General features: G+C 34.6%; 3 protein-coding genes and 2 pseudogenes across 5 annotated transcripts; 2 read left to right on the top strand and 3 right to left on the bottom strand.

The window, feature by feature from the left end:
- Positions 1-23,156: 23,156 nt before the first annotated feature.
- LOC105965699 (uncharacterized) lies at positions 23,157-24,225 on the bottom strand (annotated as a pseudogene).
- A 1,871-nt stretch (positions 24,226-26,096) lies between these two features.
- On the bottom strand, positions 26,097-29,093 carry LOC105962845 (tobamovirus multiplication protein 2A). The gene is made up of 7 exons (XM_012987183.2): positions 28,963-29,093; positions 28,190-28,513; positions 28,012-28,111; positions 27,486-27,566; positions 27,306-27,410; positions 26,846-27,076; positions 26,097-26,519 (listed from the first exon to the last, which is right to left on the bottom strand). The coding sequence occupies exons 2-7, from the start codon at positions 28,432-28,434 to the stop codon at positions 26,409-26,411; spliced, it is 873 nt and encodes a 290-aa protein (XP_012842637.2). The 5' UTR covers positions 28,435-28,513; positions 28,963-29,093; the 3' UTR covers positions 26,097-26,408.
- Positions 29,094-33,796: 4,703 nt separating this feature from the next.
- Positions 33,797-38,627, top strand: LOC105962840 (tobamovirus multiplication protein 2A). Of its 2 annotated transcripts, none has more exons than XM_012987177.2 (7): positions 33,797-34,043; positions 34,246-34,570; positions 34,650-34,749; positions 35,032-35,112; positions 35,188-35,292; positions 35,688-35,903; positions 38,219-38,627. In XM_012987177.2, the coding sequence occupies exons 2-7, from the start codon at positions 34,326-34,328 to the stop codon at positions 38,327-38,329; spliced, it is 858 nt and encodes a 285-aa protein (XP_012842631.1). In that variant the 5' UTR covers positions 33,797-34,043; positions 34,246-34,325; the 3' UTR covers positions 38,330-38,627. The 2 variants fall into 2 exon arrangements, with proteins under 2 accessions (XP_012842631.1, XP_088674870.1); XM_088818744.1 differs by having other exon boundaries at positions 33,911-34,039; positions 34,245-34,570.
- Positions 38,628-39,298: 671 nt separating this feature from the next.
- LOC105950274 (putative methyltransferase PMT14) lies at positions 39,299-43,242 on the bottom strand. 2 transcript variants are annotated; one of them, XM_088818743.1, is made up of 8 exons: positions 43,004-43,242; positions 42,828-42,863; positions 42,013-42,712; positions 41,686-41,896; positions 40,784-41,066; positions 40,221-40,607; positions 39,995-40,072; positions 39,299-39,799 (listed from the first exon to the last, which is right to left on the bottom strand). In XM_088818743.1, exons 3-8 carry the CDS (start codon positions 42,664-42,666, stop codon positions 39,559-39,561), a joined length of 1,854 nt encoding a protein of 617 aa, XP_088674869.1. In that variant the 5' UTR covers positions 42,667-42,712; positions 42,828-42,863; positions 43,004-43,242; the 3' UTR covers positions 39,299-39,558. The 2 variants fall into 2 exon arrangements, with proteins under 2 accessions (XP_088674869.1, XP_088674868.1); XM_088818742.1 differs by lacking the exon at positions 42,828-42,863 and having other exon boundaries at positions 43,004-43,240.
- Positions 43,243-66,949: 23,707 nt separating this feature from the next.
- On the top strand, positions 66,950-68,045 carry LOC148770536 (uncharacterized; annotated as a pseudogene).
- Positions 68,046-72,089: the final 4,044 nt, after the last annotated feature.

Here is a 72,089-nt window from a genome sequence, read left to right as displayed (position 1 = left end):
ATTTTCCCATTTTGGCCAATCATTTCTATGTCGACATTCTTCGACAGATTTTGGTTCGGGGTCCTCATTTGCAATATCAGTTGCAACCCCAGAGGCAAAAATATTATCAATAAAAACCATATTTCAATCCCAGTTTTTTCTCGTATTCAAATAGTTTGAAGATATTTCTTCGGATTAAGTTCTTTCTCATGATCCTCTCTAGAGGCATCATGTAGTTTAGACTGATCAGTCACATTTTTCATAGCGCTTTCTTGTTCACAGATAATATTCTCTTCAGGAGAATTTACTTCTATTACCCTTTTCCTTCTAGGCTTCTTATCTTTTGCGCCAAAAGGGCGCCCACGCTTCATGCGAGGTTTCATTATCTCTTCATGTTGTCCTTCAGGGACATCAACCCGTGCCGGGGTGTTAATAGAGGGTATATGAGATTTTGTTACCGTTTTCATATCGGTAAAAGCATCCGGCAATTGATTTGCAATATTTTGCAAATAGATTATCCTTTTTACTTCTTTCTCTTGTGCGTGGGTCGAGATGAGACAAAGACGGTACATTCCATGTAATTTCATGCCGTTCAACCTGAATCGATTATCTCTCTCCCCCTAACGGCAGGAAAATTATCTCATCAAAATGGCAATCAACAAATCTTACATTAAACAAATCACCTGCCAGATCAATGTATCTAATTATATACGGATAATCAAAACCAACATAAATTCCAAGTCGTCTTTGGGGACCCATTTTTGTTCTCTGAGGTGGAGAAATTGGAACATAAAAAGCACAACCAAATATTTTTAAGTGATAAATATCTGGCTGCTGGCCAGAAACAAGTTGAAACGGTGAATACTGCTGAAATGAACTTGGTCTAATCCTGACCAATGAAGCAGCATGTAATATTGCATGTCCCCAAATAGAAGTGGGTAAATTAGACCGTAAAAGCAAAGGTCTAGCAATCAGTTGCAATCTCTTAATAAAGGACTCTGTAAGTCCATTTTGAGTATGTACATGGGCAACTGAATGTTCAATATCAATATCAATTGACATGCAATAATCATTAAATGCTTGAGATGAAAATTCACCGACATTATCAAGACGAATAGTCTTGATAGGATAATCGGGAAATTGAGCTCGTAATCTTATGATTTGAGCAAGAAGTCTAGCAAAAGAAACAATATGTGTTGACAATAGACTTATATATGACCATCTAGATGATGCATCCAATAGAACCATAAAATAGCGAAATGGTCCACAAGGTGGATCTATAGCTAGGTCCACAAATATCCCCTTGAATTCTTTGTAAAAACGTTGGGGCCTCGCTACTAATTTTCATTTGAGATGGTCTTATAATTAATTTCCCTTGTGAGCATGCAATGCACACACATTCATAGGGCAAAAGAATCTTCTGGTTCTTTATAGTATGCCCATATGAATTATTTATTATTCGACGCATCATGGTCGATCCTGGGTGACCAAGTCGATCGTGCCAAAGAGAGAAAAGTTTCGGATCATTGGACTTCTGGTCCATTACAATATTTGTTTCTATTGCGCTTATAGTCGCATAATACAACCCTGATGAGAAAACTGGGAGTTTCTCTTTAACATGCTTCTGGCATGAAATATTGGTTGTAATACAAAGAAATTCCATATTCCCCTCATTCATAGTCTCGATATGAAATCCATTGAGACGTATGTCCTTGAAACTCAATAAGTTTCTTTTGGATTTATTAGAGTACAAAACCTCTTTAACCAAAATATTCGTTCCACCAGGCAAAACAATATTAGCTCTGATTGGGCTGGGGATATTAGTGACAGAAAAAGCACATCAGGTGCATGTTTCTTTTTGGGGAATAATCTGGTTTCTTGGTTTAGTAGAAAACAAAATTGTGTATCACTTTCAACAGCTGAATCAGAATATGTAGCTGCTGGAGGATGTTGTGGTCAACTAATTTGGATAAAACAAATGTTGGGGGATTATGAGTTAACCAGTGACACCCTGACCATATATTGTGATAATTCAAGTGCTATTGATATTTCAAAAAATCATGTTCAACACTCACGAACTAAACACATAGATATTAAACATCATTTTATTCGTGATATAGTTGAGAAAAATATTGTGTGCTTAAAGTACATTTCCACAGAAGATCAGCTGGCTGACATCTTTACAAAGGCATTAGATTATGAGAGGTTTTCTAAACTTAGAAAATCTCTCGGGATGTGTACTCAATAAACATGTCCTAAAAAATGTTGCAGCACCTCATCAAATATCTTAAGCTGCAACATAATTTATTGAAGCTTAGCTTCTTTAAATAATGACTTCACTGTGATAGATTATTCTCTAAATAAGTAACTGGAAGTCTTTCACCTTGAAACGTGATCATGCTTCATGTAAACATTCAGAGAACAATTATAATCACATAAGTCAAACTCCTCAATTTTGATAGTCATATCTTAGTAACTGAGGAACCTTCAAACTGAACACTTGATCATGTTCCATGTGAATTGTTTGACTTGAAAATAAGAGTTTAAAAAAAAAAATTATTATCATTATATATATATATATATATATATAAAATAAAATCTATGCCTGTTAGCCAATTTATTTTTCTCACACTATTAATCATTAATAAATGTGTTTCTTATTTTTGTGAAAATTTCGTGAGTGCTACTAATTTTATTTTATTTATTTTTGAATTATCACTATTTATATGGGTCATGGGGTACATGGGTTAGCCTTTTATTTTCCACTAAGTCCACTCCTTATTATACCATGTGTCACGTTTTGTTTTAAACTGCCAAATAAACCTTTATTCTCATTAATCACACCTTCTCCAAGAAAAACGCACACCACTTCTTCACCTTCTCCACTTTATTTTTTTAGCAAAAATTAGGGCTTATAAATTTCGTGCTTCTTTTTCGAAAATTCACACTCAAAAAAAAGGCAAAAGTACATGCAGCAAATTTTTTCATCTACTGTATCATGGCATCTCCTCCTAGAAATCCTCTTCCAGCTGTTGGTGATGTCCACAACGATGCTGCAGCACCTGAACCAGCAGACCAAAATCTAGCCATCATCGTTCATCCTGTCAACCTTGAAGCTATGCCGATCAGCTTTATTGAGCCCGGAGACGAGCTGAATCCGATTGACCCAGACAACTTCGAGTACGTGGGTCCCTCTTCCACTGCAGGAAGGTTTCCAACTCGCCGGTCCAAGCGCATGAATCCTTTCTCAGATCTGAATGCTACTGGGTCACAACGCCGGAGGGAAGAAAATTCTCCCAGCACAGGCGGCAGAGGTGGAAGAAGAGGCGGCAGAGGTAGCCATACTCCAGTTAGGCCAAATCCACCAAGAGGCCTTCATTTGGTTGATGAAGAAACCAATGATGAAGAAGGAGATCCAACCTTTGCAGAACCAGAAGCCCAAGCTCTCTCCTCTAGCTTTACTGAGTCATCCTCCAACGACTCAACTCCACCAGCATCAACTCAGGGGGAGACACTTCAGCCTAACATGGCAGCAACATCTTCTCAAACATCCTGTTTCCGAAGATGTTGCTGCACATGTTCCTGAAAATGCTGCCGCACCTACTGTCTCAGACAATGCCCTTCAGAATGCTGCTGAGGATGCTGCTCCCTACCAGGATGAGGAAATGCCTGATTTTTCTGGGATGTCTTCTGCTGAGCATGTAGACATTCCCACTGTTGATGCCCAGGATTTCACCACCACTGAAGAAACACCCTCTGCTCCACATGAAGATCCACTGGAAACTCTGGCAGAGGCAGCTGTTCAAGTGGATGCATCACCTTCCCAGGCTGAAGAAGAAGAGAAAAGTAATGATAGCTGGGAAGTTCCCCTTGCCTCATTTCGCAAAAAATTGCCACCCTCAGAGTCAGACGGTGACTCGTCTGAGGAAATCTCTCAGATGCAGGAAAATACTGCCCCACGTGTTGCATCACCTGAGCCAGCATACATCCCAGATGAACTTGAAGACTCAGAAGAAGAGGAATCTTCTAAGGAAGAAGTGCTGAAATTGGATGGGAATGATCTGTCAACTCCTTTTGAGGTAAACAATGCTTTCAGTACAACTTTTTATTTTGTATCTGATTCAAATTTGAGTCCTCATGAATTGCCAATTCATTGAGGAGAAGAAAATTTCCAAGGATGAGTTTAATAGATATAGGATTACTGATTTTCTTGATCAAAGAAAAATCCTTAATCTAGTTGAGATTGCCTGTCCTTATGATCCCTCTGTTGTGAAGGAATTTTATGCCAATTTACAAACCTCTTTTTTAAAAAGAAAAATTCTCCAAACTTTGGCAAAGTTTTTGTGCTCTATTCCATTTTCTCCCTTTTCTCCCAAAATTATCAACTCTCATTTACAAACTCCTACTGTGATTGATGAGGATAATTATGGTGATTTTACTGAGGTTTGTAAGACTCTTTCTGACAATCGTTTAAAATGTTGGCCTGCTCACCCCAGAAAATTCAAAGTTTCTCAACTCACTGCATTTTATTCTGTCTTGTTCAGACTCACAGTGATGAATTGGATTCCATCCAAAAATGTCTCTGTGATTACTAAACCTCATGCAGTACTCATGTACAAATTGGGGATGGGATTACAAGTTGATCTCCGCAGTAAAACAGCTGAAGATGAAGTTGATGACCTGATTGCTGAAGGAAAAACAACCAGATGAGACACTACTGCCACAAATGCTCCAGATATAAACAGTCCAGTTTCAAGAGAAGAGGGTGTTGAGCCAAGTGTTACCACATCTGACTCAATACATCCAACAGAAAGCACAGAAGCTGAATTGCAGCCAACCTATGATGTCTGCAGAAAGGAACCATCAAGTAGAATCCAGAAAAATCACCCCTCTACTCAAGTTGTGGGAGATATCTTTGATGGGATGAGAACCAGAAGAAAAGAGAGAGTGAATTACAGAGATATGGTAAGATTTGCAAATCTATCTTCTGAATGTGCACTAACTGGTACTACTTGCTTTGTGTCTTCAGTTGAACCAAGGAATATTGCAGAAGCTCTGAAGGATGAATTCTGGGTCAATGCAATGCATGAAGAGTTGAATCAGTTCATCAGAAATGATGTTTGGTACTTAGTTCCCAGGCCAAACCATGTAAATGTGATAGGAACTAAGTGGATCTTCAAAAACAAAACTGATGAAAAAGGTACAGTGGTTAGAAATAAGGCTAGGTTAGTAGCACAAGGTTATACCCAAATTGAGGGTATAGACTTTGATGAGACTTTTGCTCCAGTAGCTAGAATTGAATCTATTAGATTACTTCTTGCTATAGCCTGCTTTCTTAAAATCAAATTGTATCAGATGGATATCAAAAGTGCATTTCTGAATGGGGTTCTAAATGAGGAAGCATATGTAGAACAGCCCAAGGGTTTTGAAGATTCTGCCAAGCCTAATCATGTTTTCAAACTTAAGAAGGCACTGTATGGTCTTAAACAAGCTCCTAGAGCTTGGTATCAAAGACTCACTGACTTCTTACTTGAAATACAGTTCAACAGAGGAGAGGCAGACATAACCTTATTTGTTAGAAGAACAAATAATCATATCATTATTGTTCAGATATATGTTGATGATATTGTTTTTGGTTCTACTTGTGCTAACCTCTTACAGTCTTTTGTAGATTCTATGTCTCACACTTTTGAAATGAGCATGGTAGGAGAGTTGAATTACTTTCTAGGACTCCAGATCAAACAGACATGTGAAGGAATTTTTGTAAATCAAAAGAAGTATGCTCTAAATCTGGTCAAAAGGTTTGAGTTGGAGTCAGCCAAGCACATGAAAACTCCAATGGGTTCAAGACAAAAACTGTCCAAGGATGATGTTGCTGAAGATGTTGACAACACCCTATACAGAAGCATGATTGGAAGTCTTCTGTATCTAACTGCAAGCAGACCTGATATTATGTTTAGTGTTTGTGTGTGTGCCAGGTATCAAGCTAATCCCAAGGACACTCATCTTAAAGTTGTGAAGAGGATTATTAGGTATGTTGCAGGTACAGTAGATTTAGGCATTCAGTTTTTTCAAAGACACTAATACAAATTTGATAGGTTTTAGTGATTCTGATTGGGCTGGGGATATTAGTGACAGAAAAAGCACATCAGGTGCATGTTTCTTTTTGGGGAATAATCTGGTTTCTTGGTTTAGTAGAAAACAAAATTGTGTATCACTTTCAACAGCTGAATCAGAATATGTAGCTGCTGGAGGATGTTGTGGTCAACTAATTTGGATAAAACAAATGTTGGGGGATTATGAGTTAACCAGTGACACCCTGACCATATATTGTGATAATTCAAGTGCTATTGATATTTCAAAAAATCATGTTCAACACTCACGAACTAAACACATAGATATTAAACATCATTTTATTCGTGATATAGTTGAGAAAAATATTGTGTGCTTAAAGTACATTTCCACAGAAGATCAGCTGGCTGACATCTTTACAAAGGCATTAGATTATGAGAGGTTTTCTAAACTTAGAAAATCTCTCGGGATGTGTACTCAATAAACATGTCCTAAAAAATGTTGCAGCACCTCATCAAATATCTTAAGCTGCAACATAATTTATTGAAGCTTAGCTTCTTTAAATAATGACTTCACTGTGATAGATTATTCTCTAAATAAGTAACTGGAAGTCTTTCACCTTGAAACGTGATCATGCTTCATGTAAACATTCAGAGAACAATTATAATCACATAAGTCAAACTCCTCAATTTTGATAGTCATATCTTAGTAACTGAGGAACCTTCAAACTGAACACTTGATCATGTTCCATGTGAATTGTTTGACTTGAAAATAAGAGTTTAAAAAAAAAAAATTATTATCATTATATATATATATATATATATATATATATATATATATATATATATATAAAATAAAATCTATGCCTGTTAGCCAATTTATTTTTCTCACACTATTAATCATTAATAAATGTGTTTCTTATTTTTGTGAAAATTTCGTGAGTGCTACTAATTTTATTTTATTTATTTTTGAATTATCACTATTTATATGGGTCATGGGGTACATGGGTTAGCCTTTTATTTTCCACTAAGTCCACTCCTTATTATACCATGTGTCACGTTTTGTTTTAAACTGCCAAATAAACCTTTATTCTCATTAATCACACCTTCTCCAAGAAAAACGCACACCACTTCTTCACCTTCTCCACTTTATTTTTTTAGCAAAAATTAGGGCTTATAAATTTCGTGCTTCTTTTTCGAAAATTCACACTCAAAAAAAAGGCAAAAGTACATGCAGCAAATTTTTTCATCTACTGTATCATGGCATCTCCTCCTAGAAATCCTCTTCCAGCTGTTGGTGATGTCCACAACGATGCTGCAGCACCTGAACCAGCAGACCAAAATCTAGCCATCATCGTTCATCCTGTCAACCTTGAAGCTATGCCGATCAGCTTTATTGAGCCCGGAGACGAGCTGAATCCGATTGACCCAGACAACTTCGAGTACGTGGGTCCCTCTTCCACTGCAGGAAGGTTTCCAACTCGCCGGTCCAAGCGCATGAATCCTTTCTCAGATCTGAATGCTACTGGGTCACAACGCCGGAGGGAAGAAAATTCTCCCAGCACAGGCGGCAGAGGTGGAAGAAGAGGCGGCAGAGGTAGCCATACTCCAGTTAGGCCAAATCCACCAAGAGGCCTTCATTTGGTTGATGAAGAAACCAATGATGAAGAAGGAGATCCAACCTTTGCAGAACCAGAAGCCCAAGCTCTCTCCTCTAGCTTTACTGAGTCATCCTCCAACGACTCAACTCCACCAGCATCAACTCAGGGGGAGACACTTCAGCCTAACATGGCAGCAACATCTTCTCAAACATCCTGTTTCCGAAGATGTTGCTGCACATGTTCCTGAAAATGCTGCCGCACCTACTGTCTCAGACAATGCCCTTCAGAATGCTGCTGAGGATGCTGCTCCCTACCAGGATGAGGAAATGCCTGATTTTTCTGGGATGTCTTCTGCTGAGCATGTAGACATTCCCACTGTTGATGCCCAGGATTTCACCACCACTGAAGAAACACCCTCTGCTCCACATGAAGATCCACTGGAAACTCTGGCAGAGGCAGCTGTTCAAGTGGATGCATCACCTTCCCAGGCTGAAGAAGAAGAGAAAAGTAATGATAGCTGGGAAGTTCCCCTTGCCTCATTTCGCAAAAAATTGCCACCCTCAGAGTCAGACGGTGACTCGTCTGAGGAAATCTCTCAGATGCAGGAAAATACTGCCCCACGTGTTGCATCACCTGAGCCAGCATACATCCCAGATGAACTTGAAGACTCAGAAGAAGAGGAATCTTCTAAGGAAGAAGTGCTGAAATTGGATGGGAATGATCTGTCAACTCCTTTTGAGGTAAACAATGCTTTCAGTACAACTTTTTATTTTGTATCTGATTCAAATTTGAGTCCTCATGAATTGCCAATTCATTGAGGAGAAGAAAATTTCCAAGGATGAGTTTAATAGATATAGGATTACTGATTTTCTTGATCAAAGAAAAATCCTTAATCTAGTTGAGATTGCCTGTCCTTATGATCCCTCTGTTGTGAAGGAATTTTATGCCAATTTACAAACCTCTTTTTTAAAAAGAAAAATTCTCCAAACTTTGGCAAAGTTTTTGTGCTCTATTCCATTTTCTCCCTTTTCTCCCAAAATTATCAACTCTCATTTACAAACTCCTACTGTGATTGATGAGGATAATTATGGTGATTTTACTGAGGTTTGTAAGACTCTTTCTGACAATCGTTTAAAATGTTGGCCTGCTCACCCCAGAAAATTCAAAGTTTCTCAACTCACTGCATTTTATTCTGTCTTGTTCAGACTCACAGTGATGAATTGGATTCCATCCAAAAATGTCTCTGTGATTACTAAACCTCATGCAGTACTCATGTACAAATTGGGGATGGGATTACAAGTTGATTTTGGCAAACTTTTCTTTAATAATATAGGTCATCTTGCCCAGAAAATTTCATCCTCCACTCATTTTCCTTATCCTTCTCTCATCTACTCCATTCTGCTTTCTCAAAATTTGGGCCAAGATGAATCAAAATATCTTCACACTCCACTTGGCATGATAACTGTTTCTCAAAATTTTCTCAAAGCTCCTCATGTCCAAGATCTTCCCTGGAATGGAGATAATTTTCTCTCAACTGAATCAGGTCAAAATAATCTTGGTACTGAAGGTGTTGCTCCTCATGTTGACAACATCCCTGACATTCTTGTTTCTGTTCCTCGAGATCTCTTGTTACAACAGCTTACTCATTCTCTAGCTCAGATTACCTATCACCAGTCCATGGTGGAAATGCTTCGAAAAACTCTTTCTGATCAAAAAGGGGGAGAAAAAGCTAGTCATGAAATTGAAGCAGGGACTTCTCATCCTTTGGATGCCAGAGGCAGAGAGCAAGGAGTTAATGAAGAAGGAGCAGAGGAAAACAGTGGATCCAGTGCTAGTGATGGAGGAGCAGCAGCTGATACTGAAGAGACCTTGGATATTCTACTTTAATTGTTTTTATGAACAATATTTGGTTTTCATCTGTTTTTATTTTTCCTCTGAACTTTTATGTTAATGTTGGTTGTCAAATTCAGGGGGAGTTCAAGCAATGACTCAGGGGGAGTTAAGCTAAAATTTAGTTTTGATCAGAAAGTTAAAAAGGGAGAGTTTGAAACACGTGGATTATTTCCACATTTTGTTTTTAACCTTCTTATTTTCTAAACTAAATTTTAGTTATTGAATAAGTAGTGCTTAGTGGGTTACGTATAGTGCTTAGTGGGCTAAGTATAATACTTAGTGGGCTAAGTAGTGCTTAGTGGATTTAATTGTGGATTTTATTCTAACTTGCTAACTAACCCACTAACCCATTTTCTTGAGTGCTCTTGTGGTTGGTTTTCTTGCAGATCATGGGCTGAGGAGTGGAAGCTTGAAATGTCTATAAATACCGATTTCAATACTCAATGAAATTATCGATTCTAAGAAACAAAAACCGAGAGCTGAAAAGAATACATGAGTGTTTTAGAGTGGTTTTAGAATCGGTCGTTTGTACTCCTCATGAGTGCATTCTTTACGTACTTCTCATAAGTACATTCTTTTTAGTCTAGATTGTTTAGTATATATGTTTCTAGACTTGGTTGTAAGAATGATCAAGATAGTGATTCATTCATAAGTTCTTTACGTACTCCTCACGAGTACATCTTTGAAATCTAGAATTTTTAATATTTTTCTTTTTGTATCTAGATTTGAATGTAAGAATGATCATGAGAATGATTCATTCATAAGGAAGAAGTTTTCGCACCTCTTCTGTTTGTATTCTTGGAATACTGATTTTAATATATTTTTCCGTCCCGTAAAGGGCAAGTTCACAAGTCTTTACTTGTGAACATTTTTAATTCTGAGTATTATTCTTTTATCTTTATATTTCCGCTGCATATTTTTTCAAGTGTCATAACACTTAAGATAACACCTCTGTATTAAACGAATTCGGGACCATAAATTCTTTCAATTGGTATCAAGAGCCAACACTTGACGTATACTAAGTGTTTGTTCCTATTTTTTCAGAAACGAATCCGTGATGGATACTCAGATGACTGCTTCTATGCGACCTCCTGTACTTGATGGCACAAACTACACCTACTGGAAAGTCGAGATGAGGGCGTACATCAAAGCCACTGATGAGAAAGCCTGGAGATCTATTCTTACTAGATGGAAGCCACCAACTATCACAGATGCGAATGTGGATGTATTTCCAACACCAGAATTACGGTGGACAGCAGACGATCTATCAAATGCACTCCAGGCAGAACTAGAAAAGGAAGAAGTTGCTACGGAATATGATGATGATGCAGATGAATGTCTCAACAATGTGGCATTTCAGATTCAAAAATTCAATAGGGCATACAGACGAAGTGGAATCAAGCCTAGACAATTATTTCCAGACGGCTCTCCACAAAATCGACAAACTCAACCTCGGAACAGATCTATTCCACAGAGAACATTTTCTCAAACATCTTCTCAAAACACTTTAAAAAATTCTTCATTTATTCGTTCAAATTCTGAACCACCTAACTTGGATCATATTAAATGCATGGCATGTTCAGGATTTGGACATTATGCTAATGAATGTGCAAATACCTTGAGAAGAAGAGGAATGAGTCTGATTTGTGCTGTCAGCGATGAGGAGGAAGAGAAACCTGAACAGACAGAGGAGCAGCAACCCACTAAACAAGCTCTTTCTGTCAGATATATCACTGAAAATTGTCCTGAAACAGAATCACAAGGAGTTTCTCTAGTTGCTGCAACACTTTCTGAAACACTTTCAGTAACTGAAATTTCTGAGTTAGATAATAGTCATTATACATGTTTGAACTCTATTTCTTTGAATGCTGCAGAATACAGTAAAGAAGCAGTAGGAGATGAGGAAGAAATGTACAAGAAATTGTTCAGTGACTTGGAGAAGAAGACTCATGCTCAAGATGCAGCCAACAAGGAAAATCCTTCTCTCAAAGAAACAATCACTCATTTGGAGGTTGGTATCACCAAGAAGGATCTTGAACTGGCAAAGGTGAAAGATGAACTCAAAGAAGCGACTCTAGCAATCAAGAGGATGAATACCGACACAACTAAACTCAAAGAGATTGTGTCACTGGAGAAGTACAACAAAAATGAAGGTCTAGGGTTCAAAAACCAAGTGAAGAAACACAAGCCAGTAAAGAAGAAGGAGATTGTCTTTGTAAAAGAGAAGGGTTCAAATTGAAAAGAATGCAGAAATTCCACAGTCACCACTTCAGAGTCCAGAATAAGGGGATACATTTGTCATGACTGTTTCTCACCAGGACATACCCGTCCATTGTGTGAGAAACTAAGTAGTGACAAAATGTTGTACAGGATGAGTCACAGCACTCCAGGGAACACCTCCAAGAAAAAGGTAGAATTTACCAAAAAGGAGTGCAGAATATGGACTCCCAAAGGTAAACTTATGTGCAAAGCAGTATACACTTCTTTAAATGCTAACATTTCAGGTTCATGGTACTTTGATAGTGGATGCTCTAGGCACATGACTGGAACTAAAGAATTTCTATTAAACTACTATACACTCAATGGAGGACGTGTAACCTATGGAGGAGGATCTAAAGGAAAAGTGGTTGGACGTGGAACACTCAGTATTGATGGACTTCCAAAACTTTCAAATGTCTTACATGTTGAAGGATTGGGGTCAAATCTCATCAGTATTAGTCAATTGTGTGATGATGATCTATGTGTTCAATTTGATAAATACTGGTGTTCTGTGTTTGATAATAGAAATCATTGTGTACTGACAGGGTCTAGGTCAATGGATAATTGTTATGAAACAGGTGACACCATCTCATGCAAGAGCTCAAGAGTAAGTGAAGTAGAGCTGTGCACCAGAAACTAGGGCACACAAACTTCAAAAATCTAAAGCTGCTCAACAAGTACAATGCCATAAGAGGAATTCCAGATCTCAAGATCAAGGACATTCCTATATGCGGAATGTGCCAGAAGGGAAAGCAAACTGGAGTACCACACAAAGTGTTACAACCCGTTGGTACCACCATTTGTTTTGAACTTGTACATATGGATCTTATGGGTCCTATAGAGGTAGAAAGCCTAGGTGGTAAAAAATATGTATTTGTGTGTGTTGATGATTTTTCAAGATATACTTTGGTGTATTTTTTAAGAGAAAAATCTGGTCTAGAATACATGCATGTGTTTGGATGTGTTTGATATGTCCTAAACGATAGAGATCATCTAGCTAAATTTGATTCCAAAAGTGATTTGAGTTTATTTATGGGATACTCTAATAACAGTCATGCTTATAGAGTATATAACTTAAGAACTCGAACCATTATTGACTCTGTAAATGTGGTATTTGATGATTTTGCTGATCTCCGCAGTAAAACAGCTGAAGATGAAGTTGATGACCTGATTGCTGAAGGAAAAACAACCAGATGAGACACTACTGCCACAAATGCTCCAGATATAAACAGTCCAGTTTCAAGAGAAGAGGGTGTTGAGCCAAGTGTTACCACATCTGACTCAATACATCCAACAGAAAGCACAGAAGCTGAATTGCAGCCAACCTATGATGTCTGCAGAAAGGAACCATCAAGTAGAATCCAGAAAAATCACCCCTCTACTCAAGTTGTGGGAGATATCTTTGATGGGATGAGAACCAGAAGAAAAGAGAGAGTGAATTACAGAGATATGGTAAGATTTGCAAATCTATCTTCTGAATGTGCACTAACTGGTACTACTTGCTTTGTGTCTTCAGTTGAACCAAGGAATATTGCAGAAGCTCTGAAGGATGAATTCTGGGTCAATGCAATGCATGAAGAGTTGAATCAGTTCATCAGAAATGATGTTTGGTACTTAGTTCCCAGGCCAAACCATGTAAATGTGATAGGAACTAAGTGGATCTTCAAAAACAAAACTGATGAAAAAGGTACAGTGGTTAGAAATAAGGCTAGGTTAGTAGCACAAGGTTATACCCAAATTGAGGGTATAGACTTTGATGAGACTTTTGCTCCAGTAGCTAGAATTGAATCTATTAGATTACTTCTTGCTATAGCCTGCTTTCTTAAAATCAAATTGTATCAGATGGATATCAAAAGTGCATTTCTGAATGGGGTTCTAAATGAGGAAGCATATGTAGAACAGCCCAAGGGTTTTGAAGATTCTGCCAAGCCTAATCATGTTTTCAAACTTAAGAAGGCACTGTATGGTCTTAAACAAGCTCCTAGAGCTTGGTATCAAAGACTCACTGACTTCTTACTTGAAATACAGTTCAACAGAGGAGAGGCAGACATAACCTTATTTGTTAGAAGAACAAATAATCATATCATTATTGTTCAGATATATGTTGATGATATTGTTTTTGGTTCTACTTGTGCTAACCTCTTACAGTCTTTTGTAGATTCTATGTCTCACACTTTTGAAATGAGCATGGTAGGAGAGTTGAATTACTTTCTAGGACTCCAGATCAAACAGACATGTGAAGGAATTTTTGTAAATCAAAAGAAGTATGCTCTAAATCTGGTCAAAAGGTTTGAGTTGGAGTCAGCCAAGCACATGAAAACTCCAATGGGTTCAAGACAAAAACTGTCCAAGGATGATGTTGCTGAAGATGTTGACAACACCCTATACAGAAGCATGATTGGAAGTCTTCTGTATCTAACTGCAAGCAGACCTGATATTATGTTTAGTGTTTGTGTGTGTGCCAGGTATCAAGCTAATCCCAAGGACACTCATCTTAAAGTTGTGAAGAGGATTATTAGGTATGTTGCAGGTACAGTAGATTTAGGCATTCAGTTTTTTCAAAGACACTAATACAAATTTGATAGGTTTTAGTGATTCTGATTGGGCTGGGGATATTAGTGACAGAAAAAGCACATCAGGTGCATGTTTCTTTTTGGGGAATAATCTGGTTTCTTGGTTTAGTAGAAAACAAAATTGTGTATCACTTTCAACAGCTGAATCAGAATATGTAGCTGCTGGAGGATGTTGTGGTCAACTAATTTGGATAAAACAAATGTTGGGGGATTATGAGTTAACCAGTGACACCCTGACCATATATTGTGATAATTCAAGTGCTATTGATATTTCAAAAAATCATGTTCAACACTCACGAACTAAACACATAGATATTAAACATCATTTTATTCGTGATATAGTTGAGAAAAATATTGTGTGCTTAAAGTACATTTCCACAGAAGATCAGCTGGCTGACATCTTTACAAAGGCATTAGATTATGAGAGGTTTTCTAAACTTAGAAAATCTCTCGGGATGTGTACTCAATAAACATGTCCTAAAAAATGTTGCAGCACCTCATCAAATATCTTAAGCTGCAACATAATTTATTGAAGCTTAGCTTCTTTAAATAATGACTTCACTGTGATAGATTATTCTCTAAATAAGTAACTGGAAGTCTTTCACCTTGAAACGTGATCATGCTTCATGTAAACATTCAGAGAACAATTATAATCACATAAGTCAAACTCCTCAATTTTGATAGTCATATCTTAGTAACTGAGGAACCTTCAAACTGAACACTTGATCATGTTCCATGTGAATTGTTTGACTTGAAAATAAGAGTTTAAAAAAAAAAAATTATTATCATTATATATATATATATATATATATATATAAAATAAAATCTATGCCTGTTAGCCAATTTATTTTTCTCACACTATTAATCATTAATAAATGTGTTTCTTATTTTTGTGAAAATTTCGTGAGTGCTACTAATTTTATTTTATTTATTTTTGAATTATCACTATTTATATGGGTCATGGGGTACATGGGTTAGCCTTTTATTTTCCACTAAGTCCACTCCTTATTATACCATGTGTCACGTTTTGTTTTAAACTGCCAAATAAACCTTTATTCTCATTAATCACACCTTCTCCAAGAAAAACGCACACCACTTCTTCACCTTCTCCACTTTATTTTTTTAGCAAAAATTAGGGCTTATAAATTTCGTGCTTCTTTTTCGAAAATTCACACTCAAAAAAAAGGCAAAAGTACATGCAGCAAATTTTTTCATCTACTGTATCATGGCATCTCCTCCTAGAAATCCTCTTCCAGCTGTTGGTGATGTCCACAACGATGCTGCAGCACCTGAACCAGCAGACCAAAATCTAGCCATCATCGTTCATCCTGTCAACCTTGAAGCTATGCCGATCAGCTTTATTGAGCCCGGAGACGAGCTGAATCCGATTGACCCAGACAACTTCGAGTACGTGGGTCCCTCTTCCACTGCAGGAAGGTTTCCAACTCGCCGGTCCAAGCGCATGAATCCTTTCTCAGATCTGAATGCTACTGGGTCACAACGCCGGAGGGAAGAAAATTCTCCCAGCACAGGCGGCAGAGGTGGAAGAAGAGGCGGCAGAGGTAGCCATACTCCAGTTAGGCCAAATCCACCAAGAGGCCTTCATTTGGTTGATGAAGAAACCAATGATGAAGAAGGAGATCCAACCTTTGCAGAACCAGAAGCCCAAGCTCTCTCCTCTAGCTTTACTGAGTCATCCTCCAACGACTCAACTCCACCAGCATCAACTCAGGGGGAGACACTTCAGCCTAACATGGCAGCAACATCTTCTCAAACATCCTGTTTCCGAAGATGTTGCTGCACATGTTCCTGAAAATGCTGCCGCACCTACTGTCTCAGACAATGCCCTTCAGAATGCTGCTGAGGATGCTGCTCCCTACCAGGATGAGGAAATGCCTGATTTTTCTGGGATGTCTTCTGCTGAGCATGTAGACATTCCCACTGTTGATGCCCAGGATTTCACCACCACTGAAGAAACACCCTCTGCTCCACATGAAGATCCACTGGAAACTCTGGCAGAGGCAGCTGTTCAAGTGGATGCATCACCTTCCCAGGCTGAAGAAGAAGAGAAAAGTAATGATAGCTGGGAAGTTCCCCTTGCCTCATTTCGCAAAAAATTGCCACCCTCAGAGTCAGACGGTGACTCGTCTGAGGAAATCTCTCAGATGCAGGAAAATACTGCCCCACGTGTTGCATCACCTGAGCCAGCATACATCCCAGATGAACTTGAAGACTCAGAAGAAGAGGAATCTTCTAAGGAAGAAGTGCTGAAATTGGATGGGAATGATCTGTCAACTCCTTTTGAGGTAAACAATGCTTTCAGTACAACTTTTTATTTTGTATCTGATTCAAATTTGAGTCCTCATGAATTGCCAATTCATTGAGGAGAAGAAAATTTCCAAGGATGAGTTTAATAGATATAGGATTACTGATTTTCTTGATCAAAGAAAAATCCTTAATCTAGTTGAGATTGCCTGTCCTTATGATCCCTCTGTTGTGAAGGAATTTTATGCCAATTTACAAACCTCTTTTTTAAAAAGAAAAATTCTCCAAACTTTGGCAAAGTTTTTGTGCTCTATTCCATTTTCTCCCTTTTCTCCCAAAATTATCAACTCTCATTTACAAACTCCTACTGTGATTGATGAGGATAATTATGGTGATTTTACTGAGGTTTGTAAGACTCTTTCTGACAATCGTTTAAAATGTTGGCCTGCTCACCCCAGAAAATTCAAAGTTTCTCAACTCACTGCATTTTATTCTGTCTTGTTCAGACTCACAGTGATGAATTGGATTCCATCCAAAAATGTCTCTGTGATTACTAAACCTCATGCAGTACTCATGTACAAATTGGGGATGGGATTACAAGTTGATCTCCGCAGTAAAACAGCTGAAGATGAAGTTGATGACCTGATTGCTGAAGGAAAAACAACCAGATGAGACACTACTGCCACAAATGCTCCAGATATAAACAGTCCAGTTTCAAGAGAAGAGGGTGTTGAGCCAAGTGTTACCACATCTGACTCAATACATCCAACAGAAAGCACAGAAGCTGAATTGCAGCCAACCTATGATGTCTGCAGAAAGGAACCATCAAGTAGAATCCAGAAAAATCACCCCTCTACTCAAGTTGTGGGAGATATCTTTGATGGGATGAGAACCAGAAGAAAAGAGAGAGTGAATTACAGAGATATGGTAAGATTTGCAAATCTATCTTCTGAATGTGCACTAACTGGTACTACTTGCTTTGTGTCTTCAGTTGAACCAAGGAATATTGCAGAAGCTCTGAAGGATGAATTCTGGGTCAATGCAATGCATGAAGAGTTGAATCAGTTCATCAGAAATGATGTTTGGTACTTAGTTCCCAGGCCAAACCATGTAAATGTGATAGGAACTAAGTGGATCTTCAAAAACAAAACTGATGAAAAAGGTACAGTGGTTAGAAATAAGGCTAGGTTAGTAGCACAAGGTTATACCCAAATTGAGGGTATAGACTTTGATGAGACTTTTGCTCCAGTAGCTAGAATTGAATCTATTAGATTACTTCTTGCTATAGCCTGCTTTCTTAAAATCAAATTGTATCAGATGGATATCAAAAGTGCATTTCTGAATGGGGTTCTAAATGAGGAAGCATATGTAGAACAGCCCAAGGGTTTTGAAGATTCTGCCAAGCCTAATCATGTTTTCAAACTTAAGAAGGCACTGTATGGTCTTAAACAAGCTCCTAGAGCTTGGTATCAAAGACTCACTGACTTCTTACTTGAAATACAGTTCAACAGAGGAGAGGCAGACATAACCTTATTTGTTAGAAGAACAAATAATCATATCATTATTGTTCAGATATATGTTGATGATATTGTTTTTGGTTCTACTTGTGCTAACCTCTTACAGTCTTTTGTAGATTCTATGTCTCACACTTTTGAAATGAGCATGGTAGGAGAGTTGAATTACTTTCTAGGACTCCAGATCAAACAGACATGTGAAGGAATTTTTGTAAATCAAAAGAAGTATGCTCTAAATCTGGTCAAAAGGTTTGAGTTGGAGTCAACCAAGCACATGAAAACTCCAATGGGTTCAAGACAAAAACTGTCCAAGGATGATGTTGCTGAAGATGTTGACAACACCCTATACAGAAGCATGATTGGAAGTCTTCTGTATCTAACTGCAAGCAGACCTGATATTATGTTTAGTGTTTGTGTGTGTGCCAGGTATCAAGCTAATCCCAAGGACACTCATCTTAAAGTTGTGAAGAGGATTATTAGGTATGTTGCAGGTACAGTAGATTTAGGCATTCAGTTTTTTCAAAGACACTAATACAAATTTGATAGGTTTTAGTGATTCTGATTGGGCTGGGGATATTAGTGACAGAAAAAGCACATCAGGTGCATGTTTCTTTTTGGGGAATAATCTGGTTTCTTGGTTTAGTAGAAAACAAAATTGTGTATCACTTTCAACAGCTGAATCAGAATATGTAGCTGCTGGAGGATGTTGTGGTCAACTAATTTGGATAAAACAAATGTTGGGGGATTATGAGTTAACCAGTGACACCCTGACCATATATTGTGATAATTCAAGTGCTATTGATATTTCAAAAAATCATGTTCAACACTCACGAACTAAACACATAGATATTAAACATCATTTTATTCGTGATATAGTTGAGAAAAATATTGTGTGCTTAAAGTACATTTCCACAGAAGATCAGCTGGCTGACATCTTTACAAAGGCATTAGATTATGAGAGGTTTTCTAAACTTAGAAAATCTCTCGGGATGTGTACTCAATAAACATGTCCTAAAAAATGTTGCAGCACCTCATCAAATATCTTAAGCTGCAACATAATTTATTGAAGCTTAGCTTCTTTAAATAATGACTTCACTGTGATAGATTATTCTCTAAATAAGTAACTGGAAGTCTTTCACCTTGAAACGTGATCATGCTTCATGTAAACATTCAGAGAACAATTATAATCACATAAGTCAAACTCCTCAATTTTGATAGTCATATCTTAGTAACTGAGGAACCTTCAAACTGAACACTTGATCATGTTCCATGTGAATTGTTTGACTTGAAAATAAGAGTTTAAAAAAAAAAAATTATTATCATTATATATATATATATATATATATAAAATAAAATCTATGCCTGTTAGCCAATTTATTTTTCTCACACTATTAATCATTAATAAATGTGTTTCTTATTTTTGTGAAAATTTCGTGAGTGCTACTAATTTTATTTTATTTATTTTTGAATTATCACTATTTATATGGGTCATGGGGTACATGGGTTAGCCTTTTATTTTCCACTAAGTCCACTCCTTATTATACCATGTGTCACGTTTTGTTTTAAACTGCCAAATAAACCTTTATTCTCATTAATCACACCTTCTCCAAGAAAAACGCACACCACTTCTTCACCTTCTCCACTTTATTTTTTTAGCAAAAATTAGGGCTTATAAATTTCGTGCTTCTTTTTCGAAAATTCACACTCAAAAAAAAGGCAAAAGTACATGCAGCAAATTTTTTCATCTACTGTATCATGGCATCTCCTCCTAGAAATCCTCTTCCAGCTGTTGGTGATGTCCACAACGATGCTGCAGCACCTGAACCAGCAGACCAAAATCTAGCCATCATCGTTCATCCTGTCAACCTTGAAGCTATGCCGATCAGCTTTATTGAGCCCGGAGACGAGCTGAATCCGATTGACCCAGACAACTTCGAGTACGTGGGTCCCTCTTCCACTGCAGGAAGGTTTCCAACTCGCCGGTCCAAGCGCATGAATCCTTTCTCAGATCTGAATGCTACTGGGTCACAACGCCGGAGGGAAGAAAATTCTCCCAGCACAGGCGGCAGAGGTGGAAGAAGAGGCGGCAGAGGTAGCCATACTCCAGTTAGGCCAAATCCACCAAGAGGCCTTCATTTGGTTGATGAAGAAACCAATGATGAAGAAGGAGATCCAACCTTTGCAGAACCAGAAGCCCAAGCTCTCTCCTCTAGCTTTACTGAGTCATCCTCCAACGACTCAACTCCACCAGCATCAACTCAGGGGGAGACACTTCAGCCTAACATGGCAGCAACATCTTCTCAAACATCCTGTTTCCGAAGATGTTGCTGCACATGTTCCTGAAAATGCTGCCGCACCTACTGTCTCAGACAATGCCCTTCAGAATGCTGCTGAGGATGCTGCTCCCTACCAGGATGAGGAAATGCCTGATTTTTCTGGGATGTCTTCTGCTGAGCATGTAGACATTCCCACTGTTGATGCCCAGGATTTCACCACCACTGAAGAAACACCCTCTGCTCCACATGAAGATCCACTGGAAACTCTGGCAGAGGCAGCTGTTCAAGTGGATGCATCACCTTCCCAGGCTGAAGAAGAAGAGAAAAGTAATGATAGCTGGGAAGTTCCCCTTGCCTCATTTCGCAAAAAATTGCCACCCTCAGAGTCAGACGGTGACTCGTCTGAGGAAATCTCTCAGATGCAGGAAAATACTGCCCCACGTGTTGCATCACCTGAGCCAGCATACATCCCAGATGAACTTGAAGACTCAGAAGAAGAGGAATCTTCTAAGGAAGAAGTGCTGAAATTGGATGGGAATGATCTGTCAACTCCTTTTGAGGTAAACAATGCTTTCAGTACAACTTTTTATTTTGTATCTGATTCAAATTTGAGTCCTCATGAATTGCCAATTCATTGAGGAGAAGAAAATTTCCAAGGATGAGTTTAATAGATATAGGATTACTGATTTTCTTGATCAAAGAAAAATCCGTAATCTAGTTGAGATTGCCTGTCCTTATGATCCCTCTGTTGTGAAGGAATTTTATGCCAATTTACAAACCTCTTTTTTAAAAAGAAAAATTCTCCAAACTTTGGCAAAGTTTTTGTGCTCTATTCCATTTTCTCCCTTTTCTCCCAAAATTATCAACTCTCATTTACAAACTCCTACTGTGATTGATGAGGATAATTATGGTGATTTTACTGAGGTTTGTAAGACTCTTTCTGACAATCGTTTAAAATGTTGGCCTGCTCACCCCAGAAAATTCAAAGTTTCTCAACTCACTGCATTTTATTCTGTCTTGTTCAGACTCACAGTGATGAATTGGATTCCATCCAAAAATGTCTCTGTGATTACTAAACCTCATGCAGTACTCATGTACAAATTGGGGATGGGATTACAAGTTGATTTTGGCAAACTTTTCTTTAATAATATAGGTCATCTTGCCCAGAAAATTTCATCCTCCACTCATTTTCCTTATCCTTCTCTCATCTACTCCATTCTGCTTTCTCAAAATTTGGGCCAAGATGAATCAAAATATCTTCACACTCCACTTGGCATGATAACTGTTTCTCAAAATTTTCTCAAAGCTCCTCATGTCCAAGATCTTCCCTGGAATGGAGATAATTTTCTCTCAACTGAATCAGGTCAAAATAATCTTGGTACTGAAGGTGTTGCTCCTCATGTTGACAACATCCCTGACATTCTTGTTTCTGTTCCTCGAGATCTCTTGTTACAACAGCTTACTCATTCTCTAGCTCAGATTACCTATCACCAGTCCATGGTGGAAATGCTTCGAAAAACTCTTTCTGATCAAAAAGGGGGAGAAAAAGCTAGTCATGAAATTGAAGCAGGGACTTCTCATCCTTTGGATGCCAGAGGCAGAGAGCAAGGAGTTAATGAAGAAGGAGCAGAGGAAAACAGTGGATCCAGTGCTAGTGATGGAGGAGCAGCAGCTGATACTGAAGAGACCTTGGATATTCTACTTTAATTGTTTTTATGAACAATATTTGGTTTTCATCTGTTTTTATTTTTCCTCTGAACTTTTATGTTAATGTTGGTTGTCAAATTCAGGGGGAGTTCAAGCAATGACTCAGGGGGAGTTAAGCTAAAATTTAGTTTTGATCAGAAAGTTAAAAAGGGAGAGTTTGAAACACGTGGATTATTTCCACATTTTGTTTTTAACCTTCTTATTTTCTAAACTAAATTTTAGTTATTGAATAAGTAGTGCTTAGTGGGTTACGTATAGTGCTTAGTGGGCTAAGTATAATACTTAGTGGGCTAAGTAGTGCTTAGTGGATTTAATTGTGGATTTTATTCTAACTTGCTAACTAACCCACTAACCCATTTTCTTGAGTGCTCTTGTGGTTGGTTTTCTTGCAGATCATGGGCTGAGGAGTGGAAGCTTGAAATGTCTATAAATACCGATTTCAATACTCAATGAAATTATCGATTCTAAGAAACAAAAACCGAGAGCTGAAAAGAATACATGAGTGTTTTAGAGTGGTTTTAGAATCGGTCGTTTGTACTCCTCATGAGTACATTCTTTACGTACTTCTCATAAGTACATTCGTTTTAGTCTAGATTGTTTAGTATATATGTTTCTAGACTTGGTTGTAAGAATGATCAAGATAGTGATTCATTCATAAGTTCTTTACGTACTCCTCACGAGTACATCTTTGAAATCTAGAATTTTTAATATTTTTCTTTTTGTATCTAGATTTGAATGTAAGAATGATCATGAGAATGATTCATTCATAAGGAAGAAGTTTTCGCACCTCTTCTGTTTGTATTCTTGGAATACTGATTTTAATATATTTTTTCGTCCTGTAAAGGGCAAGTTCACAAGTCTTTACTTGTGAACATTTTTAATTATGAGTATTGTTCTTTTATCTTTATATTTCCGCTGCATTTTTGTTCAAGTGTCATAACACTTAAGATAACACCTCTGTATTAAACGAATTCGGGACCATAAATTCTTTCATAATATTTGATCAATCCTGATTGATCTATTTGTTGCCATCATTGTTATCATCACCATGAAATTTGATCCCATCAATTTCTCCACTTGGTCCGGGAAAGAAATCAGCAACATCCAAATGGGTAAGGTCCATTGGATCAATATGGTCATTCTCGGTGTTGCTAAAATCAATAAAATTGATTTTCTTTCCCTTTTCCTTTTCCCTTGATGGATGCTTGATATAAATCAACAAGGTGCCTTGGAGTACGACAGGCACGTGACCAGTGTCCTTTCACTCCACACCTGTGGAAACTCTCATTTTGATTATTATGAGAGCCAAATTTTACAGTCTTGCCCTTGTCTTGTTTTTCACCATTTTTATTCCACTTCGGATGGTATGGTGCAACTCTAGGACCATCTTGATGTGGACCATAACCACGGCGATACCCACACCCGCGCCCACGACCCCGACCACGATTATAATTGTTTGCATTCACTTCAGGGAATGAAACATTTGCATATACTTCTGGAAATGCTTGTGATCCCGTTGGGTGGGAGTTATGATTTTTCAGCAAGAGCTCGTTGTTCTGTTCAGCAACGGGGAGGCAAGAAATCAATTAAGAGTATTTGGTAAAACCTCTTTCACGATATTGCTGCTGCAGGGGCATATTAGAGGCATGAAAAGTGGTAAATATTTTTTCTAACATGTCATGTTCTGTGACATCGTCTCCGCATGACCTCAATCGAGAAATAATTTTAAACCTGGCGGAATTATACTCATTTACCGATTTAAAATCTTGCAAACACAAGTGCATCCATTCATATCGAGCTTTAGGGAGTATCACACTCTTCTGGTGATCATATCTCTCCTTTAAATTATTCCATAGAGTAGCAGGGTCCTTTACCCCAAGATACTCAGATTTTAAGCCCTCGTTGAGATGATGGCGAATAAAAATCATTGATTTCGCCTTATCTTGTTCACTTTCCTCATTACCATCCTTAATGGTATTTCCGAGGTTCATGGCATTCAAATGGATCTCAGCATCAAGGATCCAAGTTAGATAATTTCTTCCGGAAATATCTAGAGCAGCGAACTCAAGCTTCGTGATGTTTGCCATAGCACTGAATATAAAATTAATAGTGCTTTAGATTATATGTATACTCCAAACTTCAGGTTTGAATCTAACTTATTTAATATATCCAAGCTTCAGGCTTTAATATTCGATATGGACTTCAAACCTATATTTTCTTTAAAGAACTTCAGGTTCTTATGAAAATTTGCATAACAATAAAGCAAATAAATAATAATTTAAAATATAGCATTTTAATTGACAATAATGATTATAAAGTAATGAAATTAATATCTCTTAATTATAGCAAAACATTTGATATCATTGTTAATGCATAAAAGAGAATAATTGTATATGCAGTTAACTAAACAAATATAATACATAAACAAATAAAAATTAAAGTATCACATAGTTAATAAAATTCTAAAATTTGATTTGTACTAATGGTTTTTATCTATAATCTTAATCTAATTCTTAATCATATATGTATATTAAAATATTGAAAACATGTTTTATAAGCCATTTATCGAAAACATGAATAATTTTATTTTTTTCAGGATATTAAAATAATCACAAAATCCTTACCAACTTCAATGAAAAACGGGAGCAAGCTCGTGCTGATAACGTATTATAAATATACTAAAGAAACTCAAGTAAAACAAGAATATGGGAGATCAAATGGAGGATAATAGAACATTTTCTTCTTATTCTTTCTTGTATATTCAAGTGTGTTTTCAATCCATTACAATGACATCTATTTAGAGTTCTCAATGAGCATATTGAATACATAAAGTATTAATGAAGCCCACTTAAACTCTTTCGTTTTTTACATGCACACTAAATACTTATTGAATGCATTCATAACACTCCCCCCTTGGATGTCAATCTTAATGGAATATGCCTCGTTAAACAAAAATTTTCATTAAGTAAGCTTCAAGTTTAATCATGAAATCCATACGTATTATTAAGTACTACATAATTTTTAGCAAATAAACTTTTCGTATTAATAAAAGAACTAAATTAAATAAACTTCTTTAATGTTTTCTTTGTAGAGAATGATAAATGTAATTTGATCTATTTATTATTTAAATTGTTAATAACTCAGTTAGCCATAGTCAATTAAGATTACAATTGAGTACCATAGGGGTATAATGAACAGTGTTCTAAAAATCGGCCGAGGCGGCCGATTAATCGGTCTCCGAGGCGGAGGCGGTCCAAAACCTTTACGATTTTAGTGTGAAGGTTTGAAAAATCGGTTTTTTTGCCTCTGGGGCGGTTTTAGGCGGTCTGAGGCGGTCAAACCTTTAAGGCGGGTCAAACTCGGTGGCAAAAATCGGGCAAAAATCGGTAAAAAAACAGTTTTTTTTTTTTTTTTTTTTTTTTTTTTTTTTTTTTTTTTATATATATATATATATATAATTCAAAATAAAAGTTGGGATTTTAATAAAAGGAAATATGAGTTTATGCCTTATTTTGTTTATGTTAATTGTTATTGTTAAAGAACTAATGATGTATGCCAGAAATGTTCAAGAATAAATGTACATTACAAAAAATATTTTTTTATTTATATTTTATAAGGATATTTATGTATTATCATCTTATAATTATTAAACTTTTATTTTGTTATTAAGAATATATTAATGATGGAGATATAACTATGTTTAAATATCTTTTTATATATGTTTCGAGTATTTATAAATAATATCTAGAGATATATTATATTAAATTTTAAAAACCGATTTATTACCGATTAATCACCGCCGCACCGATTAATCGTGAATCGGTGCCTGACTGACTCGGACCCGATTACCGCTTTTTACAACCTTGATAATGAACACTATATAAAAGGAAAGAAACCACCACCCTATTCATCCTTCTATATATAGTAGATATAGATAGATTCAGCATTACTGGGGAGGTTGTATAAAGAGGATGCGACAATTGCATTTCTGCAGACAACTTATCGAAGCAACCTACAAATCATAGTAACATACATCCATCTGCTAATAACCGTAAAAGAGGCACCGAACAGTACCTGAGAGAACACAATAGCTTAGAAACACGACCATCACGACTTTAAACTAAGAAGATACGACAAAACACGTGGCAATCCCAAACAGTGTTATTATTACTCAGATAAGATACAAATACCCGACACATCATAATTACAGTCCGATTCAAAAACAGAGATTTCACTTTCGGTGCAACATGAAATCAAACAGGCCGTCACATTACATAATGATGCAGCCACGACTTCTTTCCTCGGATGGTTGTGTTGCAGATTGCTGGGACCTGTTCGACTCAGACGGGTTGTATGTGTATTCTGATGTATCGAGCCCGTACTGTTACACAAGTATTAAGTCAGTACTGTAGATGTAGTTTCATCATCAGCAAATACAACAAAACCGAAAATACTAATAGTCGTGGAGCTGAATAATCACAAAATAATGAACATTATTAATTAGGATCAAGGGATTCCCGACCTCTAAAACATGGCTAATAAACGACCACACTTACAAACCAAGAACTTCAAAGCGTGAATAATTATTCACTCGTTTCAGGTAAAACTACTACAAAAAAATGCAACATTGAAATGGAAAAGAAATAATATTTCTCAAAAAGAGTAATGTATTTGACGGGGCCAAAGAGGAGTAAAGACATTTTTCACCTTTTCCCTCATACGTCTACTCCAAGAGTCGGTTCTGCTTGTAAGGTGATCAGGGGTATTAGTGACAGGTGTATTAGTGACAGGGACACCCGTCACTGGACCGCCAGCTGGCTTATTTATCAATGGCTGCCGGATCTGTTGCCTGGGCCGACCTATATATTCTTCGTCACTGTCATAGTCTGCTGGTGTATTTGCAGCCCTTACAATAAGTGCTAGCAAAAATATAAGCGCCTGCGCATTTTCATTGTCGTTAATATAACTGGAAAAGCTAACGAACTCAAACAGTTTTTACAATATAAAAACTTCCCTATAGAGGTCAAATTATATTTCCGACACTCGGACAAAATTCACCACCATTTATTAGGTAAAGAGCAGATAATAGCAAGGTCTATAACTAGCAGAGCCAATGTAATTCAAGAGCAGATCTTCGTCTTAAGATGGTAATTGTCAGTAGTCTTACCTCTAGTATAACAGCACCGAGAGCAACCCACTTGATAATTTTCCAGTGGTCATCCAGAAAGTCATATATCATAGAAAAATTTCCAGTCTTGTCGGTTGGAATTTCCTGCGCAGTTTACTTTTTATCAGAGTCCCGAATAATAGGTGTGGAACTAAAGATAACAAATGTAGTGAAACTTACGTCTTTCCAGCTTTCGTCAAAGAATATAAAAGCAGAAAATCCCAGCTCGGCCAATATCAACAAGATCACCAGCACTGAATACTTTATTATCTTAAGGAACCCAATCATTAATAAGGCAAAAAACACAATGTGGACAATAACTTTTAGATTCCATACGACTTAAATGTTCACAAAAACGTGAAACAGACAGAGACGGAAAGTATTAAGTTAATTCCAGGAAACAAACATATTGTTAATCATATTTCTCAATAATGATAAAAGTACAGTTTCTTGACGTTGATCACTCAAGCTAGAAGCTTAAAGGATAGAGCAAAATTACTGTTACATTCTCAAACTTGAAACAGTTAGCATTTTTCAACTAATGCAAAAGCTTTAGGATAGTGTATACACACATTCCGCAAAACGAGACGGCTTGACCGTTTACATGCAACATTCAGCAGTTCAAGTACCCAATCACATTAATATAAAATAAAATACGTTAGTGTAGCAGACACTTGAACAGTATAAAATGAATAGAAAAGGATACACAAGTGAGGCAGCAGCCATTCCGAGTAGCAGTTCCGATGCAACCACAAAAAGCAATGAAAAGAACAATTCCACCAAGCCCAATGAAAAGATAAATAAACCTGCAATTCAAGTCAACATATTCATTTTCCGGAAACAAATATCATTAAATAACTAAAGACGAGGAGTTGTTCGCGCACCATGCTTTGGGCAGTTTGTCGAAAATGTTATTAGCCAAAGAAACAGCTAACAGCATGGGCCGACCAAGCTGTACAAAATCATCGGTCGAAGGGGGGAGTGCGGAATCACCACCATCATCGTCTGAAGAGATATTCTTATACTCAACAAAAAGGTATACTCCGTACCCAATCATACCCAAACCAACAAGAACTAAAAGGAAGTTCAACAGCTTCAATAGACACTCCCAAAAACCCTTACACGCCATTCCCAAAACCAATCTACGATGATTCAATTTTTTCCTTTACCGTTTCTAAATACTTCAACTCAACCCCTTTCTTTGCATCCTGCAAAATAACCCCAAAACTTATTGCCTTCTTAAATAATAAAAAATTAATAATCGTAAAAAAAAAACATAAGGCATGCAAATAAGATAGCTCTGAGGTAAAAAAAAAAAAAAAAAAAAGACTCTCCTTTGCAGTTAGTGTTAAAATTAACAGTTGAGTTTATGTACAACAATTTGCCCCAATTATATAATTTCTGCCCCTCACATGAAAGAAAATTACGAAGACTACCATGAACAAAACCTCAGAACTTAAAAAATGCCGATGAAAAATGCAGAATCGGAAATATAAAGGCAGGCACTAGGAGGAAACAATGTAATCTGCAGCAACAAGCGAAAAATAAACCTTGATAATTTAAATACTTCGTAAATAGGAAAAAAGAAATGGAAAAGGATCAGGGGAAAAACTCAAGTAAAGCTTTTTTTTTTTTTTGAGAGAGAGAGAGAGCTTACAGAAGAATCGGCGCGTGATAGTGTAGAGTAAAGAATAACAGGGGAGATAGAGATGGAGAAGAAGGGTGTAGAGGAAGAGTACGGTGAAACTGGGTTTTGCGGTGTCACCACCATAGTCGACACATGGCATTTTTTTCATTTTCTCTATTTTATTTCAAACAATGATCTGCTCCAACTGATGATGCTCACGTCACCATCTGATAATTGTTGACGGGATTTTGTATATCTGGACATTTACGCCCTCCAAATTGAAGTTACACAACAACCTCGATAAATAAATAACTTTGCTTCATTAATAAATTTACGTGCTATATTAATAATTCGCTAAATTTATAAGATAATACATATTTGAAAATTTTAAAAAGTCCCATATAATATATAAATTGATGATACTAGAAATATATCACTTTAAGTAGTTGAGATAGAAGGAGCTGGAGAGCAAAATGGATCACTGCTCACGTGCTAGATGATCATGAGATACCTGCGAACAGAGAACACGTGAACTAGGTCGGGGATTGATTCGATGGAAACCCCTCCTACGCTCAAGTCAGACGTGCGAATTGTAGAAATAGTTGAGAGGATATGAATTGTCGTATTGTTCCGATAATAGAGCGTACCTTTAATAAATGAATTAAATCGTTATTTATACCTTGTCGGTTGTGGTGAGATTAAATTGTTGGGCCCAAACCTTAATGTGATTGGGCTTTTGTAATAATGTTCTTCTAAATTAGGTTTGTGGCCCAGTAGATATAGATATTGTAAGCTTATTGGGATGACCCAAATATGCATATCATTAGTCCTCCACTCTTGAGTCGATGTGGGAGTCAAGTCGAAAAGACTACCAGGTCTTGTCGAGAGTATATCGGTATTGTAGTTATCTTCATCTGTTTTCCTCTTGGGAGGAGGGAGGGCCGAAGCCTCTTCGATGCGCACGTGTTTCTCAGCGCGACTTAGTAACTCTTCCAGAGTGATTGGAGGTCTTCCTGCAATAGATTCATTGAATCTACATTGCTTCAAGTTGTATTGAATGATTTCCAGAGAGCATGCTTCCTCCCACGTTAGGAACTTCGTGGGCTGCCTCTACAAATCGTTGAATGTAGTTGCGGAGGGTTTCGCCCTCTCTCTGGGTAATAGTGAAGAGGTACGCGGAAGTCTTAGCGTACTCTTTGTTGATAGCGAAATGGTGGGTGAAGCGATCCGTTAGTTGACAGAGCGCTTCAATTGACCCAGTGGGCAAGGAGTTGAACCAGCTCAATGCTCGTTCGAAAAGCGTTGTGCGAAACATCTTGCACATCGCCGCGTCAGTTCGGCCATATAGATTTGCCATGGCGTAGAACTTTTCAAGGTGCTAGAAATAGATCGCCTTAAGTAGTTGAGATAGAAGGAGCTGGGAGAGCAAAGTGGATCACTGCTCAAGTGCTAGACGACCTTGAGATACCTGCGAACAGAGAACACGTGAACTAGGCCGGGGGTTGATCCGACGGAAACCTCTCCGACGCTCAAGTCAGACGTGCGGATTGTAGAAATAGTTGAGAGAATATGAATTGTCGTATTGTTCCGATAATAGGGCGTACCTTTAATAAATAAATTAAATCGTTATTTATACCTTGTCGATTTGGCTGAGATTAAATTGTTGGGTCCCAGTCATATTTGAAGGTGATTGGACTTTCGTAATATTTTTCTTCTAAATCGGGCTTATTGGGCTGACCCAAATATGCATATCATATATTAATAATGCATAAAATTAAATTTTAAATTACATGTACAGTACATATTTTATAGATCTATGAAGGCTTAATAAAATATAATTTAATTGTTGCTTGTTTCTTGATGAAGTGCACATTACCATCGATCTCATCCCTCACTTTTCTTAACATGGTTAAAACTTCTGGTATAGTTTTCTCATAAATCAACAGGAAATTATTTAATACCATTGTTGCTTTAAGAGCTTCCGTTCGTGACACGGGCTCTGTAGTGTATTGAACTAATAGTATAATGAATAATATACACGTAAAAAGATTAAAAAAATGTATTTACTAAAAATAATAATGAAAATAATTTCATAAATTAATAAATTATTAATTAATGTATAAATTAATAATTATTAATTTATCGATAAGTTATACTTCACTAATTTAATGGGATCTTGATGGACCTAACTGTATTAATTTATAGATGTTTAACTGTATAATGTCAAAAGGATTTCTATTTTTATATATAAAAAATGGACTATTATTACAAATAAGTCCACCATGAACTACTTATTCATAAGTGGATCTTTGATATAACCTCCAATACTTGTTTTAAGAGGGAGACACCGAAGTAATTTTGCACTATTTGAGAAAAGTTCACTAGCTAAATTTTTATTTTTAGGATTTTATTTGAACCCTATGTGGGATTTGTGAACTCAATTCTTTGATTTTATGCAAGTATTAATTTCATATTATTTCTTCTACTTGTTTTAGTAAGTGCATGAACTTGATCATTTTATGTGCTTGATATTATTGAATTTGAATCAGATGATCCGTTTAATAATTATAACTGTGGTGGAAGAACATTTGTTGTGTTATCATAGGAATATAATTAATTTCTTAGGTACTCATAGTTGAGTTTTGTGCCTAATGCTTTGTTCTTGATTGAATTGCGTATGAATACAATAATTAAGTCCCGAATAATAGAATCGTGATACACGTGAAAGCGGGTTATGATTAATTTAGCATCTCAGGTTAATAATCCGAGTTATTGCTTGCATACTTGACGGAATTGAGGGATCAATTATCGCATAGGGGAAGATAAAATCCTAGGTCTTTTTAATTTGATTAATCTTCGTGTTAATTTCTTACTTGGTCTATCTTGCCTTTTAATTTGCTTCTAATTTAATTTAATTTAATTATAATTTAGTTTAATCAACTCTAAATTCGACTGTATAGGGTGAGCCTGAACATAATTGGAAAATCTAGTGCTTAAGAATAGATAGTTGAATATTTCTCGTGAGATAGATACTCGGACTTAATTGTTCGCTATATTTACTTGTTTGATACCTTTACTTGCGTGTAAGTATTACAACCAACAACCATCAAGGCATGAATTGGAGAAAGATGTTGAGGGGCCGGAATTGATGAATTTTCATCAGAAGGGAGCAAAATTTAATGGAGTTCAATCAGAGGGATTTTATCAAATGTAGTCAATGGTAGAGTCAAATAAACATTCGATTTTGTCTTAGACCGACTCTATAATAAGGTTGAGTATTGCCATGAAGTGGGCTCCACCCCCTCCTCAATTGTCTTGGTCACGCCGCCGCTTCCAATGGTGGTTTGTCGGTGGTGGAGGCTTGTGGGTAAGAGGGTCGATTCCCATTTTCCGTAGATTCTTCTTGATTTTCACCTCATTATCTATTTTTATTGGGAGGCGACGATCAATCTTCGAATTTGGAATGATGAAGGATGATACATGCACATAAAATGAAGATTGAAGCTTCGTTTGCTCCCTTCGATTCTTTTTTACGATGAGCTGTGTTTTCAGCCTAATCAAATTGATGAACAAGTACAACAAAAATAAGAAAAACTACAAGAGAAAGTCAACATGACACACCAACATGACCAACATCTTTGTTACTAGCTTAGAAGGGTGTTTGTGACAAACATTATAGTATGGGTGCAAATTGAACTTTTCATTTTTCTAATATTACAACTTAAAATAACTTATTTCAACAAAACAAAAGTAAAATTGATATTTCATACACCAAAAAATAGATTGGGAAAATTAATAAGACCCCCCTTATTTGGAAAAGTCATGTAAGGTAGATCCCCTCAATTAAATAATTTTACAAAATCCCTTAGGTTATACTTTAGCTAATTTTTAGACATTAAATTTCATATTGTCTTTCAACAACCCTAATTTCATTATTCTTTTCTTTCTCATTTACCGTCTTCTCTCTTCTCTATTTTTTTTTTCTCTCCTATCTTTTTTCACACAAATCCACTGACAATAAACAACGACAAAAAGGCGCAGTTTTTATTATGGCTTTTCTGTAAGAAATCGACATATGTATGTATGTCGGGTATATATGTGATTGTGAATTCCCAGTAACGCTGCGGAATTGAATTCAAATCAGAGGGACTTTTATTTTTATTTTTTATTTTGAGTAAAATTGAACAATAAGAAGATGAAACAAGTAAAATAGGTGAGCTTACGAGAAACGGCTGCAAATGGTGAGACATGTCTTGAAAAATAGATCTTCGTTAATGAAGAAATGTGGAATTTCGAAGAATTCCAACAACTGTGTGTGAAACATGAATTGTGGAATGAATTTGAGAAACACGACGTTTATTATAGTTGTGTTTTGTTATTTTCAGTAGCTAGTTCTTTAATCGATTATGCTTTAGTTGATGGTAATTAATACATCTAATAATAATGAAAAAATAAAAATTAGATAACAAAATAAGGACTTCTTCGACCCTACACTCGGTGATAAACACCGAGTGGGTCTTTTGCTGCCACGCGTCTTTTTTATTTTATTTTATAATATATTTCCCCGCTAGGGTTTACCTTTAGGGGTTTTAGAAAAATAAAAAAAAAGAACACGTGGCGGCTGAAGACCCACCCGATGTTTATCACTGGGTGTTGGGTCGAAGGAGCCCGGAATTAGAGAGAATGAGAAAAGTGCATAGGTTTATTTCAAATAACGAAAAATAGATTGGACCTCTCCCTATTAATGAAAGATTTGAGGACCTCTCCATATTAATAAAAGATTTGAGGGAGTTTTATCAAAAACTCCAAATAGATTATGCACCACAGTAAACAAATATTGGATTAGGCAGTCCATTTTAAATCTAATTAATGAAGTCAAAAGGACAACAAATGCAAATAGAGGTCTGATAAGGATTAATACTAAATTTAAATAATTGGAAAATAAATAAATATATTAGGAAAAGGAAATTATGCGACCTGGTTGGCAAAGCAAAAAGTCACACCTTCATTCATTCTATTGCTTTTTCGATCTCTCAATTCTTCAATAAAATCCACTCATCTTATTTTATCTCTCCCCCCTTCCTCTGATTTCTGCGATCCTCCTCCTCCTGGTAATCAATCCTCCATTTTTTTACAGTTAGTTACCATCATATCTCCTTTATCTGCGATCCGCTTCCGTTAATTTGCTTTCGAATTTTGTTAATTATACTGTTTATTCTTCAATTTTTGAATGTTTAATCTTCATTGTTGAATGCCTTTCTTTTTGTGTTTTTTTTCGATTATTCAATTTCTAGTATTGGGGTTATTTTGCAGGATACAAACAAAGGGGTTGAGTTGAAGTAATAGAAACTGTAAATTAAAGGAATAATTGAATCGGAGATTGGTTTTTGGGAATGGCGTGTAAGGGTTTCTGGGAATGTCTGTTGAAGCTGTTGAACTTTCTGTTAGTTCTTGTGGGTTTGTGTATGATTGGGTATGGAGTATACCTTTTTGTAGAGTACAAGAATATCTCTTCAGATGATGATGGTGGTGATGCCGCACTTCCCCCTTCGACCGATGCTTTTGTGCAGCTCGGTCGGCCCATGCTATTAGCTGTTTCTTTGGCTGATAACATTTTCGACAAACTGCCCAAAGCATGGTACGCGAACAACTAGCCGTCTTTAGTTATTTAATGATATTTTGTTTCCGGAAAATGAATATGTTGACTTGAATTGCAGGTTTATTTATCTTTTCATTGGGCTTGGTGGAATTGTTCTTTTCATTGCTTGTTGTGGTTGCATTGGAACTGCTACACGGAATGGCTGCTGCCTCACTTGTGTATCCTTTTCTATTCATTTTATACTGTTGATCTGTCTGCTACACTAAAGTATTTTATTCATATTAATGTGACTGGGTACTTGAATTGCTGATGTAGCATGTAAATGGTCAAGCTGTCTCGTTTTGCAGAATGTGTGTCGCTACTATCCTAAAGCTTTTGCATTATTTGAATCTGTTGCACATTGGTTTGAACATTTAAGCTGTATAGTAGAATCACAGAAATGACTGTCGACATTGTGATTTATTCTTTTGTCATGATTGGGGTTCCTTAAGATAATAAAGTATTCATTACTGGTGATCTTGTTGATTTTGGCCGAGCTGGGATTTGCTGCTTTTATATTCTTTGACGATGACTGGAAAGACGTAAGTTTCACTATATTTGTTGTCTTTAGTTCCACTCTTATTATTCGGGACTCTGATAAAATGTAAACTGCACAGGAAATTCCAACCGACAAGACTGGAAATTTTTCTATGATATATGACTTTCTGGATGACCACTGGAAAATTGTCAAGTGGGTTGCTCTTGGTGCTGTTATACTAGAGGTAAGGCTATTGCCAATGTCTCTCATACCCATATCCTCATATATAGATCGAAAAAATGTTTATACTATATTTTTTATCGAAAAACTGTTTATACTATATAGGCAACAAAGATTTTAGCTATCTAAACGAGTGTGTATATCGTCTAAGAATTCCACTGTCAATTACCAAATGGTTGGTTATGCAAGTTCAATTTAGGTCATATACCAGATCTAGTTATAGACCTTGCTATGATTTATTTGCTTAGTGTTGTCTTTACCAAGTAATTGTGGTATACCGTATATTTGGTCCTAATGGCAGGAATAAATGTTTGGCATCTATCGTTAAGGTTTAGATTGTTAAATCTGTTTGAATTCATTAGTGTTTCCAATTGTATTAACGATAATGAAAATGTGCAGGCGCTGATATTTTTGTTAGCACTTATTGTAAGGGCTGCAAATAGCCCATCAGACTATGATAGTGATGAAGAATATATAGGTGGGTCCAGACAACAGATCCGGCAGCCATTGATAAATAGGCCAGCTGGCGGTCCAGTCACTGGCCCCCCTGTCACTAACAACCTAGATCAGCGTACAAGCAGAACTGACTCTTGGAGTACTCGTATGAGGGAAAAGGTGACAAATGTCTTTACTCCCTTTTTGCCTTGTCAATACATTATTTTTCTTGAGAGAATCTTTTTTCGATTTCATGTTACATTTTGTTTTTGATTTAGCTGTTCGATGATTTTTTTATTAGTAATGGATTAAGTGCTAATCAACGAATACAAGTAACAATGCTTAGAATTTAGCTCGCGTGAAGCTGGAAACAATAGAATCCTTATAAAGCTCTTAGAAGAATAACATGTCTTCATTCCTGTTTTATATGGACTTGATAATTGTGTGTTGGTAAAGATGGTATTCAGCTAAGCTTGAAAATATTTTACGAGAGGTGCAGGTGCTTCTAACATGTTTTAGGTTACTAGATAAAATATTCAGAAGAAGACCTTGTACGTAAAAATATAAGATGTTTAGTAGGTTAAGATTGTTTAAAAAAATGTGATGATATTTGAACTTCTCTTTTAAGATCTTTCGAGCTACTTTATTTGACCACGTAATGACAGGCTTGTCCTCAACACTAGAAACATTAAGGTTGTATATGGTTGGGGGTAACAGCCTAACAGCTACGGTAATAACCAATCTGATTAATTACGTGTCAATACCAATTGCGGTTCCATTATCAAATAGTAATATATGATTGTCTCGAGATCTGGATTATTTACTGTTGTTAGAGTTTGTGGTATTAAAAAACAGCATCAAATCCTTCTAGAGCCCAAACCTTCTAGAGTTCAATTCCCGTTCTCAACCCATGAACAACATGATCTTGAACCCTCTTTCGTAATAAACAAAATCCCCTCTTGTTTCTTTTGTTACCAATATACATTCACTGATATATACATAGGACAGAGTTGTATCTTTCTCTCTCTTCGGCGTGTCTCTATTGATTGATTAAACTAATTGTTATAAATTGGATATGATCTTTATAGGCTGTCTGAGTTCTAATCCATGTATAATCTCATAAAGGCAGAAGTTGTAGTGCGATTAACTGCATAATTTTGAGTAATTTTATCTTGAATAGTATAAAGACTATATAACTATATAACTATATATATATATATATATATATATATATATATATATATATATATATATATATATATATATATATATATGTGAACAAGAACTTGCACAAATATGCATTTTCACAAGCATGTTTCTGTGATGATCAGTTGATTTCCTTAAAGAGTTGCAGCTTGTTCCTTCTTTCTTCTATCCCATCTAGAAAAAAATTGTTCCGTCTTTAAACAGTTCACCTTTTGAGTAAATATGATAGTAAGAGCTCAATAAAAGCTCTCTGGTTATCTAGATCCTAGAATCTATAAGTTTGGGGAGTTTCTCGTTCTATTTTCAGTTGGCAAATAGAAAGAGGGGAAGAGAAAACGGTAGTTCCTCAACAGTGAATATCATGGGGCTCGTTTGCTTTGTATCTTTGGATTTTGCTTGACGTATACTCTAAAGCTAAGTAGTGCGCAATTTGAATAAATACCACACATTTGCATGTCTAGTTAAATCACAGCAGAGACAATCTTTCCTAAATCACATGTTTGCTTCGTTTTTTTTTAATCCAGACAGATGTAGCCATCAAAGTCAAAATTGCCTCTCAACTTCACAAAATTAGCTAGAGCCCACGAATCTGAGTACAATGAAATATCAGTTGAATCCGAGTACAATGAAATATCAGTTTAGAGCGAGCCCTCAAATTAATAACCACTTCCCCATAGGAAAGATTAAAAAGAGTTTCTCCCAGTTTTCTACCACAAGGTACTAAGAAAGATGAAAACTCAAGATATGATACGAGGCAAATAAACTATTAGCCGATGCTGATGTTGGATTAGAAGATGGGTATGTGATAAGATACGGAGAGACAGCTGATTATGTCGATTTTGATTTGAATTGGAAATTAGGGATGTTCAATCCTTACTGTGCCGCTTAAATAATACACTAGGGCCTCGTTTGGTTGGGGAGATTAGCCATGATTAACTTAATAATAGGACTTTGTTTGATGTTTGGTATCCCCAATAACTTGCCGGGTCGACCCGCAAATATTATGTTATCATGGCTTATCTTGCCTTCTAAGCATGTTTTTATTGGATCACGGAAGGTCCAACAATATAATTGGGTTTCATTAGATTATTTTATCTTATCTTGGCAACCAAACGAGGCCTAGATGTATGGGGTCGTGTGTTTTTGTCAGCATTATTATGTTCTCTTTCAGTCATTTAGTAGTTTTGCCTGAAATCATTGGGTGATTGTCTCTTTTTTTCGAAAATTGAATAAAGTGGTAAAAAAACTAGACCCAGATCCGACATCTGACTTAATAATTGTGTTAACAGTATGGGCTGGATACCTCAGAATTTACGTACAACCCGTCCGAGTCAAACAGGTACCAGCAATCTGCAACTCAACCATCTGAGGAAAGAAATCGCTGCTGCATCATTATGTGACGTGGCACCCTATTTGATTTGATATTATTTGACGCTGCTGCACCAAAAGTGTCACCATTGTGTTTTTTGATTATCGAACTGTAATTATGTTGTGTGAGGTATTTGTATCTTGTGTGAGTAATGGTTCGTTTCCTTGATTAAAAAACCCCTCTTCAGGATTGCTGTGTGATTTATCGTATCTCTTTAAATTTGAAGTCACGACACTTTCGTTCCATTGTTATTTCTGTAAGATATTATGTTCTTACATTGTTGTTGCCGGATTGATGTATTCTATTATTATCCAAGTTTTGCTTTATTAGGTTGTATGCAGATCTGCCTTTTATCCTTAAATTGCCTCTCGGCGAATTTGATTTAATCCAGTTCTCCGCAATAATAGATTGCAAGGGGATTATGAATACACCTGATGATCGTAAGAATTAAAAAAATCGATCATACAAGTCCTCGACAAGAATAGTCATTTTGTTAAAAAATATTTTGCATTGATTTCTTAGCGTGACACAAATCGAATCTTGAATTTTGCAGAACAAACATAATCGAATATCTTTTCTACAGGCTTTCTAAAGCAACTAGAATTATTATAAAACGAAGCTTGTATGAGAAAGTTACGGTTTAATTAACGACAAAATTTGTTCATAATTATTTGTTTACAACATTTCATTTTGAATTAGCTTAATCGAAATGAGAGATTTATATGTTTAATTTTGTTACAGTTTCAAACCAATAGAGCGCGCGGCAGGAGATTCAACGGAAAACACTTTTTACGTAATTTTTTTCGTAGTAAATATAACTGTCGCATTATTTCAATACAATTTTGATCATAATCCGAATGAAGTGTCAGAAATTGCAAAACACGAATGATGTAGATTTGTACGTGCTTTCAAATGCAACTTGAACCATTACAATCGGATTTCGTGTGAGAAAGTTACGATCAAAACACCCCATATTAAAAAAAAATTGACAAATCAAACATGAAGACCAGTTTTGCTATTTTTATTTCTCCATTAATAACTCAACAAATACAGTAAACTTAGATACAATTGATCAATGCCAAAAAACTGGTCACACTCGATTTAATTTAAAATAAATAAATAATGAAAATCCAACACCTACTCGTTACTAAGGTGTTTCAATGTTACTTGTGAAGAACCAACTTAATTACTTGCCAAGGTATAACATTAATAAAAATGCATATAATTCTGAGATTGTCGTAGTATAGATACGGAGTGGGTTTATTGGTCGGAAGTGGAAGTCTCGTTGGCAGGAGCAGCCGCCCAATATTGCTTGACGGCGACGAGTATTTTCTCGGGGACAAGTGGGCCGTCCTCATGGTCCATCATTTTAGTATCCCATCTCATACCTTCTGCTATTTTCATTACCTTATTCACTACTTCAACTTCGTCTCTGAATATTATTGACCCTTCCGGCCTTAATATTCTATCCATTTCCAACAAAATGTCTTCATATTCACACCTGAAAAAACACGAAAACAAAACAAAAAAACAAATCATTCCAATTTCGATAGCCGATTTCGAACTGATAAACATTCTCTCTTTTCTAGATAAAATTTCATAAACCCGATAATGAACAAATAGTTTCTTGAATATTCTACAACCCGAAAACATCCTCAAGAAGAATTAAAGCAATGGTGGAATTGTGTGTGCTTACTTGTCCTGGTATAATTTGAATACGCCACTCGCGTGGATGAGGTCGTACGTCCTTGGATAAGTAGAAAAACCTTCGCACCTGAAATAAAATAAAATAAAATAAAATTAAAAAAAAAAAACTAATTATCGACATCATCAAACTGTGTAATTTCCCCAATATAATAATAAATATTCTGCAACTTTTATTCTTGTTTTTAAATGTGAAGAAGAAAAAAAGGAAAGGTTACCAATCGTGATAAATTCCGATCAAGCCCCTCTCAAAGACAACACCCAAAGTATTGTCGGCGATAGTGGGGACCACATTCATCACCCACAGTTTGGACGAATCCAATGCCGCCGCAAAGCCGCCAAGGCCAGCATTCATATCCATGATGTTTCTATATCTTGGGCTACCCAGTAACCTGTTAATTCTTTTGTAATTGGTAACACGCTTTTTCCAAAGTTTATTGTCCTCTTCGTAGGATTCAGTTGTGACACCTGGCACATCGCCACTGCGTACACGCGGCGGCACATCGAAAAGACGGGCTGGGAATTTGCTCAACTCTCCTCCAGCTACTTCATCGGAACTCTTCACCTCCGGGAAAGGAGTTATGCATGTCTCCATTTTCTTGTACCTAAAAATAAAAGTCACGATTTAAAAAATAATAAAGAAAAGGTTGTTACGTAATTATAAACATGGGATTGTTACTTTCGACTTCGTAACATAACTTATCATGACATGTTCGGATGAGATAAATCGAGGAATGATGAATAATGTATAAAGGTTTTTACTTAGTCGTAATTTACTTACCATACATCACCATCATCCGAAGACTGACAAAAGTTGTCGGATTTTCTAGCGCAAGATTTGTCGTTGACTTTTTTCTGCCAGATGGCAACATCTCCTTTTTCGTACTTCTTCTCCCAGCAAAGGGATTCAGCCAACTCTTCGATTCTTGATTGCTCAGCTTTTAGATCTTCTTTTGATCTTTTCCATGTTTTGTAGTATGTCTTCCAATTGATTGGAGGGCCCGACAAAACCCAATATCCACCGGGTCTAAGAACTCGGTCAACTTCCATTAAGTACGTCCCATCTAGAATACATGAAAAAAAAACATGTGAATATTAGAGGTACTTTGATGAAAGAAAAGAAAAAAAAAAGGAATCTTTTGTTTTAATTATTTATGTTTGCTATTTGAAAAACTTCTCAAAGCAGAAACCCGAAAATATTATAATTTTCCAATTTTTTTCTTCGTCAAAATGATAATTGATCGATCATCTTAGAAGAACAATTATGATCATTGACGAGGAATCATACGGTTTGCAAGTCAAAACGATTCATTTGTTTCACATGTATTTGACGATTTCCCGTCCATGAAAAAGGCTTAGTAAAGTCGAAAAGAAACGGAATCTTTTAACTTATTTAGTAAAGGCGGCAAAAATCAGAAAACATTCTTGAACTCATCCAAGTTCTGATCACCACTAATATATTACGTAATCGATATTTCCCACAATTCGATACTAATTATTCCATTTTCCTCGTTAAAAAATGATAATTGAGACATCTTAGAAGAACAATTATGAACAATGATGAGGAATCGTAATTGAATTATTCCACGTTTTAATACTCCCATGTCCCGAATTTATTACCCGATTTCCATATTCCAAATTTCTAAATAAAAAGATTATTATGCTGCAACAATTATTACATACCGTTGGCGGTCCATGGAATCAAGCACCTCGAGCATTGAGCCATATCAAAAGCTCTAGACGGATAAGGAAGCTGTATCGATCCAAGAACTGCAATAATCGCAGGCACACCTCTTTCCAATGCAAATTGCACTTGCGCCTCGTGATTATCCCTCGGCGCAAACGACATTGTCAACACTTTCCTCTTGAGCATATACGCACCCCAACTAGCAACCTATTTGCCAAAAAATAAATAAAATAAATAAATAAAAATTGCCCTCATTGAGTAAACTTAAAAAAAAAAACTAAAATTAGTTACAAAATACGAAAGAAAGAAAGAAAGAAACATACTCCACAACCGGTATCAAGGGCAGTTCGAATGGATCCATCGGCTATGGGAATAACACTCGCCAGCTCATCAATATAAGCATCGGCCCCCTGAGGAAACATAGTCCCACCCCCCGGAAACTTAAACACATTACCCTCAAACTGCACCCAATTCTGCACGGCCTTCTCAACCGCCAAGCTTTTAAAAGGCACATTCGAATAGTAAACATAGTCCCGACTCTTGGGCCAAGCAAAAGGGCTCGTGTACCCATTGGGAGCCGGAATCAAGCACTGCAATTTCTCGTTTTGCGGTGGGCAGTGCCTCTCTCTATAGACCATATCCTCCCTAGGGAATTTCATGGCACGATCTTGCTCTTGGCAAGGAGTGTAGTCCGTGTACTTAACATCGCACGGTTTGAATACTTTCGATTTGGGTTCCTCCGACGAATGAACGGGCGCCACGTAGTTGTGGTGGCTTTCGAAGTCGAGGGAGGGCGAGACTTCGTTGCAGTTCGCTTGCTGTTTGTTGATCTCGATTGCGTAATTGTCTCCCTTGCCGAAACCACTCCTTTGCCATACTCCTAGCAAGTAGAAGAAGCAGCAGAGGCCGATTACGACGAATAAGGAGAGCCGGCTTCGCCCTTTAATCCCCGATGATGCGTGAATTTTCGAAGCCATTGATTTATAAATTAATGCTCAGTAAATCATCCAGAAGTACTCACCCCTATTAAATGAAAATTTATTCACAGAGATTTAATGCACAGCATAAAGCAGAGAGAGAAAGTAGATCTTACGAGATTAGGTTTTATCAAAAAACAGCATCTAAAACAAATCTTTACCTCAATCGAACATGTATGTATATAAATTGATGAGATCTGTTCGGAAAAAAAAGTAGATGAAGCAAAGATTCTTAATTCAGGATCCAACTAAGTTCATTGTTACTATAATTGATTAACTGAAAATGAAGATGATTGAACCAAAAAAACAAGTAGTTGAAAAAAGAGAAGAGATTAACCTGGAGAGTAAGTATGAGCGCTGAGTATATACGGAGTGACTCACTGAGTCAGATTCCGTGCTTCAAGAGAGAGATGTATCTTCTTCTTCTACTACTTCTAGTTGTTATATTATGTAAAGAGTAATGCGATTACAGAGAGATGTTTGTGGGAGGGGGGTGGTGGGTGGGGAGTGGGGGTGCGAGTATTTATTGTGTCAGACATGTCACAAAGTGAACGATGAGTGTCAATTAATTCTTTTATTTGAATGTTTTCTTCTTCTTCTTTTATTGTTTAATTTTTTTATTTTTTTATTTCAACTTAACACCGACAGTCTCGGAGATGTCTAGTAAGATTCTTCAATATTTTTATTTTTTATTTTTTAATTTAATTTCGCATGGGTATTTGATAAGGATGACATATAAATACTTATTAATGCGATTCTTCAATTTTTTTTTTTTTTTTTTTTTTTTTTTTTTAATTTCGCATGGGTATTTGATAAGGATGACATAATAATTACTTATTAATGTTCAAAATACAGTTAAACCTCTATAAATTAATACAGTTGGGACCATCAAAATTTCATTAATTTAGCGAAATATTAACTTATCGATAAATTAATAATTATTAATTTATACATTAATTAATAACTTATTAATTTATGAAATTACTTTTAGTATTATTTTCAATATATATATATATTTTTAATCTTTTTTACATGTATATTATTCATTGTACCATTAGTTCAATGCACTGTAGAGCCTTTTTTCACGAGCGGAAACTCTTAAAGCAGCAATGGTATATAACGATTTTATGTTGAGTTATGAGAAAATTATACCGAAAGTTCTAACCATGTTAAGAAAAGTGAGGGACGAGATTGATCATAATGTGAACTTCAACAAGAAACAAGCGACAATTAAATTATATTGTATTAAGCTTTCACAGATCTATAAAACATGTACTGTACCATGTACTTTAAGAATTATTTTTATGCATTATTAATTTATATATTATATGGGGCTTCTTAAGATTTTCGAAAGTGTATTATCTTATAAATTTAGCGAATTATTAATTTAGCACGTTGTCCCCGAGTCGGGACCGAGAAAAAATATTATTTAAGCGAGGTTATTAATTTATCGGGTATTAATTTATCGAGGTTCTACTGTATCATACTAAAACTTATCTATAAGTTTACAGACCCAACTTTAAAATTTGCTGAATTTCAACATTACCCTTGCATTAAAACTAAATATGTTATTATAAATATCTCAAAACATTTGCTAACATTAGGGTTGAAAATTGGAACGAAATCGTTCGTCCCGATCGGACAAAATCCCAATTCGGAACCCTTCTTTTTATTCCAATTTTCAAAATTCTGACTTCCAATTTTCTAAATATAATTTATGATATATTTTATATAAGAAAATAGAAACACATAAACTAAAGTCCAAAAAAAAAAAAAAAAAAAAAAAAAAGTCTTAAGAGATAGGTTTCTGGTGACAAAACTAAATAGAACTAAATGACAGCCTCAACTAAACATTTGCTTTACATCATTTATTAAATTAATTCAAAAAATGCCCTTCCACTCATCTTTATTTTTTTGTCTTTTACTTTATCATTTTTTACATTATTAAAAACAACTTATTTTTTTCTTTATTTTTGATTTGAAAATTACGAAAAAAAATATTTTTTTTAATTAAAAATACAACAGATTTTTTTCTACATAATATTGAAAATTACAAAAACAACATGTTTTTTGTTGTTGTTTTTTTTTTTTTAATTCAAATTACAATTTTTTAATTTTTTAATTTAATTTATTTTTTTGTCAATACTATAGTATACTGCGGTGTACTATGATCTACTACGGTGTACTACAAAACCCTAGCAGGCAACAACACCAATCTCACCAACCCTAGTCGCCTACATTCACAGCCGTTGCAACCATAGTCAACTACCAACTTTGAGAAAACCTTAATTTACATTTTTAAACCCAAATCAAACAAAATTTCTTGAAGATCAAGAAAATCATATGCAATTAGTAATGAATATACTTTCAGTTTTTCAATTAAATCTCCACCATAACCACATCCCTCACCGCTGCTTCGATCTCCACAGCCCCCGCCGCCACAACCACTATAGCGGGACAGTCCCCATCGCCGCCTCGACCACCATAGCGGGACAGCCCCCGACTCGCATCGACCATCACAGCCCCCTGCCGCCACCTCCACCACCACGGCCCCCCGCTGCCGCCTCGTGCACCACAACCCTTTGCCTCGTGCTACAACTGAAGAAGAAAGCAAGAGAGATATAGAGATGAAAAGGTGAGAGAGAAAAAAAAACGAGAGAGAAAAAAATATGCAAGGACAACGTGTGTGTGAGAGAGAGAACGGAGAGAATACGAAAATAATAAAATAAATCTGAATAAAAGAAACGTGAATATGTAGGTTAGAGAATTTAGGGTATAAGGGCAAGATTGAGATATAAAAAAATTAGGGATGTGGCTCATATATTATTTCAAATTAAATATTTAATTAAAAGAATGAATTTGGACTTGTCATTTAGTTCAAATTATGTTTCGTTTGAGGGACTCATAGCATATTACCCAAAAAAAATAGTTCATATCAAATTTTTTTTGTTGCATTTGTTTTTTTTTTGTTTTTTTTTTTTTGTTTTTGTAACCGGGTCGCATTTTGTTGAACTCACTTTTGGATTTTATTGTAAATTGTTGGAAAATTTCGAAAGAATTGATTTTTTTAAATGAAAATTCCCATTATATCCGAATTTGGAACAAAAAATTATAAATAAATGTGATTTCCGGATTAGTCGATTATGAAATTGGAATGAATTTTTGAATTTCGAATTTTTTTGGAACGAAAATTGAAACTCATTTTTAATTCTTGAAAAAAAATAAAAAATTTCCGGAAAAAACAATTTTTGATCCGGTGCATCCGATTTTCACCCCTAACTAACATCAATAAAGAGATTTGCTAATATCCTATTTCTTTTGTAGATATATTATATTTGCATGTACATGACAAAGAGCATCTCCGGCAGATTTGCTATACACTAAATTTTAACAAATTTATTAAATGAGGTTTTTATGCAAAAGCCCAACCAAACATGTTTATTATTTTACGTTTATGGGGTATATCTTTCACCAATAAGCCCATCTGTTTAATATTTATTATAACTAAAGGAAACATTCATGTATATCCCAATATTACCCTCAACTATTTATACCCAATTCTTAATTGTAACCTCAATTTATCAATTTTGTCCACAAAAATCCAATTTTGACCACAAAAATTCAATTTTGACCTTTTTTGAACACAATTTAATATGCTCCAATTTCATCATTAACTTATTTTAATTTCAATTTGACCCCAAATTTCACAAATTACTCAATTTTGACCCAAAACTTGTTTTTTTCAATTTTTTTTTGCCGTCGGATTCCGGCGTTGACTTTTCAACTTTTTTTTTTTTTGTTTTGCTTTTTTCTTTTCTTCCGGATTTTTTCGCCGGTTTCTGGCGGTCTCCGGCGTTGATTTTTTTTAGTGTTTTTTTAATTTTTTGTTTTTGTTTGGTTTGTTTTGTTTTTCCACGTCCGCCGCTAAACGTTGACCGTAATTGTGCTGTCACTGACAGTAAATTAACGTAATTATACTGTCAATGATAGTTAATTAACGTAATTGTACTGCCGTTGACATTACATTTATGTAATTGTGCTGCCGTTGACAGTAAATTAATGTAATATTATTAAATTTTATTTTTTATTATTTTTTTTTATTTTGTTTGATTTGTTGACAAGTCAACGTAATTATATTACTGTCGTTGACAGTAAAATAACTGTAAACACAATAATATTACTGTCAACAACATCAATATTATTATTTTTTTTGGGTTTTTTGTTTTGTTTGAGTTATTCACGGAGTAACGTAATAACATTACTGTCTATTATTGTAATATTACTGTAAACACAATAATATTACTGTGGTTGACGGTAATATTACTGTTGTTATAGTAATATTGCTGTCAACCACATCAATATTAATATTTTGTTTGGATTTTTTGTTTGTTTGAGTTATTCACGGAGTAACGTAATAATATTAGTGTCTATTATTGTAATATTACCGTGGTTGACGGTAATATTACTGTTGCTATAGTAATATTACTGTCACTCACAGTAATATTAATTCTTTTGGTTTTTTTTATTATGTTTACATTTGTTGAACGGTCAACATAGTAATATTACTTTATTACACAATAATAGTGAGTTTTGTTGTGTTAATATTAATGTGCTAGAGATTAATATAGCAATATTACTGTGTTAAACTGTAGTTTAGTTAATTTTACTGTGTTTAACGGTAAAATAGTTAATATTACTGTCAATCACAACAATATTGTTTTTTAAACGGAAAGAAAAGTTACAGAAAAAAAGAAAAGAAGAAAAAAAAAAGTCAACGCCGGAGACCGGCGAAAAAATCCGGAAGAAAGAAAAAAAAAAGTTGAAAAGTCAACGCCGGAATCCGGCGGGAATTTTTTTTTTTTGAAAAAGAAAAGGTTTTTTGTCAAAATTGAATAATTTGTGAAATTTGGGGTCAAATTGAAGTTAAATTAAGTTAAGGATGAAATTGGAGCATATTAAAGTATGAGGAGTTATTTTAGTCATTTACAAAAAATTTGACCATGTGTGGACTTATTCGTAGAAGAGATTTTTGTCTGAATTTATTAAAGTATAAGTACCCATTGATGGGGTTATTTGTAATATGCCCTGATTAAATTCTGTTAAAAAAAATGAGGTTTAACGGCTATTTTAAAAATTAGCACACTTGGTAAATAATTAGTTTGACTTTCCAAATTTGAGAAGTCAAGTTTATATGCTAATATTAACTTAGTGGTAGATAAGGTACACAAATATGGAAGATTTAATCCAACAAAAAAAACATCAATTTCTAACCAAAAGTTTTCTTATTATGTAATTGTATATATAAAGATAATAAAATATATTAATTATTTATTATATAAATATTATTGTAGGAATGAATTGATGTGTTAAAGGTGGTGGTGTGTTAAAATATAAACAACTATCGCTGAAACAAGTTATAAAAAGTGATGATTTAAAATAGGGTGAATAACAAAAATACCAATCACATGGACTTAAATGCACATTGATCCAAAAAAAACAGTCTCTCAATTAAACTCATCCCCATCTCTTTAGTCTAAAATTCCTTCTATAATATAATTCTTATCAATTCCATCTATTATGCTCTAACTTCCTTCATATTACACATTGACCCCAGATTTAAACAAATATATCACATTAACCCCCAAAATATTTTTTTTTTCAGAAAATAAATTTTTTCTGAATTTTTTTTTCCGGCTAGATTCCGGCGTTGACCGCCGGAGACTGCCTGTCTCCGGCGTTGACTGTTTTTCTTTTTTTTTTGAAAACTTTTTTTTTTTCTGAAATGTTTTTTCGGCCGGTCAACCACCGTTGACTTTTTTTTTTTATCTTAGAAAAAAAATATTTTAATTAATGTTACTGTCTTGACTACTAAATTACTGTCTCAGACAATAATATTACTGTTTGGAACAGTAATATTATGAATATTTTTTTTCCGAACAGTAATATTATTAATATTACTGTTTGAGACAGTTAAATTATTGTTGGAGACAGTAATTTAGCAGCCAAGACAGTAATATTAATTAAAATAATATTTTTCAAGAAATTAAAAAAAAAAGTCAATTAACAGTTAAATTATTGTCTCCGACAGTTAAATAACTGCTGGAGACAGTAATTTAACAACGAATACAGTAATATTAATTTTTTTTTTTTTTAAGAATAAAAAAGTCAATTAACTGTTAAATTACTGTTTCCGACAGTTAAATAACTGCTGGAGACAGTAATTTAGCAACGAATACAGTAATATTAATTAAAATATTTTTGAAGAAAAAAAAAGTCAATTAACAGTTAAATTACTGTCTCTGACAGTTAAATAACTGTTGGAGACAGTAATTTAGTAATCAAGACAGTAATATTAATTAAAAAAAAAATTTAAGATAAAAAAAAAAGTCAATGCCGGAGACCCGACGGTCAACGGCACCGGTTGACCGGCGGTCTCCGGTGGTGGCGGGTCAAAATTGGGGTCAAAATTGAAATTAGGGTTAAAATTGGTTAATTGATGAAATTGGGCTAAATTGAAGTGTAAATCATGAAATTGGAGTTGAATTGAGTTTCAATGAATTGGAGGTAATTTTGGTATTTATAAAAAGGATTTTCCTTATTTGCAAATAAATTTGAATGAGCTGGATTTATTTGAAAGACAAAAAAGTTGGATGTCCCTCTTTTAATTAAGTGCCCTTGTCATGGGCCTATTTGCCATTTGCCCTTTAAAGTACTATCCATTTAGAGCAACTCCAATGAGATTATCAAATAGGGTATTAAAAACTTTAGGGTCTTTCTAGGGTGAGATGTTGTGTTCTAAACTTTTATGAGATACCCCCTTTAAATTGCGACACGTGTCCCACCAAAAAAATCTATTTTTTCTCCATTTATGTATTGTCGCAAATACCCTTTTTACAATTATTATTTTAAAAAATCAGCAATTATAAATTATTAATGAAATGTCAATTTTACCCTCTCTATTTTAATGCAATTTTAAATATATATTTATTGCTGAATTAAAATTTATAACGTAAATTATATCATTATTCGTAAAAATCATTAAACCACCCATCCAAAATTGCATCAACCTGAATTCAAACTTGTGACCATCTGAAAACATACAAGAATACTTACCATTAAGACACAACACATAATTGACAATAAACTAACAATACAGATATATATCACAAAGCTACAATTTATAATGGTTATAAAACTTATATAAATAATGTTAAAAAATTATTAATTCTCATATAATAATTATTATTATATATTAAAAATATCCCATACTAACAAATCTTTATATAATATAATTTAAAAATCTAAGGAAATGTTGTTCAACTCGTGTAATTTAAAAATGAATTTCGAAAGAATTTGAAGCTGTTTGAATTGAATCGTAAATTGTAAGATTTAATTAAATCGTAATATTTGAATCAATTAAACTCATGTGTTTTCAATTCAAAAACAACATTCAAAGATTTGATCGATTAAGCTCAAGTCATTTCAATTCGTAGACAATATTCAAATATTTGAATCGGTTAAACTCAATAATTTACAATAGAGTATTAATCAATCTGTGTATAGTTAAAGTTTAGTAACCTTTTTTTATTGAATTTTATCATAAAAAATAGTAAAATTTAATTCATAAAAATCGTAAGATTTAATCGGTTCATGGTTAGATTAAATCTTACGATTTACGATCTAATTCTTACGATTTTACGAATTAAATTACTATTTTGTTGTTAAAATTGAATTAAAAGGATAGTAGACTTTAATTATAAATAGTTAACTCGATTAATACGTTCTTGTTAGTGGTTGAACTTAATCGATTCAAATTTTTGAATAATATTTACAAATTAAAAGGATTTGCGCTTAATTGATTCAAATCATACGCTTTAATTAATCTTATGATTTGATTCTTGCGTAATGTAGCAATTATTTTTTTATGATAAAATTGAATTAAACATGTATCACACTTTAATTAATAATAGTTAATTTAATTAAGACGTTCTTGTCAATAGTTGAGCGCGCTAATGAATCGATTCAAATATTTGAATAATGTTTACGAATTGAAAGGACTTGAGCTTAATTGGTTCAAATATTACGCTTTGATAAAATATTATGATTTACGATTAGGTTCTTACATGTGTTAGGAATTAAATTTATTATTTTTTATGACAAAATTGAATTAAAAAGATATTAGACATTACTTATAAATAGTTAAATCAATTATGTAACATGTTATGTCAATAGTTAAGCAACCGATTCAAATATTTGAATAATGTTTACTAATTGAAAGGATTTGTACTTCATCGATTCAAATCTTACTAATTGATTAAATTAAATATTAAAAGAAAATTCACAATATAGTATTTGAAGTATATAATTTTATTTTAAACTAAGAAAACTACTAATTGGAATGAGTTATAATTTTTTCTTCTTCTAAATAAATATATTATTTTATTTTTTATTTGGATTTGTCACACTATCGATTAAATAACATAAATGAGTTTGAATTAAGTTATGCATTTTTTTATATTTAATTGAGCATTCTTTACATTTTTAAATGGTGGAGTTTATTAATACTTCTAATATTATATAATTAATGATAGATGTTTGGCCTATTGAACTGCAATTCTTTATAGTTTTCAAACTTTATTTTATTAAATTTGTTAATAATTTATTAATACCATTTAAAAATAATGAATGTTAGCAATTAATATTTGAATTAACAGTATTTATACAATTATGGTTAAATATTTCATAATAAGTTTATGTGCTTGGATGGTTAGGAGTGATAAATATATTAAGAGGTCACGAGTTCTATTCCTAATGAATGCATTTTTTTCAATTATTTATCAAATAAAACTCGGTCACAATGAATTTAAATTAATTATTTAATTAAAATATAGTAGGGGGTAAATTAGACAATTTAGTGTTAATCAATTTTATATTAATTTAATAAAAAAATAATCGAAGGATAATTTGGTAAAGTACTTCATTTTTTAGAACATAAACCATGTTATTTTCCTAGGGTCCAGATTTAATCTTAGAAAATTAATGGTGATTAATGCATATCTCAAATAAGTTTAGAACATGGGGTATCTCACCCTAGAAAGACCCAAAACTTTAACCATCATTTACATAATTAAAAATAGAGTTATGAATTGAGAGTTATGTTTTGATAATTCACCTCTTGGCATATAAATATACTTGCTGAAAATTGAGTTATAAAAAATGTAACCACCTAAACATTCAATCGTAAGTTGACATGTGATAATTACTAACAAAACCATCCATAAACTCCCAATTAATAATTAATTTGATCACAATGGTTGTAGTAGATGACTTTTAAATCAATATTAAAATTTTATCTCAAATATCAAATGAGTATTTTGATAACTCATTTTTTATGTTTAGCATCAGAGTTGCTCTTATAATTTGAGAATACACGGAAAATTATGAACATATGATGGAGATGCTATAAGTATTAGGTCTTCATTATCGCAATGTTTTAGTACCGAAGGCATGTATAAATGCCAAAATAATATTGATACAATTATCATGTCTCAGTAAATGTATGTGATGGAGTCAAATTCAAAAGGTATTGCATAAGTTCATCGATCTAAAAGATTTCAAAATTCATTTTGGTATTTTTGTTTAGATTTCAAAATTCATTTTGGTATTTTTATAAAATATCAAAAAAATTGAATCCGTCCGATGTGCAACCACATTTGATTATTCTTTCTCTGATGCACATTTTCGCACCTCCTAGACGTGAAGTATCAAAACTACCTTTTGGTACATTTCATTGGAAGGGAATTTCTGAGTTTTTATTCATCATAATGGTAGTTTTGTTATTTAGTACTCTGATTTGATTCATCTTTTTATTGAAGTTGCTCTAAAATCTGCTCGTACCACTCACAACATAGAATTCAAAATTTGAAATCCTAATTTTACTCCCAATTTCATCCACTAATTTCAACCGTTGAGCATGTATGTTGGTGATCAACTCTTTTTTTTTTTTTGGCTACCAACTCGGCTATTCGGCAAGCCGGGTCAACACAACATAATAGGCAGAAAAAAAAAGCCAAAACATTATTTACAAGAATTGCGTGAACGTTGGTTCGTGATCGATCAGATCATGTTTGCTTCCACCAACCAGTACACGTAGGAGAATCAGGACAAGAACCGCTGTAATAGAATGTCAACTATATACATGCATAATAATCATTTCATTTGGCATTTTTTTATTCAATTCAGATTCTATTGAATTATTGATATTGAATTGGAGTAATGTTGTTTTTGGCCTCTGCATCTTTGCCTTATTTTATGACTCTAATCACATCACACTCAATGATCATAAAATGCAGTGATCAATATAATCACATCACACTCAGTGACTCAATGATCATAGAATGCAGTGATCATATAATATGATAAGGGGTTGTTTAACGTGGTTTTTAGTTGTTGCGGGCGAAAATATTTATAATTTTGCCCCAAATATTTCAGACTTTCTCTCCTCTCTCACCTTCTCTCTCTACTCTCTTTCTACCTCTTCAAACAAACTGCAGCAATCGTCCCGAATCAGTCGAAATCGAACGTAAATTTTACACCAAATCTTGTAGATAAGAAAACAAAAAACAAATAAATTAGCAACTTTCGCGCTTCCGACTAGATCAAGTCGAACTCTAGATATGAGAGTCTGGTTTTTTTGGGGCAAAAAAATGAACATTTCCACCTGCAACAATTGGATTTCCGCTTGCATTAAATGTTCCGGTATGATAAATGCATCGTCGCACCATACGTTCCAATTTTTTTCTTTTTAATTTTCCTAATCATCACTTTTGTTATTAGGGGTTTTTATGCATAAGTACTGAACCAACCATCTTTATTATTCTAGATTAAGGTGTTATATCTCTTTCGCCATAAACCCATCTCTTTAACATGTATTATAAGATAAGGCAAATTTACTGTTTATGACAAAATTACCCACAACCCTTTAAACTCATTTCCTAACTGTAACCCTAATTTAACTACAATTTCATCAATTTTTGCATTTTCTTTTCAATTTTCTTTTTTGTGCCGCCGGTTTCTAGCATCAATTTTTTTTTTTTGTGAATTTTGTTTTTTACACCTGCTACTGACTATTGATAGTAAAATTACTGCAAATATATTTCTGTCAACCACACACACACACACACACACACACACACACACACACACACACACACACACACACACACACACACACATATATATATATATATATATATATATATTGTCTTTTTAGGTTGCAATCATATTACAATAAAACTCACAATATTACTGTTGGTGATAGTAATATTATTGTGTTACAGTAATATCACTGTCGTTACGGTAATATTAATTTTTTTGGCCTTTTTATTCTATTTGCCTTATTGACCGGTCAACATAATAATATTATTGTATTACACAATAATTTTTGTGTAAAAGGCTGATATAGTATTAATATAATAATATAGTTGTTATTGTTGAGAAACTGTGAAATAATATACGAGAAGAAGTGAGCAATATAGGGAGAAGACAAATATTATTCCATCTGTACAACTCATTACAATGTGCTCTTCATATAGCACAAAGAAGACAATCAAAAGAACAAGAGTTACAATATGATTAAGGAGAATTAAACCCCTTTAATGGACACACTAAATTGATTTGTAATTTCTCATGATCTTTGGACATTCATATTGAAATACATTTCATAACACTCCCCCTTGGATGTCCAATATTATGGAATATGCCTCGTTAAAAATCTTGTTAGGGAAATCCATTGGGACAAAACCTAATCGAAGGAGAAAAGAGTACATATCCATGTGAAACTTGAGAGCGTGACATTGCCTCGTTAAAACCTTGCCAACAAAAATCCATTGGGACAAAAACTTGGTCGAAGGAAAAAGAGTACAATGTTATAAGTAATGCTCATGCTCCCCTGATTTTGACGTATGACTTTTAATCATCTTCTATATGAAGTAGATGGAAATATACGAATATGGTAATTTACTTTAAATTTGATGTAGCCAACTATATCCTCTTTAAAATACACGAGATTTTCCATAAAGACAGTGTAATACACATTTTACACTTTTTGAACTTGTAATTCTTTCATTATCTTCTCAAGGCACTTAAAACATCTTTAATTATATCCAATGATTGGACAAACATAATATAATTCAATAGATGAGTCTTATCTATCTATTACGTGTATACGAATAAATTTCATTTCATTGATCATATTTTTGAGAAAAAATTTGCCCTTCCAAGATTTTTCATCTCAAATTATGTCACCAAATAATTGCCGTCTTAGTGAGGTCTTCGTGAGTCTCCACAAGATTTAGGTCATTCACATCTATACCATATGATAAACATGCGATAAAAATAAACATAAATAATTAACATACGACCAATTGAAGAATAAAATTGCATTACACTTACCGAAATGCGAAGTTGTTTAGGAGTTGCTATCCTATTATATGGTTCTTCTGTATCTCCTTCCTCACTAATATTTGGCCCAGTTTCCCTCAGTGCATCAATGCCCGTATATGCTTTCTTATACGTATCAACCACCTGTGATTTTTGCCAAATTTTTTAAACTATAATAAAATATTATAAAGTATGTATTTTAAACTTACATAAATTAAAATTATAGATCAAATTAGTTCCATGATTGTGGGACCAACAATTGATACTTGTTCGACCCCAATGGTGATCTGTCGAGACTTTCTTTCGCGAGTCCTTGAATTTGGTTGATTTAAACTGTAAAAAATAACACACAAAATTCAAACACTTTAATATATTTAAACATGATACGCAAATAAAAAATATACAATTTACCTCCCCATCAACACCAGGAGTGGAAATATAAGAAATGTATTACATAGTTTCTTCCAAGTTTGAGCATTGATCCTATCTAGACAATTTGCCTTAGCAGTAGCAAGGTCTGGAGCTCTATCAAAAACTTCCTTCAATCTTTTAGTTTTTGCATCTTTCCAACGACCATTAGCACCTATTTTCAGGAAGTATCCAGGTTCCCTAAAGGCCATATAAAAATATACAATTGAGATTAAACAAAAAACTTTAAATAGCTTAAATAAAATAAAAATTACTTTCAAATACCTTAAACCCTTTCCACAATCCCTCAACGTGACCCATTTTTTTGTGCTTAGGCCATGAAATAGATGGACCAAAATTATCCCCATGCATAACCTCGTTACTAATTGTCACCACCAACTTGTACCTCCCAGGAGCAACGGGGCTACCCATATCGACAAACTTCAAATCAATCACGTCAGTACCTGTAGACTCGCCATTTATATGATCAACAAAAATATCTTTCTCCGACAGCGTTCTTCTGAGAAAAGAAATAAGATATACATATACAATAAAGTGAACACAATATTTATGACATGCATGATATATAGCAATAAATATGACATAATTTATATAACGACTAAATTACAATAAAAAAATAATGATCACATTAAAAAAGTATATTACAATGGAAACAAGTAGATTACAATCAAATAATATTTGATCAACAAAAATATCATCTATAACATTTATGTCATGGTTTATAGGAAGTATCTCATAACATTATCTTCAACCGCAGTAGGATCATCATGACTCAAAGCAAAGTTGTCCCTTGGTTTAATAACAATAGGAACCATCCATGGCTTATCTTGCGGATCCTCAATGTAGAATGCTTGCAATACTTGACTTGGCATAACAAAAGGACTTGCTTTTACATCTGGTTTTGTTAAGTTCACAAGTATAATCCTAAACCATCCGTCTTATTCATGCGAATATTAGCCCAATAACAACACGACCTTTTTTGTACCTACAACAAATGGAAGTTCAATGATGTCTTTTATTACGCCGTAGTACCCTACATCGTCTTCTTTCGGAGATTTATCCTTTGAGCTCGCGAAACTAGTAGTCTTTACTTTGACAAAAACACCACTATTTGGAGTTAAAAGAGACTCTTCAGATGATTTTGTGTGGAACATAAATCCTTGCACTTCAAATCTCTTAAAAGTCTTCACTCGAAATTGAGGTGAACAAGCTAAGGCTTTCAGATCTTCAGATAGTTCACTCTTTCCTTGCACCTATTTCGTTACCAATTAAATATTATTACTTTTTTAAAAACATTTTGCAAAGGAAGTTCAAGTCAAATCGAACACTTACATAGGACTGGAACCAATAACGAAATTATTTTTCTTGTAATTGCTGAATGCGCCATAGGTAAGCATGGTCACTTGTCGATATTTTATTCTTAATGGTTTCGAAATGCTCCCTAAAAGGATTAGTGTATTTTTTTTAAGTGGAAATCAAATGAAAATAGTACTAACAAAATTTTATCAAGTGACTTACTCAATGTAAGGTTGAACTTCATCATAGTTAAAAAGACAATAGATGTGCGCCTTTTTCCATTTCATCATAACTAAGCGTTATGTACTTAGGTCGCACTTCATTGCCTTGTTTTTCATCGTCACAAATATTCATAGATGAATTTTCTATGTACAATGAGCAAAAAGTTAAGCACTCGTCAGCGATGTAGCATTCAACAATCGAACCCTCGGGGCACTTTTTATTCCGTACAAATGACTTTAAGCGACCCAAGTATCTGAGGTTGAAATTTATTTTTATAAAATATAAAATACAATAATTTCAAATTATTAGAAAATGCATTAGCATTTAAAAAATTATAAATACCTCTCTATCGGATACATCCATCGATAATTCACCGGTCCGACAACCATTGCTTCATGAGCTAGATGAACCGACAAATACATCATAAAGAACGCCAGGTGAAACAATCTCTCAAGATCACACAAGATTCTTGCAATATCAGAGTGCAGTTTAAAAAAATCTTTAGCTGAGTTTGTTTTGGAACACAATTCTCGAAACAAACTGCACAATTGGATTATGGTACTAGACAACTTTTTTGGTAACCCCACATTGCGAATTGCCAATGGAAGCAACTATTGCATTAGTACGAGATAGTCATGGCTCTTTAATCCCCCTACTTTGTCTTCACCAAAACAACGGGCTATATTAGATGCATAGCTGTTAGGAACCTTTACATTTGCTATAACATCACAAACTGTTTTTTTTTGATTGGGCAGACAACTTCCGATACATTCCTAATTTTGGAACGAGATTGAGAAATCAAGGACCGGACTTGCCCAACGGTGGCTTTTCAATTTTTTCAATGTCCTCTTTAGCATTGTCGAAACTGTCATTTCTGCCAATAATATTTAATAACCACCTAAGTAATAATTCCCCAACATTCTTCTTAATATGCATGACATTAAGATTGTGTCGTATGAGATTATTTTTCGAATACGACAATTGGAATAAAATTATCTTCTTTATCCATTGGGAATCTCGATGCACCACTTGGCCTACGTCAAATATTACATTGATTCCCTCCGTTTTTTATAACACCTCATCTCCCGAAGGTGGGGGTGGACCCCCACCCCCTTCTTCAGAAAAATGACTATGACCCATATAACATTGTTTGTTTGACTTGTACATACGTTCGGACACAGTGTTTTCTACACAACTAGGGCAAGCAAGATAGCCACTAGTGTTTGTTAGAGTAGGTGACCAACAAGCCAACACGTGACTATGGTCTTTCATTTATTCTTGTATTAAATAATCCTTTTTCGTATTAATGATAAAACACCTTTTGACATTATATATATTTGTCCCTTGCTAAACATAGATATAGTCCTTACAGTTATTATAATTACTTATATTTGATCTATTAGGATCCTGAGATATTTACTTAAGTATTATAACTGTTACACCGTGTTCCTAGTCGAAAAGTTACGCCACCAGTGAGGATATCGACATTTCCCATTGAGAGACTAGCCCTTAGTGTATGTGTACCGCGTCTCATCTGTAAACGATATTGTGATATCGGCATACATAAGTGGGTGCAAGTAAGTTGACGAGTTCACTGAACTCCCTCATCCTAGAAATCTCTAAGTGGTTTTCAATAATTGAGTAGAGATATCTATGATATAGTTGTACACTATTAGTCATTAAGACCTAGACATTACTGTGACTTCACTAGAGAACCAACTGTATCGTGACCTATCCCTGAGTTCCACCGAGGACCGCCAAGGGCCAGTGTTCATGCAGTCCGAAATCTAGTGGGAGGTCAGTGCATTGTAGTCGGGGATTCGGTCTCTAAAATAGTTTTGGATGTCCTGTGTATTCTTATAGTTTGTAATCTTCAAGTCTTTGGCCAGAGCTGACTAAGTGATTATTAGGTAATGTGATTCTCTAAGTCATGCACGTACCAATTACAACACTTAGAACGATCGCACAGTTACTGAACTATAAAGGAGGTCTCAATGAACCAATGTCTCTAGTTGAATCGGGACATATGTATCGAAGGGATCGTACTGTACGTTAACTATATCACACGGTTCTTGAAGGCACTTCATTTGTATCTAGGGAATCATGATGCGTAGTTATTAGACGCCAATCTTGATTCGTTGGGTGATTAAGTTGAAACGAGCTTCATCCTAATTATAACTCTAGGGACGAGTTTAAACCACAAAGAGTTGTGGACCCACAACTAGTTTAACTCCATGGCTATCTGTTGGGCTAAATATCTAACACGCAAGTCCACGTATCACAAACAAGTAGTAAAAGTGGACTCGTGAGAGTCGGATGTCGATCTCACACGGAATACTCAAATTATCTAATCCTAAGTACCAAATTCGAACAATTATGATTTGTATCCAGCCTACGCAAGGTTGTCAAATTTAGTCAACTAAATAATTAATCTAATTATAAAAGCAAATAAACACGAGAAAATATCAACATAAAAATGGATCTAGGATTTTATCTTCCCCCTATGAGATAATTCATCCCCAATTAAACCTCTATCATGCAAGTTACGATTCCGGATTATTAACCCGAGACACTAAATTACTCATAACCCACTGTCGCGTGTATTATGAGTCTATTATTCATAAACGGTTCACTATATGTCTATGCAAACCAATTATGAATAAATCATTAACTAATAAGTCCCGTAGATGGCTACCTAAGGTTATATCTGTATGTCTACGACACCACATGCAATCAACACACTCATCCAGTGAAAACTACTCGAAGGCTCTTCTATCCCTGTTCTAATTATTAAAATGATCGGTCGATTCAATTCTAATAATAACACATAGTAACATAAATTAGCTAGGTTCATGTACTAAATAAGATCAGATAGAAGAAATAATCATGGAATTAAACTTGCATAATATTAGAAAAATAGGTTCGAATCACCACATAGGGTTCCAACAAAATCCTAGATTAAAAACTTAGCTACTCGTAATTCTTATGATAAGTAAAGAATAAATAAAATAAATAAGAAAAACTATGCTTGAGTCTTTGTTGATCTTCGTTCTTCATTTTGTGGTGTAAAAGTTTCGTGCTTATGGTGTAGAGACTTGTTGCTTTTATACGCTTTTCTTGATAAGGAAGTAGTGGAAACCTAATAGGAATCAATTTCAACCACTTTCCCCCATCAGGATTTGTTCTTCGATTTTGTCCATGTTGGAGTCCGAATCTGGAATGTTGCGTGAATAAGAATGGTAGCCCTTGACATTAGCTTTCCGATGCCGCCAAATTCAGCTGATTTGAAGTTTGTATGAGAGAGATATGCTCGAAATGGTGAACACTGCCAAAGTTGTGGCGAGATTCCTTCTTCCAATTTGATTTATTTCCTTATTTGCAACTTTTTCCTTTCTTTTTAATGTTTTTTCCTTCATGGACACCTATTTCACATTTTTCACCTATAAAACACAAAATCAATCAATTAAAGCACAAATATAATTATCTAAACAAAAGATCAACGTAAAGTAAACGTATTGAGTGTAAATTCTACACTCAACATTATCTTACACCTGAAGCATCGAGGGTCAACACTGCTTGTGTACTTGAGTTCTTTGAATAAACGGTCAAAGATAAAAATGTTTAATCTCTGCATAATTAGAAGTCAATATGATTGAATCCAACGTTCATAATAGGAGATTATGAATGAGAATAAGAAAAGGAAAGAACTAGGCATTTATCTTAGTGAACTTTCTAAATTGGGAAGTTTCCAAATTTAGCAGTTCCACTGTTAGGGTTTCCAGTTTTAGAAATTGGAAATCGAGAACTGGCATTCGTAATGACGAGGACGTTTCAATGATTCCAAAAGTATAATTTTTATAATTTTCCGATCATTGGTTTATGAGAAACGAGCAAAGAAAGACTAACGGACTTAAGTTGTTGGGCCCGGTCTAACTTAAGCATGTTAGGTCTTGTATACAAGACACTATATATACAAGATTTATACGTCTTGTGCACAAGTGTGAAAAAACCCTAGCCGCTCAACCCTAGTCTGCTGCCATCTCCGCCGGTCCGCCGCCGTCGGAAATCGGCGCCCACGCGCCGTTTGTTCTTCAATAGCTTTTTCCTTTTATTATTCTTCCATTTTATTGTAACTTTTGCTTGTCTAGTGCCACGAATCAGCTGAATTCGGTATACGAGGTGAAATCCGAGAGGAGGAAGACAAATGAATCGAACTGCCGAAACTCCGTCGCCGAACCGCTGCCGCATGCGCCTTCACGCGCCTCTTGAAGACATTGCGTGAATCACACCCGCCGCCGGTGCCCCGCCCGTCCGTCGTCGTCGCCGCTTCTCCCGACTGCACGGATTGGTTTCTGTGGCAGTTTGCGTCAATTCCGAAAGTTTGCCTCTCGCTTCAAGAGGTAATTTTCAAATCCGATTATATTAACTAGTATTATTTTAATATGATTAAATTATATGTTTATATATGCTTTACCGCTTTTCATGAATGATGTTATGAATATGTTTATGCATGATATGTGATTTACTTCGAGCATGCTACGTGATTTACTTAGTGAATTAATTATATGCATGTTTGTTTATAATTAACGCTGGAAGCATTAAGGTACGCAATTAATTGCTATTATCGAGTACGAGTTTATATGATTAAATTCGTTTTTCATATAAATTTATTTTTTCCGCTGCGTACACGTGCCTGATTCCCAACAGTGCTCCACCCTGACAAGTTACCAAGTGCCGGGAAGTCGTTGACAGTCCACAAAAGTGCCGCTCGCAAAATAAAGTAATGCCTCGTGGACACATAAAAAGTTTTATCCTAGATACCCACAACTCATTAAGCTCGTCGATCAAGGGTTGTAAATAAACATCAATCCCATTTTTCAGGCCTTTAGGACCAGAAATAAGCAATGACATCATCATATGAGAACATTGTATGCACATATTTGGTGGTAAGTTGATCATTAGAATTACAGGCCATGTGCTATGCTTGCTACTCAACGATCCAAATGTATTAAAACCATCTGTAGCCAACCCATGCCTTACATTTCGAGGGTCCAAAGAGAATGACTCGTGCTTCTTGTCAAACTCTTTCCACGCATCAGAATCACCTGGGTGCCTAAGAACCCTATCGTTACACCGAGACTCAGCGTGCCATCTCATTTTAATTGCTGATTTCTCACATACAAATAGCCGCTTAAGCCGCAAAATCAATGGGAAGTGTCGTAAAACTTTTTTTCGTACCCTTTTGCGTTGAGCGGTTGAAGAACTCGGATGGTTTCCTACGAGATTCTTCCATCCTGAAGCATTACACACTTTGCGTGCATTTAAGTTCAAGTCATCCTTACAAAACAACATGCAGTCATTTTCACACGCATCAATCTTGACATAACAATACCCCAATTTACTGATGAGCTTCTTAACTTCATTAAAAGTTTCAGGTATATTTAAAAAATTAAGCTTCCTGATTTACTGAAGTGTCCCAGTAAATGTATTATCACTCATTTTGCCTCGAGATTTAATTTTGTAAAACTCCATGATATAGGAAAGTTTAGTATATACACGGCATCCATCATAAACGGGGATGCACCACTCTTCAATGAGTTAACAAAAATCATCGATTTATGGGGTGGGTTCTTCAAGTGGATCTTGTTGACCTTGATTAAGACATGCATGCAATAAATTATCCATGTTATCACCAACATCAACGCAAACACCGTCATATTCATTTAGAACTGCAACTTCAGGAACGTCTACAACATTAGTATTGTTCATTTCATCGCCATTGTAATCTTTTTCAGACTCTTGATGTAGAGTCCATCGGCGTTGCCCATAAAGTTTATCCCAACCCCTCCAAAGTAAATGCTTATGCACAAATTCACGATCCCTCCACTTACGACACTTACAATCTCTACAAGGAAATCTTATTTTATTATCAGCATCACAGTTAGCAAAAGCAGAATTCATAATTCCACACAACCCTTTTGAAATATTTCCAACCGACAATCGTGTAACAAAATCCAACTCCTATCTTTTGGCATTCTTTATTTAGCAAGTACACCTAGAAATTGCGAGGGCTTCAAATTAAACAAACTTTTTTTTTTATTCTATCAAGTCAAGATTATATGCAAAAATTAAAACTAAATTAAAGTTGAACATATACGAAGTGCAAATCAAGAGTTTGCTCATATTTACGTAATAATTTTAAATAGTAGCCTGATGGAGTTTCACTCTTCATTCACACAATTATTTTCAATTTCATTGGAGTTTCAAAAATTATTCACACAATATTTTCGGAAAATACTAAGTATAAATCCCATTTTTCAAAAAACAATCTCAGAACTATGTATATATCCAATTGTGCTAACCATAGCCAATTTTATTAGGATTTCAAACCAAAGAAAAAAAAGTTTAGGGCAAGAAAGATTACCTTTTTGTGGCTGTTGAGGGCTAACTAGAGAGGAGGAAGTTACAGAGGCCTAGCCATAGATGAACGAGGCCGTAGGGAGAAGATGGAGGCGGCAGCGCCGCCGTACAGAGCTGGACGGATATTTGACAAAAAAATGAGGACGGCAGAGGGCGAACGCGGAAGGCGGACGACAGAGGCGGAGGCGGAGGTGGAGGGCGGACTGTGAGAGATTGAGAGAAAGAAAGAAAAAGCGAGTTAGAGAAGAGAGGAAATAAAATTAGAGCTTGTATCCTAATTAAAGTTTTGGTTAAGATTTCTAATAAACCGTAGCAAATTGAGACGAAAAGGAATCAATTGGCGACGTTATTAAGGTTTTCTTCGCGAGCAAAAAAAAAAAAAAACTAAATGCATTGGCGACGTTTTACTAGGGAACTGTCGCTAAAAGAGGGGGGATTTTTTCACTAATTATTCGGCGACATTTTATACACTATAGTCGCAACAAAAAAATAGATTTTTTTTAAAAAAAGTTTGAACATGGCGACGTTTATAGCCAATTCGTTGCCAAAAAGATATTTTTGTTCTAATAATTTTCCTTGCGACGTTTCTTTAACGTTTCGTCGCCAAGAAATTAATATTATTTAATATTTTTACTCTTTAACGCTACGTTTATCAAATTCGACTCTTTATTTGCAAGCTAACCATGATTTATTTGCCAATCAACTCTTTATTGGCACTTAATGGTTCGATTTAAAATGATCTTGGTAGCTACCGTGTAATCATCAATGATTTTCTCATCCAGATATGGATTTCATTCATGCCACCATAGCTGGCAAAAATTTCTGAAATCATAGTAATGGATATTGGTTGAGGCGTCTCCTAACATCGTCTTTAAGATGAATTCTTTCATCGAATGAGATAAGTAGTAGGACAAGAGTATGATGGTACTAGCACTAGTAGATTTTAGTTACACGATATTCACCCACTTCTTGGAGTGTTAGTCGATCGAACCAACATATATATATATATATATATATATATATATATATCCCCTCTTATATGTACAAAGTATGATACGATCCAGAGATGCTCCATGACGAAGAATTGGAAGACGCGAAAGTGTACGAGTTTAAAGACATTATTCGAGCTTTCCTTGGAGAGTAAAGGGTTGAATAAGACCATTGAAGAGTTGATGGTTTGGAATTGGAAGAAAAGGAAGAGGAAAATTCGTTGGACAAGTCGAATTCCATGCATCCCGAGATTCTCGCCTATTCTGGCAGAGTTTACCATTCGAGTTATAACTCTCGCATCTGAGATCCATTTAATCTAATTCAAAATGATTCGGAAAGATAACTGAAAGATCTACAACTTTCATGTTTTGAGCAAAGAGATATTCGAAGTGGAACAGTGTCGAAATTGAGCTTTAATTGCATGCACGTGCACATCCCAATGTCGCGAGTTAAGAAGGGTGATCGAGAAGTCGATTTGAAGATCAAGTTATCTTATTTAATTATGCACGTTTTTAATTTAGGTTTTATTATGTTTTTATTATTTTAGAGTCTTTTATGGTTAGGATTTGCTTATTTATTTATTTCCTTATTATAGTTTAGGTAGGAGTCCTTTTCCTTGTGAAAAAGGAGTCTTTTTAGACCTTATAAATAGGTTGCCAATTTGACTTATTTTAGAGGACGAATTTTGATGATTTAATTGAGAATATTCTCTTTGGTTCTTTAAGAACTCTTCGAACAAATCGGTGGATTCCGTTTGTTCACCCCGACTTACCAATCGATCTTTCACAATCGATTGTGGGGTCTTCACATACCAAGGTTCTTGCCTCTTTATAGGCAACGGGTCGCGGTTCCACCCCTTTGAATCTTTGTTTTTGGATGTTTTCGATCTTGCTTCCGCGTAGGGTATTAGGGTCCCGTAACGAGTTCTACGGGGTTCGTATCAAAGTATTATTGACTAGTTGTGTACCATAATTATTTTTCATCCATTTAGGGATCACGATGCAATCCCAATGTGAAATTTGTCCTTCGAGGATAATTGTTTATAAGACTTTCATGGCAAAATATAATGTGCAATGTGTCCTTTTTGGACATTTTCTCTTACACTCATTTGCAACATATGTAATAATTTCAAGTTGCCATTTTATCGATAAATGCATCCGCCTCTTACACATTAAAATTGTTGCAAATGAATTTTGAGACAAAGATCATTTCCTATTATACAGAATCGGCTTCTTATCCCCCTTAACGGCGGAAAAATTATCTCATTAAAATGGCAATTGATAATGTTGTCATATAACCCATTTGATAAAATTAAGCACTGAACACTGAATGCTGAATAGTCGTCTGAACGATTAAGAGCGGTGTCTGAATACTGAATGTTGAATGTTTAAGTTTGTTTGATAATTGTATTATTTTTATATTTAAATGTTGTTATTTTACTATATTGTCCTTCAAAATTGTGCAATTTGATTTTATTAGTTTAATTATCAATAATATTTCACTGGATATATTAATATATTTCTTTTGAATTGTGCTTTTTTCTTTTTGAATTATGAACTGTGCTTTAAAATATATTAGATTATATTCTTACTATGAAATACGTATATAAATAATATAAATCTCTAGCATGGCCATAGGTTTTCATTAAATATGTAATAAAAAGAGAGAAAAATGAAATTTTACTTTATAATAATTAACTTATCTTATACTTTCTTAGAAACTATATATTAAAAAATACTGCATATTAATATCCGTCATATTATGATAAACAATGTATTTGTCAAGAAATTAAGCATTGTTTCAACTTATATATATTTTCAAGAAAAAAACAAAAAAGTAAATTAATAACTACATGGAAAGAAGTGCAGCCTAAAATTCAATGAATTGCCTACATGGGGGAATAGCTTGATTCACCCAATACTAAACAATAAAATTATTTGAGGAAGACTTAAAGAAAAAGGTGGTTCAAACACTTAAAGCACAACATGGATAAGATAGTCTAAAATCCATTCAACGTACTGCTGAATGAATAAGTTCAATTATTTGGGCCGAATCGGCCATCAATTAGTGGCTTCATTCAGATTATCTTACCAAACACTCTTATAAAGATGTTGCTAACCGAATCAGCATTTTTTGCCATTCAGAGGTCATTAAGCACCTATCAAACGGGCCTTAAATATATCCCATTAGGGCAACTCCAACAATGGTAATACAAAATGAATACTCAAATGTCTTTTGATTATTGCTATAGTGTTTTAGTTTTTTGAATAAATGTCTTCCACTCCAACAATAAAACATCAAATGGATCATCAATTTTAAATATATTAATTTATCCAATTCAACCAATTTAAATACATATTTCCGATAAGATTTCATATCTATAATATTTTGGTTGCCACGTGTCAACTTACAATTCATTGTCAAGATTTTCGATAAGATTTATTTTCTATATTGGATCTTTAAAAACTTACATTCCTTCACAGTTTTTATCATTCACAATTTTTATCATATTTTTTCTATTTATTTCAGTATGCATCGTGATTCCGCCGTTCTAAATGCTTTCTTAACCGACTCTGATTCAGATGATCTTGAAATGCTCTTAGAAGCAATGGAAGAGGAGGAAGTTGAGAGAGAAAAACAATGCAAGCGTCGCCGTGGTTCAGTTCCGGGTAGAAGGGTTATTCATCGCAACAGAGTTGAAGGTTATAATAGACTTTATCGTGATTATTTCGCTGATAATCCTGTATATCATGATGTTTATTTCAGGAGAAGGTTTCGTATGCACAAACCTCTATTTTGTAGAATTATTTCTAATGTCGAAGCATACGATCACTATTTCGTCCAAAGAAATAATGCAGGAGAGGTCCCTGGTTTATCAAGTCTTCAAAAAGTAATTGCTGCATATAGAATACTTGCTTATGGAGTTCCTGCTGATATACTGGATGACAACATACGCATAGGAGAAAGCACTGCTATTGAGAGTTTACACCATTTTGTAAAAGCAATTGTTGCCGTTTTTGGTGAACAATATTTAAGAGCACCAAATGCGGTCGATCTGTCCCGGCTGCTCCAATTCAACGAGCAACGTGGATTTCCAGGAATGATTGGAAGTATCGATTGTATGCATTGGGAATGGAAAAATTGTCCAACCGCATGGCAAGATATGTACTCGGGTCATTTTCGTACACCAACCATTATATTAGAGGCGGTTGCATCACACAATCTTTGGATATGACATGCCTTTTTTGGAATGCCCGACTCACTTAACGATATTAATGTTCTTGAAAGATCTCTTATCTTCTCGGCATTATCAAATGGTCGTGCTCCCCCAGTAAATTTCACAGTTAATGGAAATGATTATCGTATGGGCTATTATCTAGCAAATGGAATTTACCCATCATGGGCTACTTTCGTGAAGACAATACCAGCTCCAATAGATTTAAAGGCAAAATATTTTGCACAATCCCAAGAAGCTGCGAGAAAAGACGTAGAGCGGACCTTTGGAGTATTACAAGCTCGTTTTAATATAGTGCGTGGGCCGGCATGATTTTGGGATGAGGAGACATTAAGTAATATAATGAAGGCATGCATTATAATGCATAACATGATCATTGAGGATGAAAGTGGTCCAGGTGGCATTGATTTTGATCATGTTACTCCAAATGTTACACCATCACATGAACATACAAATGAGTTTACGGAGTTTATTCAAACTCATCACCAAATTCGGGATCGTACTACTCATTCCCGACTCAAGCATGATCTTGTTGAGCATTTGTGGAATTTGCACGGTGAAGAATAGTATTGTTTGTCAATTGTAACCAATGTTCTTATTATGTATGTTATTTTTGTTGATTTCATTATAAACCTAAAATATGTGTCTGGTACTATGTTATTTTGTATGTATCATTTTATTAAGATGTTAATTCATTTTATCATCTACTAAGTCTTTATGCAATTTCATGTATTATTGATGCAAAGTTTATCTAATTCTTGTCAAATTTATTTATATGTTTTGCAGTTTTGAATAAGTAAAAGAACATAATGAATTCAAAATTACTTTTTATAATAGATAAAGCCGCAAATACAGTAAATATTAAAAATCTAGAGACATTAAAAATTCTATTTAACAATGCGAAATACCTAAAATAATTATACTGAACCATTCATTCTCAATATTTCGTTTTTTTTTCATTTTCTAATAAGCTGCCTCAGTCTCTTCCATTTCCGTAGTGTCTTTATTCATAATATCAATCTCTACTCGGTCTCCATCCATACGTTTACGCTCTTCGTCGTCATTTGTTGCCTTTTGATGTAATGCTATGAGCCTCTCGCGTTGATCACATCTTTCGCGTTCCATCGCTATCTTTATTTCCCAATGCTCATTTATAAGTGACACCGGCATTGTAGATGATGCTCCGCCTTCTGTTCTTCCTTGTTTTCTCTTGAGATGTTCTTTTGATGATTTGTTACCTAAAGGTCAATCTTTGTTGACAAAAGATTCATTGTTATCTTCTGAAGATATAGGAATATCTTCTACATTTGCTTGCTTATTTGAAGCATCGAGCCACTTCTTCTCTTGCTTTAGAATATTGAAACAATGTTCAAATTTAAATTGTCTTTTCCCGTTGTTAGCAGCATATAGTTCTCTAGCTTCTCGCAACTATCAGCCAAAAGATTCAAATATAAAGTATAATAATATAAATATACATTATAAAAAAAAATCAAAAAATTTACCCTATCATGATCCGTGTGACCGGATTGATGTCGATTGTTAATTTGATTAAGATAACCAATGAACTTTGCACATTGAGCATTAATATCTTGCCAACGACTTTTTATGCTTTGCTCGGTGTGTCCGCTTTGATCCATATTAATTATGAATTCATCATAAATTCTTCCCCAAAATGTTGTTGCATTTTGATCGGTTCCATATTGAGGTAATACAAATATCTTCATCGGTTGTAAAATTCGTCGATCTTTTTGATAACTTCGTTGACTTTTTTTATTTACGCAGACCTACAACATTAACAATATTTTCGGTTTCTACGATTGGATTCAAATTACAGCCTTCATCATACAACGACGAATCGTCACTAAGAAGATTTGTAAAAATTCCACAGTGAGAGTCCATCTACAAAAAAATACAATTAAAAATTTACAAGTAAAATACACAAATCAAAATCCAAAGAAAATTAACTAATACATCTAATTTAACCAAACAAAATTAAGTGAAGCAATTTTAACTAAATAAATTAACTAAGTCCAGCCCAGCCCACCCAACTCAATCCTATCCACTTAAATCAATTTAAAAAATCATAAAACTAAACCTAATTTGCACATTGTCTCTCTCAGCCGTTGCAAATAAAAAAAAAAAAAAAAAAAAAAAAACCAGAGAACATACGTCTGCTTTGCCTCTCTCCTTTTTGGTCTCGTTCGTTCTGTGCTTCACCTCTTTCTCGCTCTCTCTTTTTGCCTCATAAGAAACTACCCTCCTTTTAGCGTGGAGTCAAATAGAAGATTTGAGAAAATTATTTAGTTGGGTTATAAAAATATGATGAGGTGAATCTGATTATATATTTTTTTCATTTTTTACCGTTGGCTGAATCTAATTTTTTGAATCAACTTTTTGGTTTAAAAAAAATGACCGTTGGGGTTTGAAATTACCGTTGGAATTTTTTGTTTATTGAATTTCTGGGAGCCAAAAATGCATCTACCGACCATTGGCACCAAAATAACCCTTCTGTTTGATTACCCTGCTGGAGGCCGAAAAAATGAAATATGGGCATCAAAATGGCAGTTAGACCTTTGATGCCTCGTTTGATTATGCTCTTGGAGTTGCTCTTAGGGGTGCAGAATATTGCATAGCATAAATAATAAACAAACTATGTAATATCATGTTATGTGGCTGAAAATAACTTCGGTTGAGAATCTAATAGATACTGAACATTAATGATAAAATTTCAAAATTTTAAAAATTTAGGGATGAAACTGTAAATTTTGAAAATTTAGGGACCAAACTGTAAATTTTGAAAACTTCAGAGACAAGGCTGCAATATTAAAAATTCAGTGAAAACCGAAAATTCAGAAATATATTCATTATCAATGATGAAAGGAACAAACAGCAAATTCTGAAAAATATTGGGATTAAATCGTAAAATTTTCAAACCAAGGGAACTAAAATGAATTTTTTGAATGTTTTGAAGGAGTAAACTATAAATTTTGAAAAATTAAAATATGCATAGGGTTTGGAATTTTAACAAGAAAATTAGATCCCTTTTTTTCTCGTTTGGTTTAAATTTCATCTTATCTAGACCAATTATATAAAATAAATCATATAAATACCTCTACCGATATGGATTTGGAATGAAATTTGCATCGGTAAATTTTTTTGATTCAAAATCTTTAATTGAATTGGTCAATATGGTGAGTCCAAAATTAACACAATTTCTTTTGCTTTTCCATTGGTGCTTGCTAAAGCTTATCAACATACTTTATGTAAAATGGATATATGACCAATCATTTTTCATATTTCTCATCTATCTTCCACTTCTAATGATGAGATAAAATTTATGATGAATAAGCTTGAGCACCATGATAGCTATTCATGCTGATATATCTATTCGAATTTTTTAATATTGTTGTTTTTCACTTTCAAAGAATAACAACAATTGAACGAGTTTTGTATTATCTCACAGCTCGTATTATAGTACGATATGCTATTAAAAATCTTTTTTTGCTATACCAAGTGCAACTTGAGTTTTATGTTGCCACTTCATGATCATAATATTGATCCATAAATTAAAGAATATTATCTCTTACATATATTCATAAGTAACTATATCATATGTTGCTTTTACAATTTTACTTATATGTTCAAGATATATGCCACCAATTCTTTTACTTATATCTTTAAGATATAAAGATATAAGTAACAACAATTGAACGAGTTTTGTATTAGCTCACAGCTCGTATTATAGTACGATATGCTATTAAAAATCTTTTTTTGCTATACCAAGTGCAACTTGAGTTTTATGTTGCCACTTCATGATCATAATATTGATCCATAAATTAAAGAATATTATCTCTTACATATATTCATAAGTAACTATATCATATGTTGCTTTTACAATTTTACTTATATGTTCAAGATATATGCCACCAATTCTTTTACTTATATCTTTAAGATATAAAGATATAAGTAACAACAATTGAACGAGTTTTGTATTAGCTCACAACTCGTATTATAGTACGATATGCTATTAAAAATCTTTTTTTGCTATACCAAGTGCAACTTGAGTTTTATGTTGCCACTTCATGATCATAATATTGATCCATAAATTAAAGAATATTATCTCTTACGTATATTCATAAGTAACTATATCATATGTTACTTTTACAATTTTACTTATATGTTCAAGATATATGCCACCAATTCTTTTACTTATATCTTTAAGATATAAAGATACCTTGCTCCTGTCTTTTAGACATCGTTTAATATGAAAAATTTGGTTTGCCTCTTCAAGATAGATATTAACCAGATAAAATATTTGTGTCTTCAAGAAATGTAACGGATCTCAATTTCAATAATTCAAATGTCATAGTGTCTTCTTCAACAATCAATC

The sequence above is a fragment of the Erythranthe guttata genome, chromosome 5, assembly GCF_056151865.1.
Source record: "Erythranthe guttata isolate IM_541 chromosome 5, IM_541, whole genome shotgun sequence".
Lineage (NCBI taxonomy): Eukaryota > Viridiplantae > Streptophyta > Magnoliopsida > Lamiales > Phrymaceae > Erythranthe > Erythranthe guttata.
Note: the sequence above shows the minus strand (reverse complement) of the source record. Positions and strands in the feature narration are given on the sequence as shown.

Excerpts from the sequence above, each read along its gene's own strand:
- LOC105950274 (XM_088818743.1), bottom strand. The coding sequence starts at position 42,666 with ATGGCTTCGAAAATTCACGCATCATCGGGGATTAAAGGGCGAAGCCGG. Across the intron at positions 41,897-42,012 it reads CCCTTGATACCGGTTGTGGA|GTTGCTAGTTGGGGTGCGTA; the intron begins GTATGTTTCTTT and ends TTTGGCAAATAG. Across the intron at positions 40,073-40,220 it reads ATCGGAATTTATCACGATTG|GTGCGAAGGTTTTTCTACTT; the intron begins GTAACCTTTCCT and ends ATTTTATTTCAG.
- LOC105962840 (XM_012987177.2), top strand. The coding sequence starts at position 34,326 with ATGGCGTGTAAGGGTTTCTGGGAATGTCTGTTGAAGCTGTTGAACTTT. Across the intron at positions 35,293-35,687 it reads TTGGTGCTGTTATACTAGAG|GCGCTGATATTTTTGTTAGC; the intron begins GTAAGGCTATTG and ends GAAAATGTGCAG. Across the intron at positions 35,904-38,218 it reads GTACTCGTATGAGGGAAAAG|TATGGGCTGGATACCTCAGA; the intron begins GTGACAAATGTC and ends TTGTGTTAACAG.
- LOC105962845 (XM_012987183.2), bottom strand. The coding sequence starts at position 28,434 with ATGGCGTGTAAGGGTTTTTGGGAGTGTCTATTGAAGCTGTTGAACTTC. Across the intron at positions 28,112-28,189 it reads GACAAACTGCCCAAAGCATG|GTTTATTTATCTTTTCATTG; the intron begins GTGCGCGAACAA and ends CTTGAATTGCAG. Across the intron at positions 27,567-28,011 it reads ATGGCTGCTGCCTCACTTGT|TATTCAGTGCTGGTGATCTT; the intron begins GTATCCTTTTCT and ends AAGATAATAAAG.